This window comes from Tiliqua scincoides, chromosome 3 (genome assembly GCF_035046505.1).
Source record: "Tiliqua scincoides isolate rTilSci1 chromosome 3, rTilSci1.hap2, whole genome shotgun sequence".
Taxonomy (NCBI): domain Eukaryota; kingdom Metazoa; phylum Chordata; class Lepidosauria; order Squamata; family Scincidae; genus Tiliqua; species Tiliqua scincoides.
In genome coordinates this window covers 188,799,240-188,871,328 of record NC_089823.1, presented here as the reverse complement: position 1 = coordinate 188,871,328, position 72,089 = coordinate 188,799,240, and the positions used below count along the sequence as shown (strand labels likewise).

At 42.5% G+C, this 72,089-nt stretch overlaps 1 protein-coding gene across 1 annotated transcript; it reads right to left on the bottom strand.

Annotated features, from left to right (window-relative positions):
• Nucleotides 1–19,402: 19,402 nt before the first annotated feature.
• On the bottom strand, nt 19,403–63,578 carry SLF2 (SMC5-SMC6 complex localization factor 2). The gene is made up of 20 exons (XM_066622450.1): nt 63,373–63,578; nt 48,781–48,824; nt 46,388–47,043; nt 43,422–43,479; nt 40,002–40,927; nt 37,969–38,051; nt 36,187–36,291; nt 35,739–35,906; nt 35,224–35,326; nt 33,549–33,624; nt 33,039–33,180; nt 29,479–29,584; nt 28,717–28,893; nt 28,178–28,275; nt 27,992–28,076; nt 26,396–26,518; nt 25,606–25,683; nt 25,262–25,348; nt 24,350–24,418; nt 19,403–21,608 (listed from the first exon to the last, which is right to left on the bottom strand). The coding sequence occupies exons 1-20, from the start codon at nt 63,492–63,494 to the stop codon at nt 21,573–21,575; spliced, it is 3,342 nt and encodes a 1,113-aa protein (XP_066478547.1). The 5' UTR covers nt 63,495–63,578; the 3' UTR covers nt 19,403–21,572.
• Between the last annotated feature and the right edge of the window lie 8,511 nt (nt 63,579–72,089).

Sequence of the window (72,089 nt, the reverse complement as noted above, 5' to 3'; positions counted from 1 at the left end):
GCACAGGGCAGCTCTCACCAGTTGCCCCACTCAAGCGACACTACTGGTGCTTGCACTAAAGAGGGAAAGGAATGTCTGGAGATAGCATCTGCCTCAGGGTTTATACAGACGGTTGGTTGGCATTGATGTCCATAAATTTGGCCCAGTTTTAATCCAATCCATGTCTCATATCTTTTTGGGGGGACACACAGGCAAAAGACACAAATGCCCTGCTAGGAATACAAGAATCAGTTGCCAATGAACAGGTGTACCTTTCTCCATCCCTGCATGACAAACTGCACCTGCCAAAATCTCATCTTCTACAGACTATGAAAGATACAGGAGCCCTGCCTTCCTTTCCAACTGAATAGTCTGGCCAAATAAAATAAAATTAAAATAGTAACCTTTCATAAGAACATAAGAACAGCCCCACTGGATCAGGCCATAGTCCAGCCATCAGGATCAGGCCATAGCCATCTAGTCCAGCTTCCTGTATCTCACAGCGTCCCACCAAATGCCCCAGGGAGCACACCAGATAACAAGAGACCTCATTCTGGTGCCCTCGCTTGCATCTGGCATTCTGATATAGCCCATTGCTAAAATCAGGAGGTTGCACATACACATCATGGCTTGTAACCCGAAATGGATTTTTCCTCCAGAAACTTGTCCAATCCCCTTTTAAAGGCGTCCAGGCCAGACGCCATCACCACTTCCTGTGGCAAGGAGTTCCACAGACCAACCACACGCTGAGTAAAGAAATATTTTCTTTTGTCTGTCCTAACTCTCCCAACACTCAATTTTAGTGAATGTCCCCTGGTTCTGGTGAGAGTGTAAAGAGCACCTCTCTATCCACTTTATCCTTCCCATGCATAATTTTGTATGTCTCAATCATGTCCCCCCTCAGGCGTTTCTTTTCTAGGCTGAAGAGGCCCAAACGCCATAGCCTTTCCTCACAAGAAAGGTGCCCCAGCCCAGTAATCATCTTAGTCACTCTCTTTTGCACCTTTTCCATTTCCACTATGTCCTTTTTGAGATGTGGCGACCAGAACTGGACACAATACTCCAGGTGTGGCCTTACCATAGATTTGTACTACGGCATTATAATATTAGCCGTTTTGTTCTCAATACCTTTTCTAATGTTCCCAAGCATAGAATTGGCCTTCTTCACTACTGCCGCACATTGGGCCAACACTTTCATCGAGCTGTCCACCACCACCCCAAGATCTCTCTCCTGATCTGTCACAGAACCCATTAGCCTATATGTGAAGTTTTGTTTTTTTGCCCCAATGTGCATGACTTTACACTTACTTACATTGAAATGCATCTGCCACTTTGCTGCCCATTCTGCCAGTTTGGAGAGATCCTTCTGGTGCTCCTCACAATCGCTTCTGGTGTTCACCACTCGGAAAAGTTTGGTGTCATCTGCAAACTTAGCCACCTAACTGCTCACCTGTCTCCAGGTCATTTATGAACAGATTGAAAAGCACTGGTCCCAGGACAGATCCTTGGGGCACACTGCTTTTCACCTTTCTCCATTGTGAAAATTGCCCATTGATACCCACTCTCTGTTTCCTGGTCTTCAACCAGGTCTCAATCCAGGAGAGGACCTGTCCTCTAATTCCCTGACTGTGGAGTTTTTTCAGTAGCCTTTGGTGAGGGACCGTGTCAAATGCCTTCTGAAAGTCCAGATATATAATGTTCACGGGTTCTCCCACATTCACATGCCTGTTGACCTTTTCAAAGAATTCAAAGGTTTGTGAGGCAAGACTTACCCTTACAGAAGCCATGCTGATTCTATCTCAGCAAGGCTTGTTCGTCTATGTGTTCATGATTTCTAAGCTCCAGTTATAGCCATCAATATTTTTCCTAATTGTAACAGTTTCATGGAGCACAATAATGGATCTGGGAGTGACTGATTCTGCTGAACTTGTGTACCTAATTAGCCCTGAGAGCCCCATGAAATAGTGGGATATAAATATAATAAATAATTTTTTAAAACTTCCAGATGCATAAAAAATCATCAGGTTAAACTTTGCCCAGTAATGGACATTCAGTGAAAGTCTGTACTCAGTTATTTCTTGCTGTGTTGTGCAACAATTAAAAGCAAATTGGGTTTGGATACTGTAGGCTAATTTTATGCCACTGTCTTTTTTGTTTGTCATTTTAATTGTACGGCTGCTGGGATGCCGAGTCCAGCTTTTGCAAAATAAACAAACAAATGATGTGATTAACCACCCAACAAGGTAATATTGAAAAGGGCTGATGGTGCCATTCTGCACTACTTATCTGCATTTCTGCTGCTTTGGCTGAGTTACTACACCCTCTTAACGGCCTTACAAAAACACCGCTAAGAAGCGCCTTTGCACTTCAGGAAACTATTTAAAGAAAACGGTCCTATTCCCCTGAGCTGCAAACTGGAGCAGAGGAAACAAGAATTGTTCTTGTACTGTAGCAAATTCAATAAGGTGTTGCTGGGGTACTGGCTGTGATTCAAGCATCAGTTGCTGAAGGGAAGAACTGAGCAAGATATGGAGGGAGGCAGAATTTATTGTTTTGAATTGCGCAATCTCATCAGCAACTTCACCTTCCATTGGGTTCACCTTGCCAGGTGGGAGTGATTTGTTTTCCTTCCCTACCTAAGGAGGTAATCAGGGTGAGCCTGCAGGAAGATGATGCTGGCACTGCAACCCTGGAAGGATGTTGCTTTGGTAACAGATCACAGGCCTCCAAGACTAACAAAGCCAACCGCAACACCATTTCTGTTGGAGCCGATTACATGCTTAGGGGCATGATTCCCAGCTCAGGCAGTGCAACGACTCTGTTTCTGTCATTCATTCTGCATAGTCCGGATGACTGAAGAATCTAAGCATCAGGCCCAGGAAGGGATGGGATTGGTGGTGGCAGCCCATGCCATATCTATTCCTCCTCCAAGGCTTGAAAGGCTGACACAGGGCTTCTTGGACTTGTGCCAGCAATTTTGCTGGCACAGATATGAGCAGCACCATTGTGCAGGCTGGAGCTTTACCCAGGGTAAGGGGCTAATGTCCAACCTGCTCCTTTCTAGCACTGAATACAACATCAACCGTGTGGACCCAATGCACCAGCGCTGGTTAGGATTAGGCTGTGAGGCAATATCTGTATCCATTGAAGGTGTGTGTGTGGGGGGGGGGGGGGTTTATGCAGGGAGGGGAATTTTCCTCCATGATAGGGGGTTTATGAAATGCCCTCCCCAGTCAAGGGACAGGAATCTACGTTAGTATTAGTTTGGTGCCAGAAAGCAGTTCTTTTAATTCTCAAGATTTGAAATGATGGTCTCTTGATTTATGGTCTCTTGTTTCATTGTTTCTGTCTTTTATTTTTGTAAATGGCCTATACTCTTCAGTGCAAAATAGGGCAGTTTACAACAATAACATTTAAAAACAACAGTAATGACAATAAAAACAAATACAAGAAAAACAACAACAGCTTTTAAAATACTTACCAGACATTTATTTTTTTTAAGTAATTTCTGATTTGAGTAATATTCTCTGTTTTTATATTTGGCTGCTGCTACTGCAGATTTTCCTGTGTTTGATTATTTTCTTATTATATTTAGATTATTTTCTAATTTTTTTTAAATCAATAATTGTGGCTTGCTTCGTGGAGTGAAATATACAGACTTAAATAATAATTATAATGTTTACTATCAGGAGGAGAAGTCCTTTCTCCAAGCGTAACTGGAAGATGATGATGATTTATACTATTTCATCACAGCTTATGCTAGGCTGGTTGTTGCTGTTGTTTATTCAATTTATACCCTGCCTTTCTTCCCAGAGGGCACCCAGGGTGAGATTATACAGTAAAATTATAATAAAGCGAGATTATATTTAGTAGGCAACAGGGATTGGCCAGGTGCAGAGTACTGACAAACCATTCCACCCTATTTCAGGGGTCTGGGCCCTTCTCTTCTGAAAATGGTTGAGAGCTTCAATAGTAGGTTCTACAGTGTCTATTTCCTTGTAAGGCAATTGTGTTTCCCATTAATCCATTTGAATTATTGTATCTTACTACTTTTAAATATTAGGTGTTTCAGTTATATGTTTAGGGTTAAAAGATGGCGATGGGCTGCAGCTTGGTGCAAGAGGTGATGTTCTGTATGCACAGATGGTCCCAGGTCCAGTTCCTGATGTCTCCAGATAGGACAGGGAAAGATCCCTGTCTGGAACTCTGATAGCATCCAGTCACCATAGATCATCCAGAACTAGACAGACCAGTCATCTGACTTGAGATAAGGCAGCTTTTTCTAAACTATGCTGATCATTTTAAAACTCAGATGCTCCTTTTGATCTGCATTGTTGGCTTTTAAAGTTCTCAATTTCTTTTCATGCTGTTCCCGCCCCCCAATATTAGATTAGTAGCCAAAACTATAGACTCCCAAGTGCTGGTTCCAGCCTCTTCACCTATGCAACAGCTCCTCCTTTTGGCCGTGAGAATTCTAAATCCACTTGCCATCCACAGACCACACAGAACAGCAGAGCCATCACAGAGAAAGAGCATCTTCGCAATGCTCATGTTACTGGCGGTGAAGTGCTCTGTCTCTTCTTAACCCGCTGACTTGTTAATATGCTGACCCTTGGAGAAAGCTGCTAATTATCAATATATTAAGCATGATGCAGCAGAAACAAATGGACTCCTAGCGCATACTGTACCGTTTCTGAACATGCATCAGGTGTCCAGAGATCAATCATTTCAGCTAACTCCCCACTCTCTGAGGGCTGCACTACACATTAGGTTAACTGCACCATTTGGGCCTGCATGTTCGCTTTTAAAGTTGTAAATAGCAGCTACAGGAACTCAGAATCAGAATGGCAACATGAGGGAGGGGAGTTTCTCCGTGTGCAGTGGTTCTGGCCAAAAGTATGTGTGTGCACACAACTTCACACACACCAGAAAGCTGCCTTTTGCCTCAGGGTGAACAAGAGAATGTCTAGGCTCTCCTATATTCTTTCAGGGGGATCCAGGCAAGTGGGGGGGGGGAGAGAGAGAGGTTTGCTTTCTTTGCAAAAATTCTATTTATACCTGTGCAGGGTGTGAGGGCAACACTGCTCCCTGTCCTGAAAATACACTGAGCCATTGCCTTGGGAAGGGTTTGTTCTGAAGTCTTTCCAGCACTATTCTGAAACCTCCCAAAAGGATCAATGTAAATCATTTGGTGGAACAACAACAAAGCATCTTTATATAAGACACATGGAAGGGATTGGGGCAGGGAGGGAAAGCAAGCTGGGGGGAAAAGAGAGCATGTGGTTTCAGGGAGACCAAAAGGTTTTTGGTTTGTGACTTCAGCTGAGAACAAACCAGAGGCTGAAGGAGTGAGCTCCACAGAGAAACAATGGGATTTGGCAGCTGTCTGCTCACTAGACTGCCTTGGGGGCTTGAGAACACAGGCTCTGATTCCCCTCCATGTTGGCAGTTATCGGGTTCCTTAAGATTCTGTTTTGTTTCCCAAGCTGCTTAACGTGGAACCACTGGGAGAGGTAGTGAGGGGCCTGCTCTGCTTCTCCTTTTCATCAAATCCAGATGAGCCAGTGAGGCTGCAGATCCAGCTATTTCCAAAGGAAAAACAATCACAGATTATGTGACCTAATAGATTATCTAGTTTGAGCAGTTAGGGGGAGCATGTCAATGGGCAGCAAGGCATGAGGAATCAGCCCGAGTACTGTATGTCTTATCTCAGAGGAGCAGAGAGCAATCTGCCCTCCCTTAACCCAATTCTCTTTTAAAAGAGAAGGAAGGTAATCGAAATCAGCCTTCTGCGTTCCCACAGCTGCTTAGTTACCAAATTTCTCCTGGTGCATCACCACCCTCAATTGCATCGCATTGCAGGACTGTCAAAAAGTCCTGTTTGTTTATCTTCAGTGTAGGCACTTCAGTTGTCATATCTAATATGAAAGCCTAGGATGGGAAGGAGGCCGAGGAGAGCTCTCCCTGGGACTTCACGTCTGACTCAAGGATTTTCACAAGCGAACTCAGAAAGCAACTTCCAGGACAGTGAGCTGGAAGGGGGTGAGGTACACCAACTGGAACATATAAAACCCCTACAACTAATTGATGCAGCCTTTTATACCAAACTACGGTATTCAGATGCTTGGAAATGCACCTTCTTGATCCGAAAGGTAAAGCCCAAGTGTTTGCTTCCAGTTCCAAGAGGAGCTACAGTGTGGAACTTGGGTACACTGAGGGTGTAGCTACTGTTTTCAGAAGAAGACGTACAAACGTACTATAACATGTGCACCTGGGTGCTCAAATCATAACCTAGTTTGTTGGCGACTGAGAGCTTGCCATTTGGTACCCCATCTGAATCCACTGATCTGAGCAGTAATAATATTATAAATTTTAATAACTATATAATTATAAATTATATAAATTATATAATTAAATTAGAAATATTGAACCAGCCCCTGACACATTGGGGGTAAAATTGCCAGTCTGCCCCACTAGATGGTTTGAGAAGCACAGCTGTAGACCAGTGTTTCTCAACCAGTACCACTGGCTGAGAATGGTTGAGAATGGTACCACTAATGATACTTGAGGTAGTGTCTGTTGGTACTCACGGGACCTTTGGGCATCTGCTGCCCAGCAGCAAGACTAGGAATGCAACACAACAAACAGTAGTAGGGGGTTCAGCTCAGTGGGCCAGAGTTCCAAATCATGCTTTTCCATGTTCACAATAGCCTCCCGTATACCCTGAGCTTCTTACTTGTGTTTGTTGCATCGCATCTGTCTTCCCAACTGGTGATGACATCATCACCAGTTACTTCTGGTAGTACTTCAGATAGGTGGATCATGTGAAGTGGTATGGCAGAGGACAGACATTGAGAAACACTGTGCTCTGTCTTAGCTGAAGGTAGCTACATCTATGTTGCTGGGCAATATCTTCAGCAATTACAAGTCTCAGGGCATTGTCATAGGCAACATGCCCTGGGGTCTTTCTTGCATTGTATGAGTCCCATATGAAAGCTGTTATGCAGGAGAGAATATGAAAATAAAACTAGCCATGCATCCCAGTTCCAGCCAACACAAGTTTCATCTTTGCAGTAGAAGTTCTAAACACGAAAAGCATTGAAGCCTGCTATGTGAAAACAATGAGTCGATGATAGCCCTTGCTTGCCCACAGTATTTTTCATCCAGGTCTGGAGGCCAGTCTCTTAATGGCTCCAGTTGCATCATCTACTCACCCTGTAATGAAATAATCAGCACCTTTGCAGTATGGAGTCAGAACCTTTTGAATCAGCGGTTAGCACTTCACATTTCTACGTTAGACTCCCAAGGAATAACAAGAGCACTGCCTGGAGTGCAGCTTCCTTCATCAAAAATTTTGCTGTTCAATGACATGTACCTCCCCCCATAACATTTGAAAATAAGCAAATTATTCATTAGAGATGTAAACTCAGAGTACCTCTGGCAAACCTGCAGTAAAAACAGAAATGGAACAATTGTTTCTACAAAGAAACAATATTTTTATTAATGATAATAAAGTACGGTATTAATTAAAAATAATTGGGGTCCTGTGCCCCCAAGGTTGCTAGAGACCTTACATATAGTGCGTGTGTGGATATTTGCTGGACTCTTCCTAGAAATGAAGTTCAAGGACTCTTCCCCCAAGAAAAGTTCCCCATTTTACAGCAGTGGTTCTCACACATTTAGCACCAGGACCCACTTTTTAGAATGAGAACCTGTCAGGACCCACCAGAAGTGATGTCATGACCAGAAGTGACATCATCAAGCAGGGAAATTTTTTAACAATCCTAGGCTTCAATCCTACCCAAACTTAACCAGGAGTACGTCCTATTTACTATCGTTGTTAAAAGAAGATACATAGTATCAGACTGCTGGCGCATAACATTAAAAAGGTGGCAGAGCAGCTTTTAAACTGATCCCTGGGGGAAGGCCGACAGGAGCCGAGGGGCATCCGGTTCGGGACTCCTCATCCCTATGGGATGAGGATGGGGAGGTTAGAGAACAACAAGACAAAGGCAGGGTAGGAGAAGAAATTGGGAAAGGTAGGGAGATGGGATGTGATAGACAGTTTGGCACAATGAGAGGATGCGGGGACAAAGGAGTGAATAAGCAGCCCATCCTGGGGCATTCTGTGTATAAATGCTTTTATGCGAATGCCCGAAGTCTACGAGCAAAGGTGGGAGAACTGGAATGTCTGGTGACAAGGGAAAATATTGACATAGTGGGCATAACGGAAACCTGGTGGAATGCGGAGAATCAGTGGGATACCGCAATCCCGGGCTATAAACTCTACAGGAGGGACAGGCAGGGGCGTGTTGGAGGTGGGGTGGCCCTTTATGTTAAGGAAGGGATAGAATCCAGCAAAGTAGAGATTGAAGGTGGGTCCGACTGCACCTTAGAATCTCTGTGGGTTAAATTACCAGGCTTGAGCAGCGATGTAATACTGGGGGTGTGCTATCGTCCTCCAGACCAGAAATCTGATGGGGACCTTGAAATGAGGAAACAGATCAGGGAGGTGACAAGGAAGGACAGGGTTGTAATCATGGGGGACTTCAATTATCCTCATATTGACTGGGTCAATTTGTGTTCTGGTCACGATAAGGAAACCGGATTTCTTGACGTGCTAAATGACTGTGGCTTAGATCAGCTAGTCACAGAGCCCACCAGAGGACAGGTGACTCTGGATTTAATTTTGTGCGGTACGCAGGACCTGGTTAGAGATGTAAACGTTACTGAGCCATTGGGGAACAGTGATCATGCTGCGATCCGTTTTGACGTGCACGTTGGGGGAAGAATACCAGGCAAATCTCTAACAAAAACCCTTGACTTCCGACGGGCGGACTTCCCTCAAATGAGGAGGCTGGTTAGAAGGAGGTTGAAAGGGAGGGTAAAAAGAGTCCAGTCTCTCCAGAGTGCATGGAGGCTGCTTAAAACAACAGTAATAGAGGCCCAGCAGAGGTGTATACCGCAAAGAAAGAAGGGTTCCACTAAATCCAGGAGAGTGCCCGCATGGCTAACCAGCCAAGTTAGAGAGGCTGTGAAGGGCAAGGAAGCTTCCTTCCGTAAATGGAAGTCTTGCCCTAATGAAGAGAATAAAAAGGAACATAAACTGTGGCAAAAGAAATGTAAGAAGGTGATAGGGGAGGCCAAGCGAGACTATGAGGAACGCATGGCCAGCAACATTAAGGGGAATAATAAAAGCTTCTTCAAATATGTTAGAAGCAGGAAACCCGCCAGAGAAGCGGTTGGCCCTCTGGATGGTGAGGGAGGGAAAGGGGAGATAAAAGGAGACTTAGAGATGGCAGAGAAATTAAATGAGTTCTTTGCATCTGTCTTCACGGCAGAAGACCTCGGGCAGATACCGCTGCCCGAACGGCCCCTCCTAACCGAGGAGTTAAGTCAGATAGAGGTTAAAAGAGAAGATGTTTCAGACCTCATTGATAAATTAAAGATCAATAAGTCACCGGGCCCTGATGGCATCCACCCAAGGGTTATTAAGGAATTGAAGAATGAAGTTGCAGATCTCTTGACTAAGGTATGCAACTTGTCCTTCAAAACGGCCACGGTACCAGAAGATTGGAGGATAGCAAATGTCATGCCTATTTTTAAAAAGGGAAAGAGGGGGGACCCGGGAAACTATAGGCCGGTCAGCCTAACATCTATACCGGGTAAGATGGTGGAATGCCTCATCAAAGATAGGATCTCAAAACACATAGACGAACAGGCCTTGCTGAGGGAGAGTCAGCATGGCTTCTGTAAGGGTAAGTCTTGCCTCACAAACCTTACAGAATTCTTTGAAAAGGTCAACAGGCATGTGGATGCGGGAGAACCCGTGGACATTATATATCTGGACTTTCAGAAGGCGTTTGACACGGTCCCTCACCAAAGGCTACTGAAAAAACTCCACAGTCAGGGAATTAGAGGACAGGTCCTCTCCTGGATTGAGAACTGGTTGGAGGCCAGGAAGCAGAGAGTGGGTGTCAATGGGCAATTTTCACAATGGAGAGAGGTGAAAAGCAGTGTGCCCCAAGGATCTGTCCTGGGACCGGTGCTATTCAACCTCTTCATAAATGACCTGGTGACAGGGTTGAGCAGTGAAGTGGCTAAGTTTGCAGATGACACCAAACTTTTCCGAGTGGTAAAGACCAGAAGTGATTGTGAGGAGCTCCAGAAGGATCTCTCCAGACTGGCAGAATGGGCAGCAAAATGGCAGATGCGCTTCAATGTCAGTAAGTGTAAAGTCATGCACATTGGGGCAAAAAATCAAAACTTTAGATATAGGCTGATGGGTTCTGAGCTGTCTGTGACAGATCAGGAGAGAGATCTTGGGGTGGTGGTGGACAGGTCGATGAAAGTGTCGACCCAATGTGCGGCAGCAGTGAAGAAGGCCAATTCTATGCTTGGAATCATTAGGAAGGGTATTGAGAACAAAACGGTTAGTATTATAATGCCGTTGTACAAATCTATGGTAAGGCCACACCTGGAGTATTGTGTCCAGTTCTGGTCGCTGCATCTCAAAAAAGACATAGTGGAAATGGAAAAGGTGCAAAAGAGAGCGACTAAGATGATTACGGGGCTGGGGCACCTTCCTTATGAGGAAAGGCTACGGCGTTTGGGCCTCTTCAGCCTAGAAAAGAGACGCTTGAGGGGGGACATGATTGAGACATACAAAATTATGCAGGGGATGGACAGAGTGGATAGGGAGATGCTCTTTACACTCTCACATAATACCAGAACCAGGGGACATCCACTAAAATTGAGTGTTGGGCGGGTTAGGACAGACAAAAGAAAATATTTCTTTACTCAGCGCGTGGTCGGTCTGTGGAACTCCTTGCCACAGGATGTGGTGCTGGCGTCTAGCCTAGACGCCTTTAAAAGGGGATTGGACGAGTTTCTGGAGGAAAAATCCATTATGGGGTACAAGCCATGATGTGTATGCGCAACCTCCTGATTTTAGGAATGGGTTAAGTCAGAATGCCAGATGTAGGGGAGAGCACCAGGATGAGGTCTCTTGTTATCTGGTGTGCTCCCTGGGGCATTTGGTGGGCCGCTGTGAGATACAGGAAGCTGGACTAGATGGGCCTATGGCCTGATCCAGTGGGGCTGTTCTTATGTTCTTATGTTCTTAGTAGCTTGTTAAAAGTACAGGTCTGTAACACTTCCCCAAATGCAGTCACATAACGTGGTAGCAGCAAGTCTACTATATTAAAAATAAAATATTGAAATGAATGGGGACACACCTGAAATTGGCTTGTGATCCACCTAGTGGGTCCCGACCCACAGTTTGAGAAACACTGCTTTATAGTCATTCTAGAGTACCCAGAAGGCTGAACTAGGGAGCAAGACGTGCAGTTAGGAATTTCCAGGCCAGACAAAAAACTGAAACTGGGTTCACCTGTGATCTACAGCACATCAATTACTAGAGAAAATAGGAAAAGGAAAGAAATAGGAAAAGGAAAATTTTAATTTGGAGGTATGATTACTTCATACCACAGGTTTGCATTCCAGCTGACAATTTTCTTCTGCAAACTGGGCAAGAGTACTTGCAAAGTTGTTGTTTTAATGTTTCAAAAACTTTTCACAACCCAGAAAAAAATTGGCTTGTGACGCATTGGTGGGTCCGGACCACAGTTTGGGAAACACTGCATATTTCAATCCAGTCTGTCACCATAGTATGCGCATCTGGTTGCTAGTAGAGATACTCTGCTTCAGATATTGATCAGTCAAAGATTGAGACATGAGAAATCTCTCCCTGTATGAATCCTCAGTCCTCCTTGCAGGGAGAAAAAGTAAATCTGAAAGTGTGAACAATGCCACCATCTGGTGGTGCCCGGGATAGCAAAGTTGCTGATTTACAGCATACTTTTGAGAGGTACATAGCAAATATATTCTCAGAGGCTTAAGGGAGCTCCATAATGGAAGGTTTTCAAGTGTGCTAAATGGGCACCCACAAGCTACTTAGGGACTGTGCCAATCACTGCTATAGAACTGAGCTGCACGCCCACTGGGGCCTGAACTTCATGTTCCCTACAGTACTGTTTCATGTATACATTCCTCACCATCACAAACTCTCCAGCCTCTACATCAAAACCAGAAAGAGGTCTATGAAAAACTCAATAGATACAAATCTTTGGCCATCATATTCCTTTCTATTAACAGCCAGAGGTAGATTTATTTTTTGAAGTATAGCTCTTAGCAAGCTTGTATCACTGAAAAAGAAAAATACCTTTCCTTGCTGGAGCAATCTTTCCTGATAAGAGCAAGCTCTGCCATCAGATTTAAACAATGGAGCACCTCATTAGCATACAGGATAATAAAAGGCAGAGTTATTTATAGAAAATCTGATACTGCTTTTAATCCCATTAATCGCCCTCCGTCTGGCATTGCTAATTGCCTTGATGGGACTTTGCTGCCTCTGAAATTCTGAATAGCAGCAGACTCCGTTGAGCTGCTGGAGCTCTCCTCATCACACACTTCATCTTCAACTCCAGCAGGGAAGAAAAAATACTAAATGCATTGTCAATTAAAGTATTTGTCATGCTGAGTCTGATTCTGCAGAAATTCTGTGTGGCTGTGAAACAAACTTAGAGAAGCTTCCACATTGTGTAGAACAGGGGTCTCCAAACCCCGGCCCGGGGGCCAGAAGCGGCACATAGCAAGCCTCTTCCCAGTCCACTGTGAACCTCTTGTCCCCTGAAAGACTCTGGCCCACTCAACTGAACATGACCAGAACTGTGCTCTGATTGTGTCTGGAGGATGCTTCAATGTCACTAAGTGTAAGGTCATGCACATTGGGGCTAAAAATCAAAACTTCACATATAGGTTGATGGGTTCTGAGCTGTCTGTGACAGATCAGGAGAGAGATCTTGGGGTGGTGGTGGACAGGTCGATGAAAGTGTCAACCCAATGTGCGACGGTGTCCAGTTCTGGTCGCCACATCTCAAAAAGGATATAGTGGAAATTGAAAAGGTGCAAAAGAGAGCAACTAAGATGATTACGGGGCTGGGGCACCTTCCTTATGAGGAAAGGCTACGGCATTTGCGCCTCTTCAGCCTAGAAAAGAGACACCTGAGGGGGAACATGATTGAGACATACAAAATTATGCAGGGGATAGACAGAGTGGATAGGGAGATGCTCTTTACGCTCTCACACAACACCAGAACCAGGGGACATCCACTAAAATTGAGTGTTGGGAGAGTTAGAACAGATAAGAGAAAATATTTCTTTACTCAGTATGTGGTTGGTCTGTGGAACTCCTTGCCACAGGATGTGGTGATGGCATCTGGCCTGGACGCCTTTAAAAGGGGATTGGACAAGTTTCTAGAGGAAAAATCCATTATGGGGTACAAGCCATGAGGTGTATGCACAACCTCCTGATTTTAGAAATGGGCTATGTCAGAATGCCAGATGCAAGGGAGGGCACCAGGATGAGATCTCTTGTTATCTGCTGTGCTCCCTGGGGCATTTGGTGAGCCACTGTGAGATACAGGAAGCTGGACTAGATAGGCCTATGGCCTGATCCAGTGGGGCTATTCTTATGTTCTTATAAGGGCCAGAGAGGTTGAATGAATAAGCCCATTCATTCATTTATTCACTCATCTAAGTTCTATCTCTAATTTAGTTATTTAGATTTTATATTTAAATTTTTTTTCTGGCCCTCCACACCATGCCAGATATTTGATGCGGTCCTCTGGCCAAAAAGTTTGGAGACCCCTGGTGTAGAACAAGGTCTCCCGGTACCAAGCACTTCCTGTATGTTTTACATCTCTCCCCTTATAAAGAGTCTTGCATTTCTGCATAAAGCAAACTACATCTGAGTACATCTAAGAACCATGCAGACCAGGACCAATTGAATGCACACCCCCAAAGTTTTATGTCTGTATGTCTAATTTATGTCTATTTTTTGCTGCTGTGCCAATTAAGATTCTACTGCAGCTGCTGTTCTGTTTTTTCAGTGTTATTGCTCTTGTGCTGTCTGCCATCTTTTGGAAACAGAAAGGTAGCCTATGCATAACATTAAAAAGCTATTATTGGAATTCTAACACAGCTTGTTAACTGACACCAGACTAACAGAAAGGTTGCAAAACAGTCTAAAATAGTGGTTCCCAAACTGTGGGTCAGTACCCATGGGTGGGTCATGTAAGAGTGATGGAAAGTTCAGATAATGTATTGCCTCAAGACCTGAAGCTATTCAAAAATCGGATAGCTGCTAATCAGTGGCGTCACTATGGGGTGCGGAGGTGCAGACCCCACCAGGTGACACACACAGGGGGGGCTGACGCACACTGGGGGTGATGCGGTAAAATCATGTTAGGAGCAACCACATCATGTTATATACCGTTGGATGTGGAATTGCGAGCAGAAGACAATGCAAAAACCCAGAGTGAAATATCTCCTCTCTTTCAAAAGTTATGGCCAAAAAACCAGAAATCAAAAATGCATGGAGCCCTATGAAAAGTGAAAGTGAGCCGTATTGCGTGTTTACTCATGAGTAGGCAAACTTGCCTTAGTCCTTCAGAAAGGGCAGGCTGAGAGGAATCTAACAGCACCAGAATGGTCCTGATCCAATGAATGCAACCCCCAAAAACACCAGAGAAGGAAGTCCCTCCCTCCAAGCAGATCCCTGTGGAAAGCGAAACTAAGCCTCATGGTTGCGCTTACTTGCGAGTAAGCAAACGTGCCTTGGCTGATGTGGAAAATCAGCTGAAGGAGAGTGCAAGCCTACCAGAATGGTCTTGATCCTATGCACCTGGAGCTAAACAACTGCTCCAGAAGGGAGCATCCCCACCCACTAAAAAGGATCAAAACAGAAGCTTCAGCTGATAAGGTGAACCTTTTTGAGACTTGCAAAGCCAGGTGGATCCTGACAGTGATCTGGTTTAAACAGAAGTTCTTAAATTGAACTGGGCACTGGGTAGGGCTGAAAACCTTACTGATTGTGGAAGGGGGTGTTATTACAGGCAGGCTACAGCGGAAATTCACTTGGTGGACCAGGGCTGGTTTCTGCTTATTTAATTATTTGTTTTACTTAATTATTTATACTTATTTATTTTAGTTTGCTTGATGTCACTTCCACCATGACATCACTTCTGGTGGGTCTTGGACAGATTGCCATTCTAAAAAATGGGTCCCAGTGCTAAAAGTTTGAGAACTGCTGCAATAAGGTGTTAGTAAGTTGACACCCTTGGGGGAGGGTGTGACACCAATAGTGACCAAAATCACTAAAATCACCATTTGGAAGAATAATACCATCATGTTATATATCAATCAATGCAAAATTTCATGCAGAATGTGTTCTTTGTTCTGTCAAAAGGTACAGCCAAAAAACCAGTGGGGGCAGAGTGATGGTACATCACCATGCCCACCACCTGGGCTATTCCCCCACCCACTGCATGGGGGTGACGCGCTGGCATCCCGCACCAGGTGATGCAAACCCTAGTGACGCCACTGCTGCTAATTACCCTGCAAAGAGCTGAGCTCCTGCAATTCGTAAGCATGTGAAAATATAGGAGATTAACGTTTGAGGGTCTTTTTCAGGTTATTACCTGTAAATAAATAAATACAATATTATTTCTTTCTAGATCTCCTTTTAAAAAAAAAAAGTCTGGTAAACCTAGGCGGGTCCTAATAGAGTGTTGTTTTAAAAAGTGGGTCCTGGTGATAAAATGTTTGGGAATCACTGGACCAAAACACTAAGGTCAAAATCAAATTCTGAATTGTGTAATTTTATGAAAGATTGTAACTTCTTTACAGGCTGAAACTCCTCCCCTCCCTGCCACTGTTCCACTAGAGTCTGAGTGTACATTCAACCCCTTTAATGATAGCTAGCATGCATTCAAGTTAAACATATGGCAAACACCAACAAGTCTGTCCTGTTATAGTGCTTCAGAACTTCATTGTTTTACTGTTTTTCCTTAAAGCTATGTGAAGGATGAATGCTCTCTGGCTCTACCATAAAGTACACTTGGCCAATGAAGCTATCCAGAGATCTAGCATCCCCTTAAACAACTCTACTAGTTCTCCTTTGCTGTCCGGAATTTCCTCTCTGCAACTGAAGGCCAAAGTGAACAAGACATTGAATTGGGACTATGCATTTGTTTCACAAAACGCAGCCACCAGTCCCCTTTGGATTAGGTCCAAAGTGCAAGGGAAGGATAGACTAGCCCTTTCTATCCTACACCAGGAGTGTCCAAACTTTTCAGTATGTGGGCCGCATTGCATATCTGACAGTGTCAAGGGCCAGAAAATAAATAAGTAATAAATACACAGAGGACCAATGTGCTGAGAGTTTGATTGAATACAATAAGTGTGTGGAGGTGAAAGGAGGAGGGGAGCAGAGAGCAAAATTGATTTGCACAGGAAAGGGGAGAATGGATTTTTAGAAAGCATCAAGCAAACCATGACACAAATCTCAAACTTTTTTGTTCTAAGTTTCTGCTCCATTTTAAGTTTAAGTAACATATTTATATTCCAGGTCTCTCAGCAATGGTATATATCTCACTCAGTCGCTAGAGGTGCTGAATGTAATGGAATAATTTCTTTCCACTATATTCAGCACCTCTAGTGGCTGAATGCAGTATATCACTGGAAGTGCATCTTTGGAGTTATTTTTCGCCCTAAATAACCTGGGAACCTGGGCTAGGGAACCTGGGGGGTCAGATAAAATTCTTCTGAGGGAAGGATTTGACCCCCGAGCTGCGGTTTGTACACCTCTGCCTTAAACCATCTGCACTTCCCAATACTGCTCTTCACAACAGATGAAAGCATGTCCTCATAAGATACAAAAGATGCATCTTATGGGGGGCAATTTAAGAAAATTAGCATGGGCCAATGTGTTAAACTGCTCTTCATACACCTGAGCTATGATCAAAATCCTCTCAGCTTCCCTCCAAGTCTCAATATCCAAGTTAATATTGGTAAACACCCTCTTGCCCTTCAATTCCATGGGGGGGGGGGCCTTTTATGTGATGCTTTAGCTAAATGTCTTAATCCTCACCCTCAATTATCAGCACTGTATCCCCCCCATGGTCTACAATCTAGTCTGCAACCTCTTTGGGGCAAGGACCCTTTTTGTTACCCTGCAAAGCATCCATTGACTCATCAGTATCAAATTCCCTCCCACACAAAAATGCAGCAAACACAACTAAACTTCGTTCCGTCTTCACACACAGCACCACTTTCTTCCACTATGTGAGGATGGGCTATATCAGTACTGGTACTTAACTAGAAAGGCTGTTACTCCAGGTCTTAGTATAATATAGCAGCATATGTTGCATTGCCAGCCTTTCCACTGAGATGATTTGGTGGTGCATTTATTTAGAGAAGAAAGTTTTAATTACTCACTGAGCCAGCATAAACACAGCACAATAAGAAGCTTAGCTGAGACCAAATATCCAGCAGCATTACACTGAAATTGAACTTGTTGTGTAATTATCTAGTTACACAATGACCACAGACAAGCAAAACAGAGGTGGCTATACACCAGAAAGCAAAATGTCAATAGAGGACACACAAATGCAGTTATTATCAAGTTCACAAATGAAGATCTGTGGAGAGATCTTTGGGCCACTATTTTGCTGATTGTGTATGTGTGTAGTATACCTCTTAATGTCAGTTGCAGGGGAGCAAACACAGTCCAGGGGCATGCCTCCTGCTTCTGGGCTTCCCAGACATCTGGTTGACCCATTGTAAAAAACAGAATGCTAAACTAGATGGACTTTGACCTGATCACGCAGGGCATTAAAAAAAACCAAAGTTCATTCTGTATATTTATTTTGCTTACTTCTGTTATGGGGAGGGGAGACTGTACAGGGCATTGTTGGTCTTGCTTCTGTATTGGAACTCCCAGGAAAACCACTGTAATCTTTAGCACAGAGTTGGCCAACCTTCCAACTTTAGGGCTCCTAGACCTTTAACAATTGTGCAGAGGAGGAAATTTCAGCAGGTGCAGCTTGTCCTCTCACAGACAAGCTGCATTTGCTGAAATTCCCGCCTCTGCCTAGAAATTTGGGTGCAGTGACAACTGAGGCAACAGAACCCAAAAGCAACAGGCCGGAGCATAGTTCGGGGGAGATCTGTAGTGGGCAAAGGAGGCTTCCATGCGCCGTTCACATGCGGAAGGAACAGGCAGAGTGCTGAATCCAGTCTGTGGGCTGGAGTCTGGCGAGCCCTGCTCTACACACTTGTTAAAAATCCTCGAGCCCTAAAGTTGAAAGGTTGGCCACCCCTGCTTTAGTGAATACTACCTGTATATTTTCAGTGTCACCAATAGGGGTAGGAGATTCTTTCTAACCAAAAAAGGAAGAAAAAGGAATTCATAGTATTCAGAGGTGGGCATGATTAGACAAGTCATCCTAAAAGTTGTTGATTTAATATATCCATACAGTTCTTGTCAGAATGGGATTTCTTCTGCTAAATCAGAATAAGCTAAATCAGAAAGTATTACATCTGGGCCTGGGAAAATAGGACTAGAAGGCACTCAATGAGTTACCTATTTGTTATCATAAAGAACAAAATCCTACTTGATCTGACGAGAAGAGCTAGGAAATCTGCTCAGCAATATGCTACTACTGAACAGGTTAGCTAGCCATTCAGAGTTTTCTCTTGCATTGTCTGGGAACTGGGATTATATCGCCATTCCGCTTTGTCTTTGTAATTATAGGAAAACACACAACACTAATCAGGCTAACTAGTTCTAGAGCAGTGTTTCCCAAACTGTGGGTCTGGACCCACCAGTGAGTCACGAGTCAATTTTTGGTGGGTTGCAAAAAGTTTTTAAAACATTAAAAAACACCTTTGCAAGTACCATTGCCTGGTACAGTACTTTATACCGTACATAATTTAAAATTTTTTCCTCTTGTAATTGGAATGACATATTTTCCTCTTGTAATTGGAATGACATAGATCATATATTAAGACAGTTTCAGCCTTTTGTCTGATCTGGAAGTTCCTAACTGCAAGTCTTGCTCTCTAGTTCAGCCTTCTGGGTAGCCTGGAATGACTGTAAAGATTTGGAGGAACAGTCCTTGAACTCCATTTCTGGGGACAGTCTAGCAAATGTCTACACACACACACAAAGACAAATATTATAAGGTTTCTAGCAGCCTTGAGACCACAGGACCAGATTATTATTAATTAATACTAATACAGATATTGGTTTTTTTCTAGAATTTTTTTGCACTGGGTCAAAATAAATTTCAGAAAGTGGGTCCTGGTGCTAAAAAGTTTGGGAAACACTGTTCTAGAGTATATTTTTAAAAGATATTTCTGGATATAAACCTGTCTTTTGGGAGGGGGAAACAACACCATATGTAGTCAAAGCATTAATATCTTTGACATTAACTGTATATTGTTGGTTGAACTGTTATGTGAGCAGATATCCACTGTGCATGCAGACAAGATTTTCAGAGACAAAAATTGTGGTTATTTTATACTTTATTCTTTCACTAAGTTCCATTACATTTAAAAAAGATAGTTAAATTGGGAACTAGTTAATTGAAAACATGCTTGAAAAGCAGTACAAATATATTTTCATACAATACAATAATTTGCCACTGGCGAATTGGCATATTCTGTGCTTTAATATAAAATAGTACTGAGAAGTCAAAACAAAGAGTATATTTAGGAGGCACAATATAGAGAGAAACAAATATGGGCCAGGATCCAGAGAACTATGCATGGTGTTCAAGACTCTTCCAGTCCCTAAAGTTAGAGCAGCTGTTGAGGCAGTGTAAGGTGCTACAACAGGAGAGGAAAAACCAGCAACAATCCAATGCATTGGCATAGCTAATGGGGACAGGGGTACCATTCTTTCAAAGGGTTCCAACTTACATTCCTGATGGTAGATCCCAAAGCACAGGGGGGTGCAAGAGAAGGTATGGTGGTGGCAAAGATGCCTCCTCACTGCTGCAGTACCTTTCCCTGCACCCCCTTGCATGTGCTTGGAGTAACTACAAGCCACTCTGAGTGGCTGACTGTTTTCTTCCCAAAAAAGCAGTTGGTCATTCAGAGTGGCTCGCAACCACTCCAAGCATGCCATAAAACCAGACGTAATTGGTGGCGACATCACACCTCTGCAATTACTTCCGGGGGAGGTGACGTCCAATGTCACAGCCTCAGGAGCCAAATGCCTTAGCTACGCCACTGCCCCAAAGCATAAGTAAACACACATTCTGCTTACACACAAGGCTGCTCTTTGAATCCTGACTGTGGAATGCAGAATCAGTAAAATCTACCCTATGTACTTTTAAAAAACCTTTATGAAACCCATCCCGTTTGAGGTAGTCTCTCAACCAACTTCTGATGCTGGAATTCAATAATTCTAAACAGAACAAAAAATATGTTTCACATGGGGTACAAGCTACTTGCCACTTAAATCAATGGCAACCCACCACTGATTTTACAAAGCTGAACTGTACCCTAGATAGTAGCCAAGGACACAATCCAGTCTGATTTTAAATCAATCTATTTTGCATACTCATATTTGAAAAAGGTTAACCAAATTTATTTGAACACAGTGCCAAACACATCTTCATGTAAAAATCAAATATTTTAGATTTATATTATCTCTATGTACTGTATTTACACTTTAAAGTTCAATTATGGCTTCTAAAATATTAGATTTATTTACAGGCATGGCAGTGCAAGAAGTGCAGAATATGAAATATACAGATTAAATATACATTATCTATTTGAATACGTATTATAAAGTTAACTAGCAAAAGACTAGAGTTTACCAAAGGAACAATTAAATCTACTGTACATAGAATGTGCACATATAAATCTCAGTCTGTATGTGACGATAGCAAGACCAGGCACAAAAGGAGAATAAAACTTTTCAGTGGTTTTTTCCTCCCCTCTGCAAAACTCCCAGACTCTTGCCTATTAGTATTTTCCAATGTATGTATACAACCTAATACCAAGTATGAGGAACGATCATGAATCTAATTCACCCTTTTGAAGATCTCAACCAGACGCCACAACCCTGGTTTTACTGCCTTGTTTGCAGAAGTGATTAAACAAGCCTACAGTGGTAAGGCCGCAATCCTACACTCACTTGTGAATAAATCCAATGGAACCAATGAGACTTGCTTCCAAGTGTGCATAGCATTGTCATTCACAGTGCGATTTCATCACTTTCTGAACACAAGCTACTTTCGCAGATCTTCTCAATTCCAAAAGCCATCACTAGGTAAGTTAGTGTGAATAATGTGGAAATCACACATGCCACCCACACATGCCATTGCAAGGTCAACAAGAATCTTAATAGCCAAAATACCCACCACTATTTCTAAACTTTGCTTCATGATATAAAACGCAATAGCCATGTCAGGAGGTTTGTGTGTTTAATAACTTAATAGAGGTATAAAAATGGTTTTTAAAAACTAAGACTAGACATGGAAAAGAAATTATTAAAAGTTGATCAGTTAAGTTACTGGGGAACGGTGAAGCAAAGAATCCTACTGATTCATGCAGCACATGAGCAGGGAAATCTATACAACAGGGTTTCTTCTTCCTGTCCTTTAGATCATACTGCAGTCTTCATTCTTTTTCTCAGCCATACTTTCAAGGGTGACAATCTCCCTAATTCATCCATTTTAACTATCTGGGTCCCAAAAATCATGAATGGTGCCCTAAGGGGGAAAAAAAAAGATTTAGAAGAAGAAAAAGACTTCGGTTGTAATCCTATACACTTACCCAGAAGTACGACCCATTGAATTCAATGAAACTTGCTTCTAAGTAGACATCACAGAATTATAAGAAACACAATTTTGGGCTCATTTACAAGGTGTAGCCACAAGTGTCCACACAGCAACTGCAAGCTTTAAAATGCATTTTAACTGACAGACCAATGAAAGCTTTTCGTTAATCAAGGGGCTGCGATTTTGTGACTACTATGTGACTAATAGTGACTTTAAAAAACTTTTTTCTTCTATCAAGTGGTAACTTGCAATTTAATCAAAGCTGTCTAAAAGACATCCACACTGAAGTTTTGGGAATATGCAGATTTAAATCCATTACTTGATATCTGACCAATTAAAAACGATTTTTAAAATGAATTCATCAGTTGCTCTATCAAGTACATGCCTCTCAAAAGCAAACAAGTTTATTTACAAAGCAAATGTTTTGGAAAGTGCAAAAATCTTTGCAAATACAGTTTTTATTTTGCTCTAATCTTATATAGAGTCCCAAGGGCCAGACAAGATCAATATTTATATTGACAATCCATCTCTCTCCTGATATGTTGAAAGCAGTGCAAAAAAACAATTTAAATTATAAGACACCAAATTTAACCCAAAACACTTCATTTTAGCTTTAGGAATATAGAAGCATTAGTTTGTCCCAAACCATTTCCCAGGCTCCTCAAAGAAACATTTTACAAAATTAGTGAAGTAATCTTTGCACTGACTTAAAGCTTGCATGTTCTGACAAGAGATGTTGGGATTATACATTTCAATTTTTATATCAAGACTAAGGATTTCCTATCATTATTGAGCTATACCAATTTGTTTTATATTAGGAAATTTCATTCCTTTACACCAGGGGTCTTCAAACCCTGGCCCGGGGGCCAGATGCGGCCCACAGCAAGCCTCTTTCCGGCCCGTGGCCAACCTCTTGTCCCCTCAAAGCCTCTGACCCACTCAACTGAACATGACCAGAACTGTGCTCTGATTGTGTCTGGAGGTTGTTCTGAGGGCCAGAGAGGTTGAATGAATGAGCCCATTTATTCACTCATCTAAGTTCCATCTCTAATTTAGTTATTTAAATTTTATATTTAATTTTTTTCCCAGCCCTCCACACCACGGCAGATATTTGATGCGGCCCTCTGGCCAAAAAGTTTGGAGATCCCTGCTTTACACTAAAATTTGCAGAGTTGTGACTTGGAGCCCAATTCTAAGGGCTCCAGTGCCGGTGGTACATTTGCGCTGTTGGTGCTGGGTGTTGCAAACGCACCACAAAGAACATTTGCATCACCCTCTGATTAAGTGGTGCCAGTGGAGAGGCAATTGCTGCCCTATCATGGTGCTAAAAAAGCCCCTGCCACAAGCAGTGAAAACATGAGCATTGGGCAGCATGGGGAGAAGGGTGGTAGGAGGGAGGCAGTAGGAGGGAGGCAGAGGGATGGTGGAACAGGAGGAGGGGCCAGCCCAGAAGAGGCTTACAAAATAAGCTCAGAAGCCAGACATAGGGCTTCTCAAATCTGTGCCAGCAATTTAGCTGGCTCAGACTTGAGAAACCCAATTGAAGAGGGCTGTGGCTTTACTTGGGGGGAAGGGGACGAATGTCCCCCTAAGGAGACCACTGGTGGCTTCCCAGACCCCGCAGGATACAGCAGCTACCATTTTGATGCCGCTGTAGCTTGTCAAGCTGGGAAGAATGGGATTGGGCTGCCCATCTTGCACAGCGCTTCTACACCTGAACTAATGAAGTGCTGGAGGCCACACATGAACAACCAGTTCTCTTTCAGACTGCTGATACATTGGCAATTACATTATCATGCAAGGCAGTATGAACATTTTCTTTGTTTTCATAGGGTTACTATTACTTTGTTTTCTAAGATTCGCTTTTAACATTCCATATTGTTCGATTTCCTTTGTTAAGTATGCAATTTTTTGGAGCACAGCATACACACTAATAGTTGGGCTGCAATCCTATATACACGTATCTGGATGTAGGTCCCACTGAACCTGACAGGTCTTCTGAGTACAGATGCATAGGCTCCCACTGATGCAGCTGTGCCACTGGAGCACAGGAGAATGTGCTGGAAGGGAGGAGTCCTGGAGGTCTCCTCTGGGTAAAGAACATTTGTTCTTTTACACAAGGGTAAGCCTCCAGCATCAAGACAGCTCTACTCAGACCTGCACCAGCAATTTAGCTGGTGCAAGTTCAAGTGAATCTGAGACAGGATACCAGTGACAGCTCTGCCGCCGATATTAATCCTTTCCAAGCAGCAATCTGTCATGGTCTCCCTCCCTGTCCTCCTGTTACCCCTATCCCATGTTGACCTAATGGTACCAGGGAACATCCAGGGCCTGCTAAATAGCTGCTGCCACCACTCACTCCAGTGGCCCAGTTCCTGCAAACAGGTTGTCACCTTGCATGACAGCTATGAAGGACCTTACATTGCTGGAATACTAGCTCTGGCAGTAAGACCTGCACAGAATTGCAGCCTAAGTCCCCAACATCCATACTGGTTCTGTTCCAGAGGCCTGTCCAGAAGTCAGAACATACGTAGGCCAAAACAGCTGACTCCAGCTGGCCTAGTACTACTGCACTTATGCAAAAGCACCACAACAGATTGACTATGTTTGCACAAAAATGCCAGTGCAGCTGTCTGTAACTTGAGTGCCACTATAATTTAATACTATAATACCTGGGTAAGCTGAGTACTGCATATCATTTGCTGCCACTTGCTGTAGGTTCTAGCAACCAAGTCTTTTACCTAATGAAAGAAAACAGAAACTGTAGAGTTAAAAATTGGAGGGTTAGAATTTTTCTGATTTAAGCCAACTGTAGCCTGGGGCAAGTCACTAATGAGTCACTATGCAACTTTAAGTCAGCTTGTATCACTTGAAGAATGTGTGAATAATACAACAGGCTTGTAGAAATTAGAGTTAAAGACTTTGCTTATAAACACTGGCTGTGAATTAATTTAAAATATACTCTTCCCTTTGGTTCTCACAAATGACTAGCTTAAATTTGAAACCACTATTCTTTCAGCTATATACTTATTTAACAGTAGACACATTCAAAGAAGATCACAGCAAGTTTTGTGGAAGTTCTCTCAATCAGGAACACAGGAGTGGGATATTATGTAATACAGGTTTTTATATTAAAGACTATGTGCATATATTCTGTGTTATTCAGTACAACAATATTTAGTTGTACCAAAGACAAGGATCTGATGATATTTGCAAATGAATCAGGATTTCCTATTCCTTAATGCCCATGTATTAGACTGACACTGGTATCAGTACGTTGGAAAAAGTGGGCTTTGCATCTGCTTAGGGTTTTCTTCACATTTCAAAATCTACGTCTAAACCAAAAAATGCAGAATTGATTTGAGTTATGCTCTTGCAAGTATGAGAAGCAGCCCTAAAATAAGCACTTGGGAGCCCAAAGACAACTTCTGTATCCCAAAGACAGATTAGAAGGGAAGCTAATCCCTCAAACTTGCAAGACTACTCATCAGACTGCACATGGAAATAAAGAACTTGGAAAAAGTCTCATCTCCTGAGGGCTGAGAAAAAAAAGAGAGAAAGAGTGCAATACACAGGAAACTCACCTTAGTTCTATAAAACAGTCTGGCATCCTCCCTAATATCACATTTTACATGTTTTTCCAGAGTACTACAGAGTTTCAGCAGCCATTTCTAAAAAAAAGTACAACATGTGACGTCAGTTATTTCAAAATTATCCCCCCCCCCCACAAATGTATTTGGGCAAAGTGGAAGTTATTTTCTCCCCTCTTAAGTTTTTTGTTACATTTTTCAGTGTGTATTTTACCTTAGATTTACTAACTGTTCTGCAATGCTATCATAGATGATGAACGTTTAAATACATTTCATGGTACTTACTTCTCCATACAAAAAGTCCTGCAAGTGTAAAATAACCTGAACCAGTTACTTACCCTTTGACTGTCATTTGTAATCTCAGTATTGCTAGCTTCCCTGACCATGTGAAGAAGAACATAGGTTAAATAGTAGGCCTACAAGGAGAAAGGAAAAATACATAGTTAACTCTTAGCGGTATGAATGCTGCCAATTCCTTTTCCCAGCCCAGGAAACACACTCTATAACTGACACAAATCCAGAAGCATCCTGGGGCCTAGTAGTACCCAGGGCCAGGTAACTGAATGATGTCAGCCAACTGCATCACTCCCATGCCTGACACCCTTCTGGAAGAGCTCCATTTTGGAGCCAAACATTGGCGAGGGAGGGCAGGTGGGCCCAATTAGCAGAGCTCACCGTTTTAAGCAATGCAGGCGAGTACAGAGCACTTAAAGAGCCCAGGAACCACCCAGAGTGCTGCATGCTACTGGCCTCTCCAACACACCCCTTCAAGACCCACAAGCAGGGCATGAAAGCAACAGCACCCTGCTATCATCACTGCAGCAACCGGTATTCAGAGACATGCTACTTCTGAGACCAAAGTTCCCATATAGCTGTTATCAGATCAGCTGTTATCAAAGTAAATATGACTTCCAAATTAGTCCTTTATGGGGTTTTCTTCACTATCTTGCCGTTGCCTGCCCTCCCTCAAATTGTCACTGTCCTACCTGAATCCATATCCATGGTTATGTGACCATGGTTGTGTGACCAAAATCTTCTAACTTGCATGCAATCATTTACTTCAACAACTGACCCACCTGGCTTCCCGTCTGCAATCATTTTGACTCTACTTTTTGGCAACCACCTTACCTGTGGTTCCAATTCAGAAAGAGCAGCCTCTTTAAGACCATTTTGGTGCTCCACAGTTTCCAAGAGTCTCTTTAACAGGTTCGAAGGTTTCATTTTCACTAAATCCTTGCACAGAAGTGACATCTATTTAATCAAGAAGGGGAAAAAAGTTTAGAGTACAACTTGCTTACTAAATTGTGGCACTACTACATGAAAGCTTAAAGCTTAAAAACAGACAAAAGAAGTTCATGCAACCGTCTTACTCTCAAATCTTTACTTCAATGGTTCTCAAATGGGGGCATCACAATGCCTCAGCCAAGGAAGCTCTGTCACTGCCCTCTTAAGGGCTGAGGGTGACAGGACCTACACAATTGCACCACTGCCAGAAAAAGAGGGATTTCTTTAACATTCCTGAGGGTTGCTCTGCCTCCCTGGAGGATGTGGGGAGCCCAAGGGCCCCCTCTGCAAGCCTCCCCACACCTCAGAAATGGTCTGAAATGCATTTGTGACCCACTCCCAGTTTTCATCCACATTTCAGAGGCATGAAAGCAACAGCTGGCAGAGGGGGCCATGGGCTCTCTGCACCCCACCAGAAAGGAAGAGTGCCTTCCTGTAAGTACCTAAAAAGCCATTTTTGTGCTGTTGTGGCACAATTCGCCGCTGCTGCCCCCACAAAGACTTACAGCAGCCCAAACTCTCCCAGAGGGTTTGGGAACCACTGCTTTACTCGTATAGCTTCTGAAGTATCTGTTTGGCTCATGAGCTCTCATTCGAATTCTAAAAATCTCTATTATTAATTTAACAGAGGTTACGCTTGGGCTGCTTGTTTTATCACACTGGACAATTCAGTAGGCATCAGAGAAAAACATTAGTAACAGCAAACAGAGCCAAGATTTTCCAGTGAGTCACAGCTGTAGAGGAATCCCAAACAAGAGGACAGCAAATCAAGATAATGCTGTAGCTTGGGAATTTACATATTGTAGAAAGAAAAGACTGAAGCAGCAGTGTGGGTAAAACAAACTAAGACAATAGGCTCCGAACATGGTTATGTGACCTCAAAATCTTCTAACTTGCATGCAATCATTCATTTAAATAACTGACCCACTGACTGGGTAAGATTTGCAACCCACTATCTTTCACCCAAGGCTTCTAAACATCATTCTTAACAGAGGTAAGAACCAACACAGCCTGCCTTAGGCAAAATCTGTGAAAGTGAACAAAACAATAACAGGCAGATAAAAAGTGATTGCAGAGGGTACTTGTGGAATTTTATGCCCTCTCTGCCCATGCAAGTCACTTTGTATCTAAGCTTAGCTGTCAGATATCAGTGTGGAAAACTTAGCATTTGTTTAATAGAAATAACTCCATGAAGTTAATATCTTAGTAAAGCGGGTTATACAGTACTTTGCCAGCAGTCTGAGGCAAAGAGGCAAAGAAGGAAGGCCCATAGCCAGGGAGACAGACCAGGGGCAGACTGCACTTGCTCCCGGTGTGGAAGGGATTGTCACTCCCGGATTGGCCTTTTCAGCCACACTAGACGCTGTGTCAGAACCACCTTTCAGAGCGTGATACCATAGTCTTTCGAGACTGAAGGTTGTCAATACAATCATACAGTACCTGCTGGTCATGGCTATTTGGTATGCTCCCATGGTGTTCCAGAAGCTTTGAGATTACCACCAAGCTAAGATGCCTTTTTACTTGCCTGAAATAATAAAGCATAAGATGGTAAAATGCTATAGTGCTTAATGTCTCTGTGTACTTTTTGATGAACAAGTACCAAAGTGTATTACAGTAAAATCTTACCTTCCACGGGTTATCCAATTAGGGACAAACTGCACCAACCACAAGAGATCATGATGATGGCTGGATAAATAACTTATTGCCATACATAACTCAGACATCTTTACAAAAAGGAAAAAATAATCATGGTATTTAGTAAAACCATTTTCAATATAAATGCAAAAATTAGTATGAAGCATGCAAGAATCAATGGGCTCCTATTCTTTAAAAGTGTTCCAACATGTGCATTTCCTAGCATGAATGGGATGGCATAACTCTCATCTCATCTATATACTTGTTATCATTTGCCACTATTGTTGTAGCTTAGATCATCACATCTTAGTAGACAAAAGATCTTTTCAATCAATGCATCTAGTTTAGGTAGCATTTTCCAGCAAATGACTTGATTTTAATATGCTACATTTCATTTGGAGGCATTTTGTCAAAGTAGTTTATCTACAAAACATGCCTGAACACATGGTTCAAGAAAATCTAATAATAAAACATAATTCTAGAGTTAAGCTGCATTTTACATTACCATAAATTATCAACAAGGAAGTTACCTTTGTGTCCCACTCTCTGATATTTTCCAGCAGTTTTATAATAAGGCACTCCAAGTCCACTAATGGAAATTGCTTCAGTTCTTTTTCCAAACTCAGTTTAAACAGCACCAGCAGCAATAGAAATATTTCTTTGTCTGTGTAACCTTCAGGGTATATACTTATACAAAGTTGTAGAAACTTAAGGAAAAAATACAAGATTATATTAATAGTGATGTCAATTCAGTCGTGCATTGCAAGTTCTCGATTAATAATGTGTGGGTTTTCTTATTTTAGCAAAACAATAGGATTCGGTTTACCATACTGGTAGCCAACTGCTACCTATTCTCCTGGCTTCCAATTAATGCTTTTGTTAGGCCAGTCAGTGGGAGACAATGTCAGTTCCAATTCTCACATACATCGGCTATAAGGTGCCATATTGCAAAGGAGTAAACTTCCTGGGCCCAATCCAGTCAAAGTTAGGAACTAATAAGCCCGTTAATTTCAGTAAGGGAATTAAGTTTTATTAAATCTCTCACACTGAATTTAATGGGACGCAAGAAGTGCTTAATGCTGGCTAGATTATGTCTCCCACTTTAATACATTGCAAATAACTACCTCTATTGCAACATAGAAGTTTTGCTATGCAACAAGAGCTACTTTTGTATCTATCGCCACCAACAATAACAACATAAGGTGCCCAAGACAGAAGACTGGTTTGGGAATGAAGGGCCATTCTACTATACTTGACAAAGAAGGAAACAGGAGTAATAGAAATATTCTCACTTTAGCCACATTGCAAATATTGCTTTCTATTAGAAGAAAGGAAGAAGTTGAGTTTCCAAAGATATCTCCCACGGTTTGTTTCCCCATAGTCTTCTGTATTTCAGACCTGAAAGAGTGGTATTATAGCAGTTTTATTTTCAATCTGAGGTTATACAATTTATTACACTATATCTAGATTAGATTCAAAAGCACTCTGTCTAACCATGTTTGTGGGATACTGTGGAACACAACACTAAGGTTACAATCCTTTACACACCTGAAGGTAAATCCCATTTAACTCAGTGTAGATTTCTGGGGACTGCACCATTAGAACATTTTTACTTTTGTTTAGTTTAGTCCTTCTCAAGAAGGACTGGAAAAAAGGTATTTCATATACACACCACAATTACAATGGATGCCCCAGAACTTACATTAGTGCACCACAGATATACTAGAATATTTTACCAGGATGTTGAACACCAACTGGGAAGAGGTCACCCAAAATTAGAAGAGTTCAGAATCAATGATGTAAGATTTATTAAAGAACTGATATAATATAAAGGAGGAAAAGAAAATATCTTTAGATTGCAATTCTGGAAACCTGCAAGTGTCGCTGTTTTTAATGCACACCTATGCATAGAATCAGGCTGTAGACCAAATTTGACCAGACCAAATTTGATTTGGTAAGAGAAACAAGAACAATATAGCCCAGTCATTCTGTAAAGGGGAGGAACCAAGGTTGATGAAGCTATTTGGGGGGGGGGGGCGGGAATAGATGTCAAAGTCCCATGTCAAAATTTTGAAGATATTGGTAAGTTAGGGTTAGACTGACAACTACCAGCCCAAGAAGGGGAAACAAAAAACAGTAGGCATATCCAAATAATCTAGATAACCTTTGTAAGATGATAAAAAGAAACTTGATTATTCAGGAGCTAAAAGGTTACAGCCAAAGGGGGAGTAGGGAACAGGAGGGCAGAGACTCAGAGAAGTTGACCATATACAAATTGAAAAAGGAAAGAAGAAAAACAAACTTGGAAAAAAATTAGAGTGGGGGAAAAAACAATTGAATGCACAACAATGCACCCAAGAATATAGAGAATCTTATAAAAAGAGGAAGAAAAAAGAAACAACCACTCTTTAGTTCTTAAGAGAAGTGAAGGCCGAATTTTAAAAGCAAAATGCGCAGATTAATCTGTTTATTCAGGAGACAGCAGTTTTATTGCAGCTCAGGCATGTCCTAGGTGCCAATTAAATTGAGTGGGGGCCCCCCCAAAGCAGACCAGATTTCTGAACCATGGCAGGAGCAAAGTCCTCGTGTACAAAAAAAAACAAGGTGCAACAGGAAGACAATTACCAATGGAGAGTCCTAGTTAAGAGAGGAAAACAGTGCAGTGAAAAACATAAAAATTAAAGAACTAAGGCAATGGATACCTTCTTCCAGTGTTTGCTGAAAACACATCACCCATTCATAGGTAGAAAAGAATGGTGCTTTAACAGTGCATCCCAGAACCCACTTGTCTAAGCAAGTGGGAACAAAATTTCTATTTTTGCTCTAAGTTGTTACACATTTTCTACATGTGGAGAAAGAGTACTCTGAGTGGTAATTATTTTTGTCTACTCACTTACAGCTTTTTAATTAACCAAGCCAAGATAGGGACGGAAGTTTTTAAATTAGGGTTGGGGACTGAGGTCTGTGCAAGAGATTTTTTTTGCAGCCTTCCTGAAACTCCAATAGGAGCTGTGGGACAAGGCTCATGCAAACAGGGAACACCTGGAGATCATTGTCCTTTTGTTCCCCAATTTTTGTTTTTTCAGCGGATGTTGCAATGTTAAGGTTAAAATGAAAGCCCAAGCCCCTTTTTGAAATTTTTCATCCTTTCCTGAAGTCTAGCTCCAGAGAGGGTCAAAGGGGGGAAAAAATGTCCTTTAGAACCAGGTTTGACCTCTATGCTCTCCATGAAATTACTGATGGCAAATGCACTTCTTTCATTTTCCAGCAATCATTTTATGTATAATTTTAAAATATATAATTTTGTATACACCATATTAGAGACCAACATTATCTGTATCAGTTTAATAGTTCAACACTATCATTCTGGTCACAGCTCAATTGCAAGGCAGTCCTGATACATGGAGGAAGAGTGGTAATCTTTATTGACATTCAACTACCACATTTATAAAGCAAATCAGGACACCCATAAGAGCCTCCTGTTAAATCCCACGAGTGGAGCTGTAGCACCCATGAAAACTATTATTTTATTCACATGTAAGCAAATCGTGTTCAGTAACACTTAGGCTGTAAACCTTCTTACTCAATGGAAACAAATCTCTCTACCCATGGTAAAAGGAAGTGATCAGCAAAACGCTGAACACTTTTTGCACTCTGTGCTGTAGCAGAGTATGTCAATCTGGGTTCCACTTAACCCTACTGGGTAACACTGAATCAGTAACAAACAGACTGTAGTTTACATTCAAAATTGGGCTTACCCAATTTTGCCCACCTTCTTCCCAGGAGGCATGACCACTCTCATGGGAATTCCCCTTCTCATATACCTTTCCATAAACAAGTGGGACTAGAACCTTATCTCTTCCCAGGATTGTTATGATACTCAGCCACCATCTCAGCCTTGCTATTTAGCTTTGTTATGGCTATGCCACCAGAGAGAGATCCTCTCTTATAATCAGTCAAGATACCACACACACAGCTCAACCATTTTCACAGCTGCTCTGGGTCATAAAGGTTACATAAAATCAGGCTTTTCCACTGAGAAGGGTTCATTTTGTTTAGCATAGTTGAACCTGGGATGTGCTGAATCCAGAGCTTTACAGAGTTTATCAGGACCAGATTGAGGAGAAAACATCAAACCACTGAGAGACTGTGCTTTACATGGGGTTGCTATTAATGGCCATCCAAAGAATGTTTAGCACAAAATGTGGCTGCAAATGTGATGACTGGACCCAGGTGGCAGTTACTTTTCCAACTGCACTAGCAGCTTGTCCGTTTCCAGGTGCAATTCAAGGTGCCGTGATGCCCTTTAAGGTCATACATGACTTAGGGCAAGGTATCTGACTTAGAACTAATGTATCTTAGGACCAAGGACCACCTTCCCCCATGATGTGGCCTGTCCTTAAGATCAACTTAAGGAGTGCTCCTACGCGTGCCACTGTTGTTTGAGGCTTAAGTAGCATTGACAATGAGGGGGCTTCTCTGTGGTGGCACCACAGGCACAGGACCCCCCCCCCCCAACTGCAGTAGGCTCCTTTGCAGGTATTCTGGAGGCACCTAAGGATTCTTCTATTCCACTCTGCCTTATCCAACTTTGATTTTTTTTTTTCCACTTAGCTAAATTTGTGTTGATGCTTTTTTTTGTTTTTGGTTGCTGGCCTGTTTTTAATGTGATTTTTTTCCTGTTTTAATAATTGTTAGCCATCTTGAACACTTTGAGAGAAGGTGGAATATAAATATTTTAAATAAATCTGAACACGACAGAATTCAGGGACACAAAGACTTCTGTTGCCGCTTACAAAAAATCCAGGAACAGCTCAAGCTGGAAAAAAAAATGATTGTGCTAGGGACTTACATAATATCATCTTCAGTAAAAGCTGGTTGAAACTGTGGCAGAGGAAACAGTGCACTAAAGGGAACGCCCATATTGATTAGCACAATTGCTATATCAAACACTGATGGAATCCATGGCTTTCGTTGGTCATCACCAGTGGAAACTGCAGATAAAAAAAACACACAGTGACACTGTTCTGGTTTGGGAAGAACCGAGTGTGAATCAAGTCTTAGACACATACAAGGAATGTTCTCATATGTAAGAGTTCCACAACCCATGTTAAACAGAAGGCATCCGTTCCCTTGTGTACAAACAAGCAGTGTTTGTTATTTAATCTCTTCCTTTGATAGCAAATCTTTCATACCAAATGGTGCAAGTTTGTACAGGGCTCAGCAGAAACTGGTCAGAAATGACCAAAAGTAATTAAAAACAGCTTAAGTACTTCTGAATGAATTATTCAAGGAGTGAAGCAGATGGGTCAAGGTTCAACTTTGGTGAGAATAGCTTTGAGTTTTAGTTTATAATACTCACCATTTTTAATTGTTAATTTCATCAGTATATCTAAAATCCTTCTTGAAACAGAGCTGTCTGAATGAATTGACATCATCTGTTAGAAAGAAACTGTGTTGAGCAAACTGAGGGACATCCAGTACAGTTATGTCTAAAACATGTCTATGTATCCTGTACCTGGCGTAGAAAGTTACTAAAATACAGCATACACATGCACACTGCACCAATACCATCTGATGTACTAGAGATAGCTAGGGATACATGCCATTTTGATTAGCTGAAGTACTAAAACTGAGCATTTTGCTTCCGTTTTGGGCTTTTAAGGTATTCTTCCAAATTACTGTACTGGGGAAGAGAGAAAGTAGGACTCTTAAAGTCCCCCATTTCCAAGTTACAGGATATCTTCAGGGGTAGTGTCACTGGAGTAGGGGTAGGAGTAGGGGTAGGGGCACTGAAGAGAGTGTCAAATGACGTGTACAATATAAACTGAATAAAGTATGCTTAGGGAATAGATAAAAGATGAGGGGGAAGAATATGCTAACATGAAGCTTCCTGGGTGATCTTGGACCAGTCATCATCTTCCAGACTAAACTACCTCATAGGGCTGCTGTGAAGACCAAAGGAGGGAAGAAACTCTGTACACCACCCTGAGCTCTTTGGAGAAAGGGCATTACAAAAATGCAAAAAATAAAAAACAGTTTTCAAAGTTTAAGTTGCTCACCCTATTCACTGTGGATATAGCAAGGTGTTCTAATGAAACAGAACTGAGCAGAAGCACTTCTGCTTCATCCACAAGCATTCAGAGGCTCCCAGCATCTTCTACATTTATCTTCCTAGTCAACCCAAAGATCTCCAATCTATCTATTGTGAATACTCAAAGGAGAACATCTTTGCAGAAAGATTTAGCATTTTATTTCTTACTTCAGATGCAACACAAACACCAGTAAGAGGCTCAGGGCAGATGAGAGGGCTTTTCTGAGCGCAGAAAAGCACATGCTGGAGCTCTGCTCACCGAGCCTCCTACCAATGTTTGCTGTGTCACATTCCTTGTCTCACTGCCAAGCAGCAGGTGTCCAGAGGTGTCCACAAATACCACCAACCTCAAGTACCACTGGTGGTACCTGTACCACTGGTCGAGAAACACAGATCTAGTACATTGTCAAAGCCAAGCCTCTTTCCCAGGAATAATGAATACTGGTAATTGTGGCACATTCATATAGTTGTGAAGAGGTATTCCAGTTCCTAGACAACCAATGACATCTCTGCTGGGGTAAGGAAGAAGAGACAAGCAGGTGGACTACTCAAGATGCAATGTATAACACACATAAGTGACTAGATGAAAGCATTGCTTAATAAACTCCCTCACAAGCTAGAAAGGGTTCTGTATAAATGAAGTGAAAGTAAAGAATCACTACGTATGCTAAATCTCTCCTTCCTACTACAGCAACATATTGGTAGACTGGACAATTATTAGAAAATAATGAATAAAATATTGTAAATTGAGAGAGATTTTAGCAATTTCTTGGCTTTGGCAGGAAATCACACTCTAGGAAAAGACAGGTGGGGAAAGGAAAGATTAGCATTCCAGAAACTTCCAGTTTAAGTGTGAATCAATAAAACAAAAACATTCACATATCACCTGAATTTATTACCAATTTCACCAGCCCAATGCAACACACAATTAGATGCATCTTACCTGAAACATCCACTTTAAAATGGGAACAGGGCAAGGAGAACGATGGTAAGCAGATGTAAGCAAGCCTTCAAGGATTACAAAAAGCTGCTGTGTTATTCCCGATCTGCAGAAAGGACCAACAAGAATTACTCTAGTATAGCCAAAGTTAATCTGTCCATTATAAACTCATCCAAGGGACAGGAAAAGTCCTGTGTGAAGATGGAGAGAAAGGAACTCACACCTTTGCCGACAACCTATACCCTATGATACAGTTGAAAGTATAGGACACTGTGTAAGCCAAGACAGATGCTGTAATATTCAGGCCTGCTGAAAATATCTGACAATATTTTATTCACAATTAGATAGTTAATTGAACACTACTGGTCTTACTCCCACTTTTCTGGTAGACTATTCCCAGTAGTTTTCAGGTTTTGGGAAATAGTATACAACATATACATGTTCATCTATATACAGTTGTTTTATTCATAGATGATAATACTATGACAGTTTAAGAGCCACTAAAAACACATTCTTACCCAAAAAGGTATTTTTCCATAGGATTTTGGGGATCATATCCAGAGTTCCTCAGGTCAAGATTATGCTGACTGAAGAGTTTCCCAGCATGCGCTATTTGAAATATATTTTCTCCTGGGTGCTGGTCTGGAATAGCATCACTGATTATTGAAAATCTCTCTATAAATGCTCTGCAAAACAGAATGACATTTGTAAGTAATACTTGCAGGTTTATGGGACAGTGATCCTATACATTTATCCAGACTTCATTTGAAATTAATACCACATACTACAACTAACAGATATTCAGGACAAATAATGAATTAGAATAGACCTAAAAGAGAAGTCAGTAAATGAAATTAGTTGGAAGCTAACAAAATGGCAGATTAAAATGGACAATGAGAGACTACATTTAGCTGAATTAATGCATAATTTATTAAATAAGTTCATTATTAAAATTAGAAGAGATACCTGTGTTCAGACGACAGTTCACCATCATTAGATGGTTCTTCAGATGAAAAATTTAATTCAGCTTTCTGTTTGACTTGCTGCAGCTGTCTCTCTAGTTCATCTACCCTGCAGTAGGGATAAGAATAATTGAAATCAATATGCCTGGCTTTCTGTTATAACCACACAAAGCATTTGAATATATGCCTCTCATGCCAAGCAGGTCGTATTTTCTGCAAACAGGCATATTAGGGTAGCCTATCTACTGGGGTCTGACAAGGCACCCAAGGGCAGACAGTGGGTAGTGCAATCCTAACATGCACTGGAACATGCAGGCCAGTGGGCCTGAACTGTATCCTGCACAAGTTTGGGACTGACTGTGGGCCAGCCTGGGGCAAGCAGAAAAAATTCCCCTTAGCCTGGATAACACTGCAGCAACCCCAACAGGGCTACTCAGATTTGGGCCATCTAAAGAGGTGGCACAAATCCAAGCAGCCCAGAGCTGGCCCAGGCTGCCCAGGAATGGGGCTAGGATCCAGCATAAGTGCCAGATCCTGGCCCTGTCTCCTGCTCTCTGCCTGCACGCCCACGATCCTACTCACCCCCACCCGGACCACCTCCCTCCTCCCCCACCCTCCCCACACCCCTCGCCCCAACCTCCGTGCTGACTGAGGTCAGCTGGTGCAAACTCACCCTGACCTGCGCCTGCATCAGTGCAGCGAGGCTGGCATACGTCTGTGTGCTGGCCTACCTCCCCTGAGAGTGGCGCAAAAGTGTTTTACGGCACTTTCGCAATACTCATTGGCCGGCACAAGGGACTTGCTGGCACTAAGTTTCACTGACAGCTATTTACAGTTATTTCAAAAGGACACAATTGTATCAAGTACACTCTGCATACAAGCTCCATTATGCAATGAGCCACACTATCTGGTTGTGAAAACTTAAGATACATCCTCTTTGTAACCAACCACTTACTTCGAATGAACTCTCTCATGAACTTGGAATGAATCTCTCTCCTACCCTACACTACTCAACAGATGTTGTGTAGCAGCACTATTCCAGATACCTCTCCTGGTTCTTTAAAGCAGATGTGGCAGTTCATCAGTTTCACACTGCATAAGCCCCATTATACTATAGCAACTGTTTACACAGCTTTCTCCTGGCCTTACAGGGCAGCCGAGTCAAACGAGATTCAGGACCTACCGCTAATTTTTCCTACAAAAAACAGCAAACCAAAGCCAGGACAAGTCACCTGAGAGGACTCTTCAACAATGGCAGGAAGGAGAGGATGGACGACAGGTAATACATGATAAAACATGGGCGAGAAATGCCAAGGCTAACCTCCAAACCATTTCATTTATGAGGCTGCTTATAAATCATTAATCTGAAATCTAGTGGCTACTAGGAAATCCTTTCATTAAAGCAGGCTTCTAGAACAAATGCATTGACCCTCTATAGATTTATAAAGTTCTGCTAAGCTTTGTTTAGTTTTAATGAGAAAAACTGTTTTTAAAAAATACTACATTCCATACTGCAGCTAGGAATCCTTGTTGACAGTACAATATTCATTCAATAATCCTCTATTTCAATTCTTAGTATTATTACTCTCTGAAATGTTTTTAAAGTTCACTGCTGCTTTTATTTGATTACCTGCTTTACCATGACATATATACTCCTAGGTATGTTCATCTGGCTCTTGGGACCTGGCCTATTAATCACTAGCAAAACCAGCAGTATTATGATATTACCCCATTTAAGAGTAGCTGGCATTAAAGGGCAGTAAGAGAGGTATACAGGTACACATACCTTCTAAATTCCTCCTTCTCCTTCAGGAGATGCTCCAGGCGATTCATATACAAAACTTCAGTCTCAGCAGAAGGTCTGCAAAGCTGAAGAACATAAGTATAAACAAATAAATGTTTTCATTCTGTCTACTATTGACTGTCAGCTATAGTTCCAAATTGCCATTTAGATATCTATTGAAGTAAAACACTGAAACAAGAAACAAATGTACATGGGAGAAGCTCCCAAAACACAGTTCTCAGATGTGGGATAATGAAATATCTGGAGGAAAACATGCACCTATTTTTGGAAAGACACTGCACCTATGCCTATCGTGAATGATCCAAGGGGATGTAGGCTACAAGGTGCAAGACATATGTTAACATAAATGAAATATGGGAATACTTAGCATAGTATATTCCCCTTTCCATATCACAACAACCTGAAGCCTTAATCAAAATTTACAACTGCCAAGAAGATCAACCAGGAAACACTGGTTCTGACAAATTAAGGCTGCTTCATTCATTGAAAAATTTCACACCCTTATTTATGAAGGTCATACATTTCTATTTTGTCAGGTATACATATGCTGGGAAGCTACTGCAGGGTATGAACATGTATTGATGTAGCAAAACAAGCAAGTGTTATTTTCATGTGGATAGTGAGACCATTTTCCTATATTTAAACAGAAAACAAAGATATCTTCCAGTTGAGTTGGATCCAGAAGTTATCACATACATGCAGTACAATTTCAAGCATGTCTACTTGGAAATTAACCCAGCTGAAGTCCTTGGAACTTATTCCTTATTAAGTGTGCAGTCTTAACATCTACAACTGAACTTGTAACTAATTCTTGATTATCTGCTAAAACATACTGACTTCACTTTTCATTATTCTATCTGGAAAAAGTAAGTTTCTTTTGACTGCCAGTGTTGCCCTCTCCCTCACTGTGGTTTTATTGTGCAGATGGATTCACATACACTGTATAAAAAAACTTTAACACAAAGAGAAATAGCAAATTTGTTTCACTAGAAATACTCAGGATGAAGACACAGGTATTGCTTTGTCTTTTCTGTTCTTTAATACAGTACAAGGTTCTTGGATTACACAAAGATGAACATTCTGCCACCTTTTACAGTCACTGTACCATTTACTTCATAAGTGCATTCCACTACACAAAGACATTTAGGCTGTAATCCTATGCACATTTTCCTGGGAGTAAGCTCCATTGAATACAATGACTTACTTTTGAACAGACATGTGTAGAATTGCTCTGCCCAGCTTTGTCCAAGGTTCTTCAAAGATGGAGAAATGGACACTGAACTAGAAACCTGAATGCAAGCCATCCACTCTACTGTGAGCTGTTCATATGCTATACACGTGTTCAGAAATAGCAATTTGTGGCTAAATGCGATTTATCTCAAACAGGACCATATGCTAGATGGACCATTGCTTTATTCAAGGATATCTGAATTAAAATCATGAGGGAACATGTCAGAGCTGAATGTACAGTCAAATCCAAATTGCTTTTATCAATATTTTAGGAGCCCTAAGCAACAAGAACATTCAAGACTGGATATATGTATGTCCAAGAGATTACCTCCTCCTTTGCTACTACGGCTGAAGCACAGCCTTGGTACTAGCAGCGGCCAAGAATTGGCACACCGGCTCTTCCTTCCTTAGCTCTAAAAGCTAAAGTGGTGAAAGGTATGGGTGAAAGTGGCTTCTCAGACATGCTGTAATACCTATTGGGCAAGAACTGCCAGTTTCCTGCAACACTACTTACCCTTTCTGCCAGAACCTGCCTTGACTGCATATACCAAAGCCACACATGGTATGATTGTGTATAACAAATCCCAAAAGCATTCCCTTGGGTTAGTGCTTCTTGACAATGAAAACATAGCAAAAGAGGCTCTATGAAGAGCAGGAGCGATGAACGGTAGCCACAGGGTAAGGTAAGGCCTCACCATGGCCGCATCCAGAGTGAAAATACCAGCATGCTGTGCGCTGTGGTTTGGAGACCAGTTCTAAAATAAGATGAGTTATTAGCCACTTACAAGAACATCCTGTGGTGAAGTTACAGTGTCTTGAGTATCATCATCATCATCATCATCATCAATTGTTTGTTCTGGACTTTTCACAGATGGCCTGGAAGCCTGGGCCATTATTTCTTCAAGTGGCAAGAGTACTTCATCATCACTACTGTCCAGATTGCAGTCGGAGATCGCATCCTCACTATCAGAAAGGCACCTTCTATTTGACACTGACGTTTCATGGTTGAAACCTAAACTGTTCGACTCATTTAAGACATGCAAAGACTCAATGATTTCACAATTGTTATTTTTTGATAGAAAATTGTTACAATCTCTCAGGGATAAAGGCAGTTCAGAACTGTTTTCTGAAACCAAGACAGATGTATCCCTCCAAGTATCCCTCTTTTCACTTTCTACTTTTGAAATACCATTGTGTGCAGTTGATGGAGCCAGTGGTTTATCAGACATAAGATGAGAGGGTCCCTTATGAATCCCCATTGCCAGTGTTTCAAGTAAACGATCGCCCTGAGTACAGGAAAGTAGGCTTTTTGATTCTTTGGAAAACAAGGAATTCTCATTTTCTTCAACACAAATATATCCAGTTAAAGGAAGTAAGTCACTGTCAGATGGATTGCTATCCTCTAGTTGCACATCACAACTAGGAGATATTCTGTCTTTTGAACACTCAGAATCGTGCTTTTCCAGTGAACTACCAAAATTATGTTTTTCTAACCTCTGGTCAACTGGCTTCTGTGAATTTTTCAGATCAATGTTTGAAGAGATTCTTTTACGTTTTTCAGGGCATTCTTCACATTTGAATATTCCAGGTGAAATTCTGGAATTAGAGTATTCTGGTGGATAGGTCAAGCTTTTTCTTATGCTAATAGCTTTATTAGAAGACAATCCTGAAGAAAATGCTGCCTTTGTAGCTTGTTTTGAAGAGGACTCCCCTGTAAAAGAAAGTAACATTCTTGTAGAGGGCTCAAATGGTTATATCATGCATCATAACAGGGTCCTATTTCTATCCAGTGCCTCCATTTATGGACTCACTTGCAGCATAACTGATTATAATATCAATGTAATAGGATGGTCCAAAGGAATGCCATACAGGAAATTATATGGGTTGCTATGAGGAAAAAAAATTTCACGACACAAGTTTTCATCTCATAAGCAGTTTTCATGGAACAGATTACTGCAGATACTTGCCTATAAGTTGATTTCACAGCAGGTTTTGAGCCAACAATCATGGAATTTTCTATGACCCTCAGATAAGTTGGGGGTTAAACTTAGAGGGGTGTCTGACTATAGTTTTGTCTGATTTTACCTGAGGCCAAATCCTGAAAAATAACCTACCAGTAACTGTTACCTAAGAACTGTATAGTCTCTAATTTATTATAAACATAGTAAAAGATCATAAGATACATTTTTATTCTTTTTAAATTCTGGTCTTCACCACCTTTTGTAAACACTATCAAAGTGCACTGTAAACAACATACCAGTAAAACAGTGGTTCCCAACCTGGGGTTCATGTGCCCCCAGGGACACTCAACAGGATCTTTAGGGGTACTTGAAAAAGAATTGATTAATGGCAGAAAAAGGCAGGTAGTGCTCCAGAATGCCTTGCAGGGCCAGCAAGGCAGGAAAGGAGGTAGCTAGTTTTCTGTGAAAGCCCTACCAATAGCTAGTTTTTAATCATCAAAACACTAGTAAAAAAGTAAACAGTAAAAAAGTACAGTAAAAAGGGCTGAAACATAATATGGAAAGTGATCAATCATCCAGAATTTCTCAGGACACTTCTGGTGCAAAACAGTGCAAAGGCATAGTCTTCTGTTCTTCAAACAGATAAAAAGAGAAAATACTGTGATGAATACATGAAGTATGGGTTTTCATATGGAGGAGATGAAGGCTTATATTATAAACATTTTGCTAATATGAAGGGTACAATTTATGGAAATGGGCTGCCAAGGGATATGCAAGTGAAAAAGGTTGGGAACTACTGCAAGAGAACCATGAATCAAATCCACCTTTAAGGTGCCTGGTGTGTCAAGCCAGGAGCTCTACATAACATACAACTTAGGACACATAACGGGAAGCGTGCAATTCAATTCACAGCAGAGAGATGAGCAAGTGCAGCTGCATATACTTGCAACCCTTTTTACTCAGAAGTAGACCCACTGCTTTCCATGGGTGTTATTCCTAAGTAATGGTGAACTGAATTGTAGACTGGGACTTTGTTTCAAATGGAAAGGAGGGTAACATTCTGGTGTTTAAAAAAACAGACCTCTGCCAAATGCAAGCATTTGCAAAACAGAACTGGGCTGCAGAAGCATTTGCAAAATAGAACAAGGTCTATTTTCTTGAACAGAAAAATAGAACAAGGTGCCCTTTCTCTGGAGGAGAATAAAAGTTTAACTTTGGCTGGAATTTCCCAGCAAGGTTACCATAGAAATTCATAGCCCTCTAATGATCTCTGCATGGCTTCTAATGATCAAGCAGTGCCTGACACTTGAAACACAACTGCTTGAATTGAAAACTTGGCCCTCGGAGATAAGGTGAGGTGACAATTTAAGTTTATTTATTTGGCAAAAATTTGTCACCCTGTAGGTGAGTATCTACAGTAAGTTTTTTTTTTCCTGTGTTCCATCTGTGTGCCACAGGAGAATGATGGGAAATTGCTACAGAATTCTCAGCAGTGGTGGTTCTCTCCTGGAGAAGTTTCAAACTGAGATTTATCTTAGCCCTACTCCAGAGAGAAGTTACCACAGACATTGTCTTGATTGTCAACACCAAGCAAAATTCCAAAATTTCAGAGGGACGGACGTTGGACACTTCTGGTGAATCTAGATATGTGCTGCGGGGGGGGGGGGGGGGAAGCTGGCCATACTGGCCAGGAAAAAAGTAGGAGACTTACTCTATTTAGAGACTCTGGAATCAGAAGCTAAAACACACCATCCATAACATTCAGGCATGTTTTTTCCTCCCCGCATAACATTTTTCATGACTTGCCATCATCTAGAATATCTTCAGAACATAAAAGCTCTGAACTTAACTACTGAGCTACACCAACCGGCTAGATACTACAAGGAGATAAGCCAGTGGTTCTCAAACTGGTACATCGTGACCCACTAGCTCGAGGAGTACTGTCTTTGCCTCTTCAAGGGGCGATAGTGGGTGAATGGTAGCAATGCAATCCCCAGGATTGTGCCACTGGCAGGGACACAGGGGGTTATTTTAAACCTTCTGTGTCCCTGCCAGCCTCCCTAGGATGTGGGTAGCCCCACAGAGCCCTCTGCAGGGCTCCCTGCAGCTTGTAAAAAGTTAAAAAGCCATTGTGACCCACTTCTGGAAAACACTTAGAGTGATTTTTGAACTCTGGGAGAGTTTGAGAACTGCCGAGAAGCTATCTTTCCTTCAAGTCATTCTGTATCATCTTCTTGTTTATACCTGATATAGATTCCAATGAGATTGAGCTTGACCTTTTTCGTAAGAAATCTCTGGTGTCCTACAAACAAGAGGGAGAAAATTTATTGGTATATTGCACATTTCAAGTCAGTTTCAAGTCATCTCTATTTAGGACAGTGAAAAAGGAGATTTGAAAGTGCCTTCAACATGTATGATTTACATGCTATTGCATGATTTACATGCAATTACTGCTATTTCACAAACTACCCCCCCCCCTCCAAAAAAAGAACAGGCTTCCAGCACCCTGTAACATGCATGTGGAAGCTGTAGAGAAGTCTCCAGTACTTGTCCTCCAGCTATCATTTTTAAGATGCCGCTTTGTACCATTTGTTACCAAAGGTAACAAGCATTACTGCTTGTGATGTTCACTCATGTTTAAGGCAGGGGGCATATATAAAATAAAAACATACAGAACCACCGTCACCACTTGTCTTTGCAAACACACAGGTAACAAAAGGTCAGTTTCACAGCTTGCTCCTTGCTATTTCCAACATTGCTTTTATTGGGAGGAGAAAACCCTTCTCCCTACCTCTGGTGGTAGCTACAGTAAGACAGTGTACTATACTTGATTCTACACAAAAGAGATTGTAAGAATCTGGGCCTTTAAGAGCAAACACCTAAAAACAGCTACATAAGTATTTGGGCAAATGAAAGCTTGTACTGACCAATTGATTTCTTTTTTCTTCTTTCCAAAAGTGGACATCTATATGCAGCCTTGCTACTTGACAGTAATCTACCACACTATTCCTCAAGGGGCAGGGATAGTCCAAGTTGCTTGCCTAGATCCAGCAGCAGAAATATAGCCACAGTCTCTGCACTGCCTTACTAAACATAAGGCAGTGCGCTATGGCATTCATGTGCCACTTTATCCTCCACAGAAATGAGAAAGCAAGTGTCTAACAGAGACAAGCAGGCAAATGCTACTTGACAGAGATGCACATAACTATAACCAGTGGACCTCAACAGGTGGGAAACCCTGGCCTCTGAGCAGCCCGCTTGGAGACAGGCTGTGCAGCATGGCCTTTCCCAGTTTGAAGAGACACTTGGCCAACAGACTGAGGCAAAGAAGGAAGGCCCATAGCCAGGGAGACAGACCAGGGGCAGACTGCACTTGCTCCCAGTGTGGAAGGGATTGTCACTCCCAAATCGGCCTTTTCAGCCACACTAGACGCTGTTCCAGAACCACCATTCAGAGCACAATACCATAGTGTTTCGAGACTGATGGCTGCCAACTACTAAGCATCTTGACTATAAAGTTTTAGGGAGGGAAATTGTACTTCGAATCGATATGATTTTATTAATGTTGCACTTCATATTTCATTCTTATATACCCTTCCAGACCTTGCTTTTTTCTGTATCTTACAGCTGCATGAGCTTTCTTTCCAGTAGTTGCTGGGTCAACTGCCATGGTAAAACTGTCTAATTGTGTTGAAACTCTTATCAGTGCTGAAGTATTACATCAAAGCATCCATTGTTAATGAAACAGGAGAAGATTTTGAAGACAGCACCTCACAAGAGTTGTTATGGAAATAATGCATTTGATGTTTCAGTGACATCACAAATGCTACTTTGACAAAGGGAATTTACTAACCACTTCATAGCCATGCCCTATTCATGACGTCTACCAAGTCTTGCAAAACATCTTTTCAATCTGTAGATGTAGGTTAAGTAACTAGTTTGTATGCTGTAGTTTCCAAATGTAAAGTATTTAAACACCAATATGCTAAATTGATAGTATTAGACAGAAGACTTATTTCATGAAGGAGTTTGTATTTATATTTATTTGTTTAGCAACATTAATATTTTGTTTGCCTTGGCTCATTGAAATCTAATGCTGGACATTATGCAGACAACAAGTAGTGAGTTTGAAAGTTAGTGGTATGTAGTTAAGTACACATATACATAAGCCAACTGATAATTTGCAGATACCTCCAAGCTCATGTGGATACACCCCTAACTTGAGTGTGAAGAAGAGAGGAGTTTGCAGCAGCTGCTCAAGAGATGTCCAGACTGGCAATTGTGAGTGTTAAGTTGGACATAGGAATGTGTACATAGCTGAGTTCCTATGACCAAGTTCAAGTATGCTTGGCTCAGTAGTTTTGAAAAGAATTACATTCCTGGCCTATCAACATCTTTTAGTTAGGATAGCCAACCTCCAGGTTCAGAGACATTATGTGCTTGAATACTAGTAGCAGGGGAGAAGGAAGGACTATTGCCTTATTGCCCTGCTTGTAGACTTCCAGAAAGTATATGGCTGATCACTACAGAGAACAGGGTGCTAGACAATATGGACTGTGGGTCTGATCTACCAGGGTGCTTTCCATATTAATATAGTATATTCAGGCATAGCTGCAACATATATCACACTTGGGAAGTCCATGTTGCTATTTGGTGCAAACTTTATTATAGAGCTTGTCACACAAACTCATACATAGGTAACAAATACACTTCTGGCCTCCAGACCGCTTTAAGCAGCCCTAAGAGGACCAAAGTTGGCAGAACCTGCACTAGGTCAGTTCAGAATGAAGCAGGAACTGTAGAAGGCTACAGTTGTAGTCCATGTTTTGTTTCAATGTTTTTTATTTACTGTTCTATATGATTATTTTATTTTTGTTGCACTGCATATTTCATTCTTATTTTGCATTTTGTTTTTCATTTTATTGTTTTTCTATTGTACACCACCTTGAGTGCTCCAATTAGAGGGAAAGGCAGAATATAAATCAAATAAAAGCAAGCAGTAAAGAAGTTACCCCACATCTGGCTCACCTACCTGACACCTCTTTGACTGAGTAACTGAAGGAATCTCAATCTTTTGAATACTATACAAAGTAAAATGTATGAAAGGAAAGAAGCAACAAATTCCATATACTTCTCACAACAGACAATAAATCATGCCACTAAAGAACTTCACCCTGGTTTGGTTCTTACTGCTTCTTTTAAAAACATACCTGGTCAGAAAAAGTAGGTCCCATGGTTTTATGTTCAGAGCCAAAAGCTTGCTGATTACACTGCATCTTTGTCTCCTTCTTCAGTTGTATCTCTCTGCAAAGTGTTTCTAATGATAACGGAACAGAAGGACTAACTGGACTGGATTGTAGCATCGTGGAACATACAGTTTTTTGGCACCAAGATACAAAACTCTCCTTTTTCAAACTGTCATGTTTTGATGTAAAAGTCAATTTACTCAAGCCTAAACTAGTAATGTCTGGATCCACATATTCTATTTTACATTCTCTAGTATTCTCTACTAATGGTGTTCTTGTTCGACCAAGATTTTTTTCACTTCTTTCAATGTTTCTTGCACACGGATTATCTCTTAACGTTAAGGAACAGCCAACTGAGTCAGATAGGAAGAGTTTACGAACCACAACTTTTGGATTCATAGTCTTTGTCATCACACAAGTTCCATTATCAGGACTATCCATTCTTGCCAACTTCACGCCTCTTGAAAAGGCTTCAATTATTGGGCTCCTATTTGGTGGTGGCAGAATCTTCTTCCGTCTACTCGGCTTTGGAGAAGATTTTTTTCTAAGATGCTCTGTACATGAAACAGAAAGCCCAGCTTTCCCATTTCTTTTTTCCGGAGAACACAACACAATTCGGTCTTCATTAATACATACAAAAGAAATAAAATAAAAAGTTAAATCATTCACACAATTATGGTAACATCACAGAACCAAGTGGCAATTTTTCCCTCTGAATGCCAACCAGCTATTAAATATTACAGGCAGGATGGACCTAAGATTACCTAATGCCTGAGGCAGCATGCCAAATGCTGCCCCCCTTACCTGATGATGTGCCAGCCTCTGCTCCTCCCTCTCTCGTGACCTTGCTCAGCAATTTCTTCCCCTCTACATTTCCTCTTCCTCTCTGGCCCCTTCTTCCTTTTCCAACCCAGGAAGAGAAAAGAGACGGAGCAGCAGCAGAGGCAAGTAGGCAGCCAGAGATAAGCTCCCCCACCAATGTGCTGCCTGAGCCAACTGCTTCAACTAGCCTCATGATTGGGGGATGTTTTGAGATATGTTACAAGTACCACTGGCTATTCAGATTTCAATCTACAATCTGCAACCAAGTCACTTAGTCACATTTCAGTGTCCGAACTATGTTTGGTCACATCTTCAAATTAATTGTTCTTCTGGCCTACTTCCCTATACTTTAAGTTTTACCTTGAGATAAGCAACAAGTATTCTCAAAATATTACTGCTCAGGCACAAAATGATTACCCTGAAGTGCAAATTCTCCTAGAACAAGAAACTATGGTAATGAACTTCCTGTATATACTCAGGTTTAATTCAAAATATTATTCCTTAAAATTGACCCTGAAAACAAGGGTCAACTTACACACAGGTAAATACGATCAAAAAAGCTTCTAAAAGCAGTTGCTTGGTGGTGGTGGGGAGGAAACAGGCTGAGAAGATGGACCTAGGGGGTGGGGGAAAAACAGTACAATTTTACTTACCAATAATTGTTCTGATGCAGCAACGGAAAGCCAACAAGCAAAGGGGGACATTTTACATTCTTCTCCAAACAGGAAGAGAGGTGAAAGGCTAATAACAGTCTTTATGAAGGCTGCTGCTATTGAAGTAGTGTGTTCTTCAAAAAGGCTACAACTCTGATAAGCACTTTCATCTCCTTTCCTATTTGGAGATGGAGGTATGAAGGCTCTGTTTTTTGTTTTGGCTTTCTGTTGCTGCCTCAGAACAATTACTGGTAAGTCGTTATCAAAGAATTTCATACACTCCTAAGTTTTATCCTTGAATTATCCACAGCTCATAGCAAATGCTATGATTTTTGGCTGAAAACTTGCTCTCAACTTATCCATGAGATAGACTTATACACGAGTATATAGGGCAAGTAATTAGAAGCCTGAGGTATTTTTCTGTCTTATATTTGAGTGTCACAGCAACTGTACAGTACAAACTGAAGTCCCACACTAACACCTATTGATTAGAAGCCTGATGGCTCCGAGCCAAAGTTCCCAAACTATTATTTGGGAATTGATAAGGAGCACAAAACACTCAAGGAATGTATGATGCCATTTCATTCCTTGAGATTTCATCTCTAAGCATGCAGCTTAACTATTCCTTGCCTGGTGAACAGGAAACCTGGTCCAATGCATTCACAGTAATTCCCCACTGTGCTATGTATACTAGCATGTACAGGATACATAGTAATTTCCCACTGCACTTTAAACATGAGCAGCAGTTTCCAAACATACAAGGTACCACAAAATTTCCACAAATATAGGTGCCCTTATTAGTTGTAAGAAACCTGTCATGGGTGAAAAGGCCCTTAATGTAATGCAGAAGAACTTAAAACTTTTCAGACAAGATCTGCTTACCTGGTTTTGGAGTTGGTTTGAAGTAGTCAGTAATACACTGGTTCCTATAAAGAAAAAAAAGTTTAAAATAGAATATGTACTATCATACTTTACTTACAAATCAATTGATTGGCCAATTCAAAACAGATCAATTTGCTAAGGTATAACGTTTTAGCAGATGAGATTTTATTTCAACTAATTTTGTACTTTACGGCGGTCACGCTGTTTGACAAGTGTACCCCTAGTCAAGTTGAAGATGAGACAGCACCACACTAATGTTGACTACAATCTTTCCCCCTAGTCTTCTAAGATAAAAACATAAGGCAGTAGTATAGCACTGAAGAGGCAGGCAGAGGTTTAGCAGACCACACACTATGCCACAGCTATGTCTGTTGAAATCACAGCTTCTGTCTACACATGCTAGACTCCATGCCACGGAATGGCCATCCACGCTGCATCTCCTCACAAGTAGTGTTCACTGTATCCCTCCTAATACTTGGTATACTTGGCAGGTCAGACCCTCTAGGGCAGCAGCATACCCAGTGTTTCCCAAACTTTAATAGTGAGAGATAATTTCTCTCAAGTTGGAAGCACACGTTGGTTCCAACCAAAAAACGAAGCAAAGTGAGAATTAGCTACATCCAGAAGAGCGCACTCTGTACATCACTGAATATATCTCCAAACTGGAATGGACAAGTTGGGAGTAATAACTCAAAGCAGAATTAACTGTCTTTCTAGAAAGTTGCTCTCCATTTCTTTGTACAGCTTTAATGCTCTGATCTGGTCAGACTGGCAAGTCATTTGGCTTTCTCTCTGAACCAGAATGACTAAGAGCCCAGTCCTATGGGTTTGAGCCAGTCCAGGGTGGGCAGGACAAGGGGAAAGACCAGCCCGGTGAGGGGGTGGGACCAACAAAGGCCTCCTCTGCCTGATCCCATGCCAAGCTGCTAAGTCTGACATGGGGCTGCGACACTAAAATAGGTGGTGCAGACTCAGGTAGCCCCATTGCTAGGGCCAGGGCTTTACTGGCAATGAGACCTCCAGCAGCCTTTTGGCCCCACTGGATACAGCAGTAGACATTTTGGTGCTGCTGTACCAGGCACTGCCAGGGAGGATAGAACTGGGACAATAAGTGATCCAAACACATACAATGTAGCACAATGCAGCACAATCATCAAACCCCAGCAGAGGTTGACTGCATAGAGACAATGCCAAAGCAATGAGTCACACAGTAGGCAGCCTCCTCCATGGTCACATGAGTCTATTTTACTAATTTATTTCCAGTGGTATATTAGCAGTTCTCCCATTGCACATAGTATGTCTTGTCACATTACTGGTCTAAGCTCTTTCACCATAAAAAGCACATCAATTATAAAAACTCAGTGAAAATCTGGTTCAACAGTATACTCCTGTGGATGAAAGCTGAGTCAGCAGAATACAGTATACAGCATCATATATACTCAGGATTATTGTAGCAATGAGTTCAATTGAGTATTGAAACATTCAGGCTTATGTAAAAATAAGAAAGCATACAACTGTGGAATGTTCTAAATACTCAGAGGAAAAGGTGGAACACAATTAATACACACAAAACAAAGACATGACAAAACAGCATACAATATATGGGAATAATCTAAAAATAAAGCATGGAATAATTACCAAAGAAATCAATACAAACTCAATAAAAGATAAAATAAGAAAATTAGCAATAATTTAACATAACAAACAAAAGACAAATACTACAATGTAGAAAGGTCTGCCCAACTTCTCCAGCCCAATTCAAAGCCAAAAGCATGTTAATCCCAGGCTGCCATCCCAAACAAACCCCTAGTGAGCACCTGTTTTAAGAAAACATGCACAGAACTGCACTATAAGTTCCCAAATTGAACACAAGCGAAATGCCTGAGTAAGCCAAAGAAAACAAACACATTCACAGCTATCAGACTTACTTGAAATTCTCAGAACTGATTTGGGGAAATTGAAAAAGGTCTCCTGAAGAATATAATAACTAGCAAAAAATCTCCCTCTTAGAGAGCAAAAGAGTCAACCAAGTTTTAACATCTGAGAACCATGTATTTTAGATATTGGTCCAAGACTTCCTACAAAAATATGTAATTACTATTATGTCTTAAAACATTAAGAACAGCCATCTTATTTGAGAATATTTTTTCCTAGTAAAGACTATTTGTTAGAATAAGAATTGAAAACTCATACATTTAGCCCTCTTAAGGCCACTGAATATGGAATATACAAATACAGTATCCTAATATCTTAGATAACCATGTGTTTCATACAACAAATATCAAGATATAAAGTTCAAGGACAAGAAAATCAGCTATAGCCCTCTCAATTTCAAACACACTGAACTAAAAATGTATTTGAGCTACTTTCTTAACTAATTTTCTGACAAGAGAATACACACCATCTTCTAGCAACATTAAAGTTACTGCTACTTTAAACCCTTGAGTCACTAGGAAGGGAAGTCTACCTATCACACTGTTCCAAAGATATTTCTTAGATAAACATAAATATCTGTTTGTATAATGTTTGCTATATTCTGCCACACAGTTAAAGAGTCAAAGCACAAGAAACTCACCTAATTCTCCATGACTGCCCTTGATCAACTGAAAGTACAGAACGCATGGTCTCAAAAGAACATTTTTCACAAGACTTTGCATCAGCCATTACATGCAAAGTTAGTTTCACTTAACTAGCCAGGAAGTGGTGTGCATGCAAAGACAAGATTATTTTTCCATACTGCATATCATAGTCTGTTACCAGCTTTGGAAAATTCAATACAGTACAGTATTTGTATATCCTTTAACAAAAGCTTATTTCTAGTTCCAAATATAAATTTACCTACATTATTTTCTCTTTCAAGGCGGTCCTAAAACAAGGGGAATTAAGAACACAACACTGTGTAATATTGCATGCCAGAGCTTGGAGTCAGTTCCATTACTGAAGAAACTGGGTTTAAGTTTTAATCTGGGGTAAGATTTCTCTCAGCAGCAGTTCCCATCGAGGTTCAAGACATGTTAGCACATGCTATCATTTCCATACAAGCTGGCATCCGATTTTGCTAACAGGCAAAGTGACTACTGCACTAACAAAGATTGCATTTGCTGCTATACATTGGCATCCTTCAGTCTCTGAAGACTATGGTATCGCGCTCTGAAAAGTGGTTCTGGAACAGAGTGTCCTCTCCAGTGCGCTAAGCCTGGGTAAAGTAGATATGGAGGATAGACTGTTTCCCATGCAGCAAATCACCCCTCTCCACGTCGCTGAAATGGTCCAATGGAAAGGCAGAAGCCAATACGGTTGGTTTTTTTGGCCAGAAGAAAATTGCCCCTCTGAAGTCTGCCGCAGGCAAGGTCATCCAGAATCAGGCGCAGCAGATGGAATGCTGGGTGCAGCACTACTCTGAGCTATATTTCAGAGAAAATGAGGTCACCAAAGAAGCACTGAACAACATTGAGTGCGTGCCTGTGCTGGAAGAGCTTGACAGTGAACCAACCCTAGAAGAACTTCACGTGGCCCTGGACTCCCTTGCCTTTGGCAAGGCACCTGGAAAAGACAGCATCCCTGCTGAAGTCCTAAAGTGCTGCAAAGAGATCATCGTCACTGAGCTGCATGAAATCCTCTGTCTTTGCTGGAGAGAAGGTGGAGTACCTCAAGACATGAGGGATGCAAACATCATCACGCTGTACAAAAACAAAGGTGACAGGGGTGACTGCAACAACTACCGCGGCATCTCTCTCCTTAGCATTGTAGGAAAGCTGTTTGCCCGAGTTGCACTAAAGAGGCTCCAGGTACTTGCAGAGAGCGTCTATCCAGAATTGCAGTGTGGATTCCGAGCCAACAGGTCCACCACTGATATGGTACTCTCCCTTAGACAACTGCAGGAGAAATGCAGGGAACAACGACAGCCACTCTTTATAGCCCTCATAGATCTCACAAAGGCTTTTGACCTGGTCAGCAGAGACGGCCTCTTCGAGATTCTCCCCAAGATTGGATGTCCACCCAGGCTCCTCAGCATCATCAGATCTTTCCACAAGGACATGAAGGGCACTGTTGTCTTCAATGGCTCCACATCAGACCCCTTTGACATCCGAAGCGGAGTGAAGCAGGGCTGTGTTCTTGCACCAACCTTGTTTGGGATTTTCTTCGCTGTCCTGCTGAAGCAGGCCTTTGGAACTGCAACAGAAGGCATCTATCTCCGGACCAGATCAGACAGAAAGCTCTTCAACCTCTCCAGACTGAGAGCAAAGTCCAAAGTCCAGCTGAAATGTCTGCATGACTTCCTCTTTGCCGACGATGCAGCTATCACTACCCACTCCGCCAAAGATCTCCAGCAGCTTATGGATCGTTTTAGCAAGGCCTGCCAAGATTTTGGACTGACAATCAGCCTGAAGAAAACACAGGTCATGGTTCAGGATGTGGACTCACCTCCCTGCATTACAATCTCTGAGCATGAACTGGAGGTTGTCCATGACTTTGTGTACCTTGGCTCAACGATCTCCGACATTCTCTCTCTCGATACAGAGCTAAACAAGTCCATCGGTTCCAGAACCACCATTCAGAGCGCAATACCAGAGTCTTTTGAGACTGAAGGTTGCCAACAATAAATACGGTTGGTTCCAGCGGCGTCACAGGAGTTGCCAGAACGTGACTGTGTTCAGCCATGAACTGCCTCAGGGACTCTGGCTCCGGATTTTGCCTCATGAAGACTTTTCCGTAACTGGATCTAGCCACAAGGCAGTGGAGGTTTGGGATCAGAGTTTTCCTTCTCTCAGATGAGCTGCCTTCCCAGGCTAACGAGTCCCATCTACCCAGTGGCTGTTTAGTTGCCTCTTACGACAAGTACAGCCAAACTGAGGGCCTATTCTTATCTCCAGCCCCCAGGGAGGGGGCATTTGCTGCTATAAGCTACTCTGAAAAAGCCAGCCACTGGGTATTTATACAAAGTATAAAATTGTATATGGTTGTGTTGGTCCATTATAAGAAAAAAGTCCAAAATGTAGGGCAATGTCTTTTGAGGACCAATCAAGGAGAAACAGGAAACTTTTGACTTCTACAGAACTCTTCAACAGGCACATTGTAAGCAAAAGGGAGAGGGCATGTTGCAGGAGTCCCAAAAGTCTACAGCTTGAAAACTGAAAAAAAATGGACTGTAGGAGACCAGTCTCTGAAAGTGTGAAGCGGTTTGGAAAAACACAAAGGAAGTACATAAGAACATAAGAACATAAGAACAGCCCCACTGGATCAGGCCATAGGCCCATCTAGTCCAGCTTCCTGTATCTCACAGCGGCCCACCAAATGCCCCAGGGAGCACACCAGATAACAAGAGACCTCATCCTGGTGCTCTCCCCTACATCTGGCATTCTGACTTAACCCATTTCTAAAATCAGGAGGTTGCGCATACACATCATGGCTTGTACCCCATAATGGATTTTTCCTCCAGAAACTCGTCCAATCCCCTTTTAAAGTAAACTTTCATACTTTCCAAGGAATTGGAGTGTAAACTTGTTTTAACTTCCTTTGCCTAAACAGCCCTGCATGCACATAGAAACCATCTCACGCCTTTCAGAAACTGATTCAAGTCTAAAAAATAAAAAAAACCATCTAAAGTCCATCTTTAGACATCAGAGGCAGGAAGTATGACAACATGCCCCTGTTCTTTTGCTTACAATTTGCCTAATGAAATGTTCTCAAAAGATCACTGGTTTTCTGTTACTTTTGGGTTGGCCTTGATAAAGACATTACCCTACTTTACAATGTGGACTCAACATACAAGAGGTTTTAAAATAAGCAGCACGAGGGAAACATTACAAACCAGGGATGAAACATCAGTGTCAAAAATCAGCAGGAGCCTTCTGGAGTGTGAACTGATAGTCCTCAAGCTCCAAAGTGGAAGAAGAAGGGACAATATTATACTTTCAAGTCTCAACATTGCTGCAGTGTAAACTCTGGGTAATTTTACCAGTGCAACTCCGTGTGTACACTTCTGAAGAATTATTCCGGTTTCAACACAGTACAAAGAATAGTATTTGAGAAGAAAAATTGGTCATCTTTCCCCCTGCCCTGCTGCTTTTGTAACAGTGCTTCCTACTAATGCACTGGGCTGTTTCTAAGTGGCCTCTCCTATTTGTGAGGCTTTCTGGTTAGGTCTCTTGACAATCTGCCCTCCATCCCACTCGAACTCTGGTTCAAATTCTGCCCCAGTCTCTACTTTCAGACCTTTGGAAACCCAGCTGATAGAATTAAGTGTCATCTGTAAAAGGTAACGTACAAAGAAGCTTACTGCTAAAGCCAGCCTTCTCACCAAATGAAAGTCATTTGTTTGACATTTCAAGAAGGAGCTATTAAGTTAAACTCAATCATCACCTTTCCAAATGGAAGGCTTAACTTGCCATAACATCTAAAACATTTGCCAAGGACAAATCAGCATAAGCTTGTTACTTCTGTGCTAAAGTAGCAACAGTGATTTATGAGTCAGCATTTTTGTCGAACAATGGTTCTCAAAGTCCTCCATGGGCGGAGGGGACCATATGAGTCTTTGCATGGGCAGGGCTGCAGTAGACAGGATCCCCGGGATCACACAGCTGCTGGCAAAGAAGGGTTTTGTTTTTTTTAAAACTTATAGGCAGGTTGCGCCAGCCTTTACGGGGTGCAGGGAGCCCCATGGAGTCCTCCACGGGGTTCCCCAAGCCTCTGGTTCACTAAAAACAGCAATCAAAATCAACTTCCAGTTTTCAATCACATAACCAAAGTGGTTTTCAATCCCTATTTTTAGTGAACTGGAGGCTTGGGGAACCCTGAAGAGCCTTCTCCCACAGAGGCTGGTGCAACCTGCCTGTAGGTTAAAAAAGAACCCTTCTGTCCCAGCAGTGGCAAAATCTTGGGGATCACATCGCTGCCTTCCACCCGTCCCGCACTTATAGGGACATAGGCCACAGCTTCCAACTCTGGTGGATCATAACCCACCAGTCTGGGAACTGCTGGCCTAGAACAAAAGGCCACAATCTGACAAAGTACTGCAGTAATTCTGAAACCACTGCCAGAACATTTCATAGCCCAATCCTAAACGTGTCTACTCAGAAGTCACATTATAGTCAATGGGGCTTAATCCCAGGTAGGTGTGGATAGGATTGCAGCCTCAGATTCTTAGGTAACTTGGCAGTCAACTTATTATTTTTCAGAAAAGAACTTTAAAGAGAGACTAGTGAAACTGCTAAACTAACATTTATCAACAGCTTTGATTGCATTTAAGACACAAACAGGAGCAAAATCTTTAAGCATTACAGGTGATAAATTGGCATATTAAAGCTAGGAAGCTTGCATTTCAACAGTTACTGTGGTTGTGAAAGGTAACTGTGCCAACTGTACAATGGTAATACAGGGACCTTGATATCCACTGATTTGACTTACCACTGATACTGGGGTTCACAAGGAAAAAAGCACCAAAGTCTCATTTCCTACCGTAGCGCTGTTAAACCGCACTGTTTGCAAGCTTCTGAGGGTTAAGGATATCTTTAAAGACCCACTTCCAGATTTCTTGCTCCTCCATTATCACCTCAGAATGCATTGTTTGAATGCAGATACCGCATCCAGCCATTACATAGGGTGAATAATGGAATCTAATTGAATAATTTCATTCCATTATTTGCCCTGCCCAGTGGCTAAATGTGGTATAACATCTATACTAATACAATGGAGCAGCCATTTTCAACCTTTTTCAGCTCACGGCACATTGACAGGGCACTAAAGTTGTCAAGGCACACTATTAGTTTTTAATTACATTATTATGTTACAATTAATTTAATTAATATAACTAAGGGCACAAGCCTAACCAGGTCTAGTCAGAAGTAAGTCCTATTTTGTTCAATTGGGCTTACTCTCAGGAAAGTGTGGTTAGGACTGCAGCCTTATATCATTACATGACAAGGAAAGAAATTCCCAAGAAGCAGCAGCTGCTGCTGCCTGACTCCTTTGCCACACGGCACACCTGAAGCAACCTCACGGCACACCAGTATGCCACAGCATAGCTGTTGAAAACCGCTGCAATGGAGGAACAAGAAGCCTGGAAGTGGGTCTTTAAGCTATTTTTCCACTGGCTTGGTATCCACATTTTTTATCCATTGGGAGTTCCAGAAAGGAACCCCAGTCGATAACGAGGCATGAACCGTACCTCCAACAATACCGCTTTCTTTACCACTTTTTCCTGGGTATAACTGACATCTACTGGAGCCAACAGGAGCAGTGTATTCCAGCTAGCAAAAACCAAATCGTGCCAGTTTCCTGCCTTATCTTTAAGAATGTTTTCCACTGCACTGTTTCAGACAGCACTAGACTTTGCAGAAATGTACTGCCAGCGTTAGGGAGATGTTACTGCATACATTTTAACATTTGCAATAAAGTATCACAGACTGTAACTCTTCATTTCAAGGTCTGTTTATAGGGAGGGTGGCAGGTGTACAAGCGCACACACAGAGACCACCACCACCACTTCATGCATCTCCAGTGGGCTGTAGTTTATGATATATTAATCCATTACCTTAAAGTACCACAAAACTCTTAACTTGTTTGGGGCTTCAACTTCTTTTTCAAATTAAAAAAGGCACAGAGCCTGATCACATACAGAATACTTTTCTTATGGGAAGAAATACTATTGTGCATGGTTGGATCATGGTGGACTGCGAAATCTCATACCTACACCTTCTACCACCTGACAGAGGGCAAAAGACTCAGATTCTACTCCCAATTCACTGGTTTGCACAGCTACCAATAGGCCAATATAACTATGCAGTTTCATGAAAATATGTTTGATAATAGTGTGAGCTAGTTTAATACTAAAGAGGCAAAACTCTATGCACTAGCACTGTGAACATACTATATTTTCCATTTACAACACACAGCTTTCACATGTGTGAAAATTCTAACCAAGAGAGAATATTTCATCAGTCACAGTTTTCCACAATGTTAGAGTCTGGGTTCTAGGCCAGGTCTATACATTTGGTGACCTATCAAGCTGAAAACAGCCAATCAGGAACTCAAACAACCTACTGTTCCTTCTGTCTGCCTGGGACTGTACATGGCTGGCAGACTGTGTTCAGCTTGGCAAATCAGCTCTGTTCAAGGCATTTGAAGTTGTAGTACTCAGCATTCTTACTAGAAAGTTAACTCCACTGAAAAAATGAAACTATTTTGAGCAAGAGTTATAGTGCTGATGGCAAGGCTGCAATTCTACCACAACTACTTTGAAATAAGTCCCTATGGAAGTGAGGAAAATAATGCAATTTGCTCTCAAATTAGCATGCAAGGGATTGCATCCCAAATCTTACTTCTGCCAACTAGGTCAGAACTTTGAAAGCTAACAGAGGGTATTTTGTTTTTGGTATACCCAAGAGTTCAAGATCTGAGAGAAAAGCAAGAAACCCTCTCTCATGGTGGAAATTTCACATTAGAGAACCAAATACATAGCCACATACTACATGCAACAATAAAAGCTGTGGTACCACGACATTGCATTCTGCTACATTTCATCTCCAGCATACTTCACTGTTCTCTCAGCTTTAGAGAACAATGGCAAGCAGAAGAGAGCACCATACACATTTATGGTGCTATGATAAATAAAGATCACTCTCTTCTGACACAAGCTAGACAGGCAAGAAGACTCTTCCACTGTTCCTTCCTCAACTTTTTTCCTTTGAGGAAAATATATCACAAACTAAAGTGCTTGGTCAAGCAATGTGTACACAATGTGAATTACAATGTGAATGTGTACACAATGTGGTCAAGCAATGTGTACGCAATGTGCCTGATTTGAGGAGCTGGAATATGATCAGCTAGCCAATGTATGCAACTGGAAGTGTACTGGGATAAAACGTAACTTGAATATTCTAATGGGCTCTGAGTTGCTGAGAGTCTATCACTGCTTTCTTGATTCTTCTGAACTGACCATTACTTGTGGGTATAGTTAACACACTGAAAAGATCAATCCATCATACTGCTACTGTGAAAAAAGCAACTGTTGGGAATCTAGAAAATCCTGAAAAAACAACACAAGTATGACAATGGCATACAAGTCTAATCTAAGCTACATTAATAAAACTGGGTATGGTACTAGTCACTTAATTTTAACACCTGAAAAGATAAAGAAACCTAAGTAATCAAGGTACTCAAGAAAAAGCTAAAGCATTAGCAGCTGTTTTAGAAATGCCCAAGGCCCTAAGGGAAATGCAACAGAGGTTTAGAAGATTTAGAAAGGAGACAGGGATTGTACAATGATGTTCCAGAATGCACCATTTTATCACAATTGGTTCACAGACACATGTAATTCACACAGTGCGTGACTATATTTACAGATTTCTCTACCAAGAAATGATGTTATCAGCTATTAGTTCAGATTACTTTTTAATAAGCTATAGGGCGTTGCCTGGCACACTCTTTATATGGATATACACTTGTTTGCACATGCACTGGGTGCATCCCAGAAGAACATGAACCAGGCCAGTATTGATCTGGACTGACAGCAAGAAGCCTTGTCCCACGGGCCTTAAGGCCAAAACTCTGATGTGTCAGAATAATCAACCCCTACCCACTCTAACTAGCATAAGATAAGCTCTGCTTTTATTTCAGAAAAATTCCATGACCTTGCTTGCACAGCAAATCTGAATTAACAAACTAAAGCCACAATTTGGGACCTTTCAAACTTGGAACTAAGTAATTAGTGATGTAACTAGCTTCCCTTGCCAACTCCACTGACAAATCTAATGGAGAGTTGAATGCTAGTTGAGGTATCACAAGTTTGTTGCTGCGCCCTTGAAAGGGTGCAACAATAGAGGCACCCATTCCCCAGCCAGTGAATTCAAGGTATAAAAAGTTGGGTCACAGACCCCTCATGTCCACTGTTAGCTGTTCACTTATTTGCCATTGCCCATGATGAAGCACTGCTCAGTGGCCAATGCTGTTGTGCAAAGTACTCTTCCACTCCATTCCCAATCAAGAACCACTGAGGCAACCAGCACCCGAGACAGGTAGCTGACTAGTCTCCCTTCTTCCCACTCCCTTCTCCTAAATGTTACTGCAAGCTGCAGCTCCAGTGCTCACTGTGCCACCTCAAGTCAGCTCAAGTCTTCACACACGTCACAGCTTTCAGGCAGGCACAAGGGCTCCCTGCTGCAACCTCCATGCTATCTCCCACACCCTGTGCAGCAGATGGGCAGTGCCAATATGCTGCCATACCTTCTGTCCTCCTGGAACCTCTCCAATCGGGAAAGAATTAAGCATTTGTGCTCTCCTGGGAGAATATTCCTTAAGTCAGTGGTTCGCACACTTATAACACCAGGACCCACTTTTAGAATGAGAATCTGTCAGGACCCACCAGAAGTGATGTCATGACCAGAAGTGACATCAAACAGGAAAATTTTTAACATTCTTCTGCTGCAATCCTACCCACACTTACCCAGGAGTAAGTCCCATTTACTATCATTGTTAAAAGCATAAACAAAGTAGTCTGTTCAAAGTACATATCTGTAACATTTCCCCAAATGCAGTCACATACTGTGGCAGAATCAAGTCTAATATATTAAAAATAAAATATTGAAATGAATGGGGACCCACTTGAAAATGGCTCGTGACCCACCTAGTGGATCCCGACACACAGTTTGAGAAACACTGCCTTAAATTAATCAAGCCCAGGAAACTCCTGGCTGCACACCCAGGAGAGGGCCAAATACCATTACGCATTCAGAAATGTCTTTGTACAGTAGGCCCTTGATATTCACGAAGGAGTCATTCAACAACCCCCTCTACAGACACCAATTTTGGTGGAAAGCCCTCAAAGGATGTCCCAGAGATGACCAGAAGTGCCTTCTGGTAGCATCCAGGAGGTCACATGAGGCCCTCTGGCACAGGATAAGGAGGACCCACTGTGTTCAAAGTCCTAGAACTACTCCTGTTCTAGAAACAGAATTTTGGCAATTTATTCTCCACTGAAGGTATCCACACATTTTGTTTCAGTACCCCTCCTTTCTAGGGAGACTTCCACCTCATCTATTTTTGTGAGGGTTTTCCCACTTGAGAGAGCCCTTCCCCTCAGTAGCTATTCTTACCTCTCAAGGAGCTACTTTCCCTCTCCACCAAGGGGCACCTTTATAAATTTCTCTTTTTTCCCCAGGGACATGAAACCACACAGCCTGAGCTCGCTTTGCAGTAGGACACTGTATCCTAGTCTACACAGTAGTACACTAAGGATAGATACTCTCTTTTCCTCTAAACCTCACAACAATTTCACCTCCCCTCCATTCCCCAGCGCCTGCTTTAAACCTCCCACTAATTTTCTCTCCCCCATTGGGTCATCACTGGCAGAGGAAATTCAGCCCATCTGGCACCTCAACTCTGTCTTTTTCCCTGTCTTTGGTGTATTCTTTCATACAGCACCACTTAAACTCCTGTACAACATATATTAAACATAGCCTTTTTCTTGTTTTTCTATAACCTATCATAAAAACCTACATTATTTTGGAAAGCTCTGTATCATGTTCTGTCTAATTAGAGGCACTCCGAGGTTCGTTCTGCTTTCTGATTAATGTCCCTAAAACCAGCTATGCAATGCATTTTGACCTTTTTAGCTTTAAGCTCCCCAAGTGAGCTTAATACTGGGCCAGGTGGTAAACCTGGGCCCTAGATTGTGTGTGGTTGTACGTGTATTAGTAGACAGATATGCATGTGTACGAGAGCAGTGTTGGCAACAAGAGAATATTAGCACCTTATCTAACAACTACTGATATACCCAGCAAGGAGTCTCATGAGCAGATGTAACAGTTGCAAATCTAGTGCCAGTGCTGTTCCCCCACCTAGAAAACATCACTTCTAGTATTTGCAGAAAACCAGAAGTGCCATTTTTCAGCATTTTGAAGGCCTCAGAAGACCTTTCAGGGGCCAGGGAGACCTCGGGCAGCCTCCCTGGACCTTAAAAGGCCTTCTAAGGCCTCAAGGCCTGAAAACAGGCCCAAAAAAGGGGGGAAAGGTGGCCAGGAAAGGATTGTGGCATCAGCCCCCCAGCAGAGTGCTACCTGGGGTATTTGCCCCTTGACCCCTCCCCCCGGTACAACAGTGAGAGGTAATGCAAGACTGGAAATGGTAAGGAATGGCCACCTTGTGACTTGTGGAAAATAGAATGCTGGATTATTCTATTAGCCTGGACTGGTCTATGGTTGAGGTGGAATAAGACGGTATGGTATGAATGAATGGTATAACCTCAGACAGAAGAAGAGGGTGCCATTAGTAAGGGTCCCTCCAAACTGCTTTGGGCAGCTGCTGAGGTTCCCATGCTGACTCCTGCCCAGCAGTCATTAATCCATTTCTGCCCAGCCCAAAGGTGTACATATTTGATGCCTGTTGCATATATGCAATGTTTGGCAAAAATGGCTTAAGCCGCTGCTGTCCCCCCACCACCACTGCAGGAGGGTCCCGTGGCTCAATGAGGCTCTTCTGTGGGGACAGCAACACTCCTCAAACCAAAGCAACCAAATTGATGACAACTGAAAGAGAAGTCATTCCCTTGCTCATCGTCTGGGCAGAAAGCAGTCAGGTGAAGATGGTGATTGGTCCTCGTAGGCAGCTTCTCAGAGAGAAAGGGCAACCAAGAGCCTTGCCCTCTGACCCCAATCCAATCTACCCCACCCAGGAGGACCCAGGGATGTGCAGTGGGTGGGGAGGCAGAGCCTCCTCACCAGGGTCCTTTGAAAAGTGCCACCGCCATGTGAGGCACCCAAGCACCCACAACCCATGCACTCTGGGGTGGGTGTGGGGAAAAGAGGCAGAACTTCCTCACCAGAGTCCTTCAGAAAGTGCCACTGCCCTGTGAGGCGCCCAAGCACCCACAACCCACGTGCTCTGTGGTTGGTGGATGGGGAGGCATAACTTCTTCACCAGAGTCCTTCAAAAACTGCCGCCACCATGCGAGGCGCCCAAGCACCCACAACCCACGTGCTCTGCAGTTGCTGGGTGGGGAGGCAGGTGAGGCAGAGCCTCCCCACCAGAGTCCTTTGAAAAGCACCACCTCTGTGTGAGGTGCCCAAGCACCCACAACTCATGGGTGGTGCAGCTGGTGGGTGGGGAGACAGGTGAGGCAGAGCCTCCACACTGGAGTCCTTTGAAAGGCACCAGCTCTGTGTAAGAGGCCCTAGCAACCCACAACCCACGCACGGTGCAGATGGGTTGTGGGTGCTTGGGTGCCTCACAGGGCAGCAGCACTTTCTGAAGAACTCCAGTGTGGAGGCTCTGCCTCACCTGCCTCCCCACGTCCCTGGAAGGATCACAGAGGCGGCAGAGCCGCTCCTTATGCTCCCTCTTGCTGAGGCAGATGCGTCAGAGAAGCAGCCACTACACAGCCAGCCTCCACCCCTTTCCCTTTTGGGCGGGAGAATTAGGCTCAGAGAGTCAGGAAGCGGAGGGAGGCCAGCCGTCAGCTTTGACTGAGCCCTTGCAAGTAGAAAAGCAGCGCACACGCCAGAGGTAGGCGAAAGGCTGTAGCTGCTAGCTTTCGACCTGTAGGGCGCCTTACTGGGGGGAGAACCGGTGCATGACGGGAATCCTCCCCTCCTGTACCTGCCATCGTCTCTCCCGCCCGCCGGCTTGAAGCGGCGCCTGGGGAGGCTGGCGGGGGGGGAGCCCGGCTGGGCATGGCCGTCCCCCCCGCCGCCGTCGCGGCCGCTGAGGTACTGGATCATGTCTCCAGGCGCCGTCGTCTGCCTCCGGGCGCGGGCAGCCACGAGCGCTCTTGCCCGGGCGTTCCGTTCTTCATGTCACGGCGCTGCCCATCACGGGGCGAGACGGGCGGAGAGAATTCTGGAGGTCGCGCGCCCGTTGGTCGAGCTCGGTTTGATTGAGTGCCGCCCTGGCCAACCGGCTCGCGTAGAGCAACGGGGCGGGACGAGAATGCGAACGCGCTCTGTGATTGGCTCTTGCGGATAAACGAGATGAAAACGAAACTGGTGTTCGATTGTTATTCGGCATGACGGCTGCGGGTGGGGCGGGTCTTGCGCCTTGGGCGTCACTGGAGGGTGGCCCTGAGCGCGCGCCTGCTTCTGTCACGCCCTGTGGGAGGGCGTTCTGAGCAGCTCTGTGCACGCCTGCTGGTGCAGTCAGTGAGCCTTGCTGGGCTACAGCCTGTGCACACTTTCCTGGGAGCAAGCTCCATTGGACAGAATGGGACTTTCTTTTGAGTAAGTCCTTACTCTTAGTATCTGTATTGGCAACCTTCAGTCTCAAAGACTATGATTGTTGGCATCCTTCAGTCTCTGAAGACTATGGTGTCACGCTCTGAATGGTGGTTCTGGAACAGAGTGTCCTCTCCAGTGCGTGAAGCCTGGGTAAAGTAGGTATGGAGGACAGGCTGTTACCCATGCAGCAAATCCCCCCTCTCCACGTCGCTGAAATGGTCCAATGGAAAGGCAGAGGCCAATACGGTTGGTTCCAGCGGCATCGCAGGAGTTGCCAGAACGTGACTGTTCAGCCAGGAACTGCCTCAGGGACTCCGGCTCCGGATTTTGCCTCGAGGTTGACTCCTGAAGCCTTTTCCATAACTGGATGTAGCCACAAGGCAGTGGAGGTTTGGGATCAGAGTTTTCCTTCTCTCAGATGAGCTGCCTTCCCAGGCTGACGGGTCCCATCTACCCAGTGGCTGTTTAGTCGCCTCTTACGACAAGTACAGCCAAACTGAGGACCTATTCTTATCCCCAGCCCCCAGGGGAAAAGACTATGGTATCGTGCTCTGAAAGGTGGTTCTGGCACAGCGTCTAGTGTGGCTGAAAAGCCCAATCCGGGAGTGACAATCCCTTCCACACTGGGAGCAAGTGCAGGCTGTCCCTGGTCTGTCTCCCTGGCTATGGGCCTTCCTTCTTTGCCTCTTTGCCTCAGACTGTTGGCAAAGTGTCTCTTCAAACTGGGAAAGGCCATGCTGCACAGCCTGCCTCCAAGCGGGCCGCTCAGAGGCCAGGGTTTCCCACTTGTTGAGGTCCATCCCTAAGGCCTTCAGATCCCTCTTGCAGATGTCCTTGTATCGCAGCTGTGGTCTACCTGTAGGGCGCTTTCCTTGCAGGAGTTCTCCATAGAGGAGATCCTTTGGGATCCGGCCATCATCCATTCTCACGACATGACCGAGCCAACGCAGGCGTCTCTGTTTCTGCAGTGCATACATGCTAGGGATTTCAGCACGTTCCAGGACTGTGTTGTTAGGAACTTTGTCCTGCCAGGTGATGCCAAGAATGCGCCGGAGGCAGTGCATGTGTAAAGCCTTAGTAAGTCTTACCCTTACACTTAGGACTGGGCTGTCAGCCTGCAAACCTATCAGGACCTTCCTGGGAGTAAGCACCATTCAACACAATAGGACTTACTTCTAAGTAGGCATGCAAAGTATTGTGCCCTTACTCTCAGGTAAGTAATGCAAAAGATGGCACCCACAGACAGGTGTCAGGTGAGCAAGTGGCATAGCTAAGGGGCGTGCAAAGGGAAAGCAGTTGCACGGCCAACAAGCTTTAGTGGGAGGCAACAAGCTCAGCATGACACGAGTGGCCACAGTTGTGAAAACCTTGGTATGTACACATAATTCCATCACATTATATATCATTGGAAATGTAATTGAGTGCAGAATGCAATGAAAAAACTGCATAGGAATAGCTCTATTCTATCGAAAGTTATAGCCAATTAATTAGTGGTTCTCAAATGTTTAGCACTTTGCAGAATAAAAATCTATCAGGACCCACCAGAAGCAATGTCATGACTAGAAGTGACATAATCAAGCAGGAAAATGTTTAACAATCCTAGGCTGTGATCCTATGCAGGAGTAAATCCCATTGACTATCATTGTTAAAAGCATATACATAGTAGTCTGTTAAAAATACAGATCAGTAACGTTTCCCCAGATGCAGTCACATACCATGGGAGCATCAAGTCTATCCTATTAAAAATAAAATATTGAAATGAATGGGGTCCCACCTAAATTGGCTCGTGACCCATCTAATGGGTCCCGACCCACAGTCTGAGAAACACTGGGCTAGAAAATGAAAGCGCAACTGCCTTATGGAAGAAAAAGTGGATTTCTTAACTTTAAACTGACCAATGAGACTAATTGTTCCAAGAACCAATGAGGTGTTGTTATAATACAGGATGGAACCAATAAAGTGTTAATATGATTCAACTCATTTCCATGTATCATAATACAGTTACCTCTGTTAACTGGGTAAAGAGGCACTTTTTCAAGTGGTACTCCTCTTATATTTAGCAGGGGGAGAATAACTTCTCCCCAGTACAGTGTCTCTAACCAATATGGGGCACACTTTTTATTAATTAATTGATTTCATCATGGGGGGACCTACAAAATTTTCTTTGACCCTGGGTAGCAGATGTCTTAGCTACACCACTGGGTGTGAGCCAAGAGGCCGTGCCAACAGTTGCCTGGGTGATTTCAGTCCTTCCCAACAAAGTTTCCAACATAGCAGACAGGCAGCCCCTGATGGCACTGGGAGGTGGCTCTCCCTTTTAAATACATAGTCTAATATGAAGCTGGAAGTTCGGATGGCATGTGCCAGCAAAAGAATGATGACCACACAGGAGGAAAACATCTGGAAGTGAAGAGTTCTATGAGTTTCTCATAGAACATTAATTGTAAAAACTTCCATTTGTAAAAATGGGATCTGGTGATAGCCTGCCTATGTGAAGCACCTTGGGTCTGTAAGACCCTCACTCACTGTGAGAGTCGGTGAGAAAGGCAATATAAAAATACTGCATCATCATCATCATAAATCTTAAGTTTAAGTCAATAATTGTTCGCCCACTCCATAACAATCCCAATATTTCTTGGTAAAGTACTGCAAGACTACAATCACTATGTACGTGTAAATTACAATCAGCATTTGCCATCACTACAAAACCACATAATTGCTTCCTAAAAGTAACATCTTCCATATTTTAAAATGGAACACTCTTTCATTAGGTTGGCGGCCCCCCCCCCAAATTGTAGAATTTTTGTTTTTATGGATATCCTCTTGAAAAAGAAGACTTAACTTGATATGATTAGAGTCTATACATCCGGGTGGCCAAACTTGGTTAACATAAGAGCCACAAGCAATTAACTTCAGATAATTGAAAACCTCAAGAGAGATGTTTGAAAACCACAAGCATTTAAATTCTTAAATATATTTGCTCACCATGAACATTAAACATGCTTTAATCCAGTTTATATCCAGTTAATAATTATAAATTTTGAAAACTTCTTTTCTCCCAAGCCATGATTTGACCACCCCTGCTCTATAACTACTTTATTTTGTAAATCAGTTTGCCTGGAATAGATTCTTCCTATGTAAGTTAACATCACTATGGTTCTACACTTGCATAAGCATAATAGGTGGATGATAGGTTCTATCCCTAGGCTTCGCCACTAGAGAGTGGTGTAAGGCTGTGTACAAACAATTATTTTTATAAAACTTTCATAGTAACTTCGGCAGTAATGACGATGAACTTTGTTGCCTGACCAGTCATTCTGTGGCTTGCAAGGAGCATACATGCGCTCACATGTAGGTGGTGCTGATTGCAAGCCAGAGGATCACAGATCAAGTCAGTAACTTAATGCTATTTTCAAGACTGATGGCAAGTGGTCTCATATTCACAGGCCAAGAGAAGGCTGTGCAGTGATCAGAGCAATCACACGTTGGCACGGCCACATTAGCACTGGAAAGTTAGTTAGGATTGGGTTGTTAGAGTTTATTATAAACCTTATTAGTTGCTGCTTCTTTATAAAATGAACAATAAGAGTCTTGTTTAAAATACTTCAAAAGCAGCAGTAATAAAATACTTATTTAAAATATATCTTCCACCCAGCAGTGCTACATTAAAAATATTTCCTGAATAAAATGCTTCTGCTAACCAGAGAAAAGAGAATGGAGGTTGGCGAATTTCTTAGGCCACAAAATATCATAGGGAGAGTGCCACAACCATGAAAGTCCTATCCTGCCCCTTTTCCTTACTCCAGTAATCATAAATAGAAGAAGTTGGCAGAGGGAGCCATAGCATAGCAAAAAAAGCTATTCTAAACTCCTTATTGCAACTGCCTTCCCTAGGAATTAACAAACTGTTGGAATTGACTAGACCAAAAGCTGCTTCTGGTCTGGTCCCTTTCAATGTTAAGTGAAATGTGTTATAGAAGGGTACAGGCACCGTTCAGATTTATTTATTTTTAATATGATTGAAATCAGTTTGGAGGACAGGATTGGAACTTGTAACCTAGTACCACATAGGCATCTCTACACATACCTATATGCAAGCTTCTGAAAGATGGATTGAGCTTCCCAAATTTATCAGCCTTCTCCTCCTAGAGAGTCCAGATTGGTGCACACAATACATGTTAGAATGATTAAGTTCCTTTCATTTGGTTTTATTATAGCATTGAACATTTATTTATTTATTTAGCGTATGGCATATAAATACATGGACATATACCAATCTGACTAGATCAAATGTCAATGTCTACTTTATCTAGCCATTCAAGGACAGAGTTTCCTTCATTGAAAAAGTCAGACCATGGGCCAGTATACGACCTCCATTTGCAGCCAGACACAATGTGGTATATGGTTTGGTGGGAGAACCTGCAATCAAACTGTGGGGTAGATACTAGCCCCCATTTAAACATTGAGTCCTGACTAACACCATGTAGGGTACGGATCCTGTTCAAAGTTTTCCAGTGCTGGTGAGGTAAGTCAAAACCTGGCACCTCAAGTGTAGGATCGTCTATATATCTACCCATTTCTGGGCATTCGACTACCGATTTAGCTTTCCATTGGGCATTGATGTTAAAATTGTGCAGATGTTGTGCGAGTGCCAGAGAAGTCTTCCTGGATTTAAGTCAACCAATTGATAGATGAGGAAGTTGGGGTATGATGCTTGTTCGCCTCCTCGTGGTGCACCCTGGATAGCACGAAAGGGTGAGCTAAATGAACTAGCAATCAGCTGACAGCCAGACCACATCATAGATTTCCTGGCTTTCTAAAACATGGCAATGGAAAAGCATTGAACAAAGGCCTATGAAGAAAAAGGAAGTCAGAATTCAATGAAATGCATCTGTTAGCATGTGTAGAAGTACAGTAACAAGCCTGCCTTGCAGGGTTGGGGTCCATGCTGGTGGTGGAAAGAATCTGGATCTTGACAAGGCTGAGCCTCTTCCAGCCAGGTTATGGGGCCAAAGTCTATCTGAAGGCCTAAATTAAACTGTTTGGCAAAATGAATGGAGATTAACTCCTAACAGACAGTTGAGGCAAGTGTAGGAAGAGAGCCACTTAGAAGGAACCACTAGAATGGGAACTGGGAGGAGATCTCACAGGGTCAAAACAATGAGCAGCATACATGCAATGTATACGTCTGTGTACAAAGGGTTACTCCATACAAGCTTTATTGCTCATTCTTCACAATTCAGTGAATTTTCCCCCAAACTACTGTTCCCATTCTCTGTGCACCCCATGTATCATCCCAAGTTTTTAATGTCTAATTTTGGGACTCTGTTGCCTTTCAGGTGTGAAGTGACATGGTGTTATTATCTCATCTCATTTGGTGGTGTAGTTTTTAATATGGTTGGTGTGTAACCCTGCCTTTCCACTATTGCCTTGTTCTTCACTGTTGCCTTGTCTGACCAATAATTACTAAAATGAACTGGATATCCACCCCATCTAATGCTGTTCAGTATCTTTATTTTCCCCCCAAATATCCATATTGCATGCTGTCTTGTTCTAGCTCTGGTGTACCCATACTACTTGGAAGGGGAAAAAAAGAACCCCATCAGTATCAACAATGGTAATGGAAACTCTTGCTGTGGAATGGGGTGGTGGAGGTGAATGAATTTGTTAGCAGCTGTGGCAGCAAGGAACTTTAAGGGGAGAGGAATTTTTCCTTTTAAAAAACCCCTAAGCTTAAAATGTATACTATGTACACTAATGCTGGTGTGTACAACTGTGTCCTATGAGTGTATAACAAAATACAACTTCTCCTTTCCTGTAGCAGCAGTTATGATAGCCACAGGAACCTACCATGAGGAAAACAGCAAACAAGTGAACTTCTTTGATGAGCAGCCAAAGAAGTTATCATTGTATAGGGACCAACTGTGGCAAAATGAGCACCAACTACTAGTGCTAGTATGGCATCAGAATAAAAAAATAAACCTTTTTTGTTTTTGGTACCTAAAATCTGCTTAAATGAAGAGGCAATTTAAAGACAAGGACACTGATTATTTACACTGGAGTGAACTGCAGCAAGGTTAAGAGACTGCTTAGGATCCAGGGGCTTTCCACAGAGCTGCAACACCCAAAGGATTAGGATTCCAGCCCAGCTAGGGTATCATCAGGCCAACTCAAACCATATTGATGACCATCAAAAGCTTTTAAAAACATTGTAGATAGCCATGTTGAGCCATATTCGTGTACATTAGGGAAACCAAAAGCAAGCCAAAGGGTAATAACATGGGAGTAACTAAATGTTAGAGTAGTGAGCAAATGTTTGAGTTGTCCAGAACTTTCTTCAGGCTAAATGTTTAAGTACAGTTGGAATAGGGGATAGACAAGGATGGATATAATCTTGAAGTTCCAAAATCTGCAGTTTTATGATCTTAAGAGGTGTGCTAGAGGTGTTGGCCAGACTTAGAATAGATTTTGCTAAATGCAAAACAGATTTTGGATTACAGAGGGCAAAGGACACAAAACAGTAATGGCTGTTCCCACCCACACCTTTTAAAAAATCTAGATGTTGTTTAATTCTTACTCTATCGCCAAGTAGAACATGACTCCCTTGTGAGGTAGAGAGCAGAAATAGTAAAGGGAAATGTGGGAGTTAATTTAAAATTCCAGAAACATTGCAGAGAACTCCTAAAGGTTGCTTGCTACTTTGACATGTTAGTTGGTCCACATATAGGTTTCTTGCAATTAATGGTCAATTGACCATCAACAAGGCTACAAATATCACCACCAATCACCAAGAGTGGAAACATATCATGAATCACACACAGATTTCAGCTCACCTACAACTTATTGGTTGAGAGGACAACCTGCTCCCCAAGTGCCAGCTAAGAGCCAAAGAAATATAATTATTCCCTGTTGTGACCTGGGAGTGAATGTACCTGAATGCTACTTAACAAATTGTGTTAACATTAAAGCTGGAAGGAAAATGAGACTGTCAAGAGTATGTTTTTGTTTTTTTCTGTAATGCAGAGTGAAACACACTGAACGGTGGTGGGGATTTTTTGTTATAAAAAGTAAACATAGCAACTAAAGGCGCAATCCTAACCCCTTATGTCAGCAGTGCTTTCTAGCACTGGCATAGCGGTGCCAATGGGACATGTGCTGCGTCCTGCAGTTGGGTGTCACTCACGGAGGCCTCCTCAAGGTAAGGGAATGTTTGTTCCCTTACCTCAGAGATGCATTGCTGGAAAGCACTGACATAAGGGGTTAGGATTGCACCTTAACAGCCCAATCCTGAGCTGCCCGGAGCACCCAGACTCAGCGGCACCGAAAAGGGCTGCCGCCGAATCCTGCACCTCCCGCGCTACCATGGGAGGCTCCTCGGGAGAAGGGGATGTTCATCCCCTTACTCCGAGTAAGGTAAACAGCCCTGCAATGGGCTCTCGTGTAAAGGCGCTCGTGTAAGGTGCGCAGCCCTCCACAAGTGCCCTGGATCCTGCTGGAACTCAGCTTTGTGGATTTTTCTCCTGCCCACCCCACCCCTGGCATGCCTCCTCCCCACCCCCACTGGCCTCCCCGCTCCCCAGAACGCCTCCCCCATCCCCCGTCCATGCCCCCATGTCCATGTCTCCTCTGGGAGACCGCTGAGCTGCAGAACTTGGGCCACCACCCAGCACTAGCCCAGCACTGGCCGGCACTGGGTTAGCACTGGCGGGAGCCCGGGAGTGAGCCCCGCAAACTTTGCAACTGTGGCCAGCTGCACTGAACCATGACGCTGACCACAGGATTGGGCTCTAAGGCTGCAATCCTAACCACACTTTCCTGAGAGTAAGCCCCACTGAACAAAATAAGACTTCTGAATAGACCTGGTTAGGATTGTGCCCTAAGACATTCACCTGTAAGATTTTATTGATAACTTTACTATCAACTTCAGTAAGTTCTATTCAGAAATCAAATAGTAGCAAAAAAATCTGTTTGTGTTTAAATTGTGGGTGATTGACAAAGAGCGTAGCTACTATCATGTCCCATCTTGCTGTTTCCTGTCAACATTCCAGCTTCATAAAGCTGTTGGTAAGCTGGATCAACCGCTGACCTTATCCTCTGTTATAA

Bases quoted from the DNA above. Each gene is read 5' to 3' on its own strand.
- SLF2 (XM_066622450.1), bottom strand. From the start codon at position 63,494: ATGATCCAGTACCTCAGCGGCCGCGACGGCGGCGGGGGGGACGGCCAT. The intron at 35,327-35,738 runs GTAAGAATGTGT...TCCTTTCTGCAG, and splicing joins ATGGAAAAATACCTTTTTGG to ATCGGGAATAACACAGCAGC. The intron at 25,684-26,395 runs GTAAGGTGGTTG...TTCTCCTTGTAG, and splicing joins TTTCTGAATTGGAACCACAG to GCCTACTATTTAACCTATGT.